This window comes from Apium graveolens, chromosome 3, assembly GCF_009905375.1.
Source record: "Apium graveolens cultivar Ventura chromosome 3, ASM990537v1, whole genome shotgun sequence".
NCBI classification, from domain to species: Eukaryota; Viridiplantae; Streptophyta; class Magnoliopsida; order Apiales; family Apiaceae; genus Apium; species Apium graveolens.
The window spans coordinates 11,807,239-11,879,327 of record NC_133649.1 but is presented as its reverse complement, the minus strand read 5'-3'; the positions used below and the strand labels follow the sequence as shown (position 1 = coordinate 11,879,327).

Sequence of the window (72,089 nt, the reverse complement as noted above, 5' to 3'; positions counted from 1 at the left end):
AGCTTTCTCTTGATCCAACCCAGGAGGATCATACTGTACCACTAACCATAAATCCTTAAGCGTTAATCAGAGCTTCATATTTTCTGCCAACGAGAAAAAGAAGCTCCACCACTGAATTTATTAGGCATACCCGATAAATCAATTGGATGGGGAAAACGATACGTGGTCCAGTCAATGGTAGTAGTACCACCAGAACCAAAACCAGTCTCAACAATTTTAGGAACATCAGCAGTTTCGTTAACCATCTTGCTAATTAATATATAACACAAATAATCTCTTCAAGATTGTTGGGTATAATTCTAACTACACAGCAACAATGGGCAGTTATATATATAATAACAAGAACATGGCAAATAACCAACTAACGAAATAAAACACGAAGGCAATAACAAACTATAAAGACTGTAATTGACAAAGAAAGTAAAGAAAATTGATCTCTTATCGCTTTCCAAATTCTGATAAGAAGAAGAGCACAACAGCTGAGTCGCCAAACCCTTCAAGAGGACTTGACTGTTCTTGAAGAGATTATTGCCCTCCACTTAAGCTGTGATGGAATGCAGGAATATCGCTTCCAGGATAAAACAACAACAGATCAATTTGGCCACAGAACCAACAATGATCAACGGCGACTCGCACCTCAGTTTGCCCAAAAAACCTATGCAACTCATATATGTTTGCGAGGTAGGTACCGCGACTTGTGTCATTTTTATCTCAAGTGTACCTCTCAATATATAGGCATCTCAAGTTACTCTTCTTCTATTTTACTCGATGTGGTACACCAAGTAACAAAACAGAAAAAGTAAACAAAATGGGTTTTTCTTATTATTTATATTATATCCTGATTAATTAATATTAATATTACAAAATATATTGAGAGTATGATTAAAATAATCCTTACTCAATATATTTTATATTAATAATTAAATAATCAATATAAATAATTAAACTTGTAATAGAAAAGAAAAATATAAGAGTTCTCACTAGCTCTAGGCCACACAAGCATTCCACTTATGCTAGTAGTTGTAAACAACACTAACACAAGATGCTATATAAACTCAATATCTTTTTTTTACAATACCAATGTGGGACAAAATCCCATAACCCATTACAAATAAGCAACTTTGTCTCAATATATTCATGCATTCCACTAAGAAAATATCTTAGATCCAAATACGAAAGTTTAAGTCCTCATGTTAAGGAACAACCTTCAAGTGTTAGTTTCCGGAAATCATATCAATAACATATATAAAATATGCCTCAAACTTTCCATTTTCTAACAGTAATTACACAACTTGATTAAAAATTTGTTAATTTTATTACTAAAATAGGTACGTACTCATATAAGTCCTTAAATAGAAATGATAATCTAGTTGTATATGCTCGATAAATTTGTTAATTTTTCTCTTATTAACATATGCTTCAGCGCTTAAAAATATTTTCTTTTGTTAAATAATTCTTTAAATAGAAATGATAATCTAGTTGTATATGCTCGATAAATTAATACTATTTTTTTCCCATCCTAAATGTAATAAATCCGATTTACCTTTTATCTCGAAAAATGAATAAAATTTCTGGCAGTTTAAATAACATACTCCCTCTGTCCCATTGAATTTTATAAATTATTTTTCGGCACGCTTTTCAATGCTTCTTTAAAATATAACTCCACAATATTTTTAATTTTTTTTTCTAATATTGAAAAAAAAAATTAAAAAAATATTATGAAGCTATACTTTGTAGCAATCTCGAAATACGTATAAATAGTAAATGTATAAAACCGAGCAGCACAGTAAGATTAGATCGTTTCCTGTCCGGTGAAGTGTGGGGAAACTGACTAGATAAACAAAATAGAACCGTTGTTTGTAGGAGCTTTACCTATATATAAGCTTACCTGTAGTGTACTTGATCCTTGTCACAAACAATATCTGGTAGTCAAGCTAGAGATATATGTAATATTCCTCTATGCACACCACCTGTTTGAATAATTTACTCACCTAAAGGTGTTGTAATTTTCTATATTTTGGATACATTTATCTTTAAATATCTATCTCTGCAATGTTTAGGAAACTTTTTTCTGGTCCTGCTAGGCGAACATATTTTTGTGCTTCGAGAAGTCCTGCATTTGGTTCATCGGAACCATCATCTCGATATTTTTGCACTAAACTCGGGCAAAAACATTTATATTGTCATTCTCATAACAATGTGGCTCTTTCTTCAATTAAGTTTAGCACCCATATGCAGCATTTTAGTTTTTCAGCTTCAAAGTTATCGTTGTTGGAGAGTTTGCAAATGGTTTTTTGCAGACGTTCTAATGGTGTTTGCAAATTGTTACTTCCGTCAGCTTTAGTTATGATGAAGTTTTATTGTTCTGATACTGCACAGGTGGACTCAATGGTGTATGATTGTACAAGTGATGCTGATAAGGTGTATACGACAATTGTTGATGGTTCTAGTGCAAATGTTGATTTGGAGAAAAATCTTGAACTACTTGGTGTAAATTTGACTACTCCATTAGTGATGATGGTGCTCCAAAGGCTTCATTATGAGGAGAAGTTGGCGTTTAGATTCTTTACGTGGGCAGGCCATCAGGATAATTATGCTCATGAGGCTAAGACTTATAATGAGATGATTGACATACTGTCTAGTACAAAGTACAAGGTTAAACAATTTCGGATTGTCTGTGACATGCTAGATTACATGAAGAGGAGCAACAAAACTTCAGTGCCGGTTGAGGTTTTGCTGAGGATTTTAAGACAGTACACTGAGAAGCATCTGACCCATCTTCAGAAATTTGCCAAGAAAAAGAAGATACGAGTGAAGACGCAACCAGAAATCAATGCTTTTAATTTGCTGTTGGATTCACTTTGCAAATGTAGTCTTGTTGAAGATGCAGAAGGCATGTTTAGGAGGATGCAAAGTAAGGTAAAACCCGATGCTAACACATACAACATTCTGTTCTTTGGGTGGTGTAGAGTTAGGAACCCTACTAGAGGTATGGACATACTTGATGTTATGATTAAAATGGGGTTTACACCTGAAAATTTTACGTACAATACTGCCATAGACACCTTCTGCAAGGCAGGAATGGTGACAGAAGCTGCTGCACTGTTGGAATTCATGAGAACAAGAGGCACAACCTTGTCTTCTCCTACTGCAAGAACATATGCAATTATGATTGTGGCATTTGTCCAGTGCAATAAAACGGATGAAGCTTTTAAACTTCTAGGTGATATGATAGGCAGTGGAACCCTCCCTGATGTATCAACGTACAAAGAACTAATTGAAGGCATGTGTTTAGCCGGAAAGATAGAAGCAGCTTATAAATTCCTGGATGAGATGGGAAACAAGGGTTATCCTCCTGATATAGTGACTTACAACTGTTTTCTCAAAGTTCTTTGTGACAGCAAAAACCGGGAAGAAGCACTCAGGTTGTACCAGAAAATGGATGAGGTGAGATGTGTGCCCAGTGTACAAACCTTTAACATGCTAATTACGATGTATTTTGAGATAGGTGATCCTGATGGAGCCTTTGAGTGTTGGCATGAAATGGAAAAGAAGGGCTATATAGCAGATACTGATTCTTATTGTGTGATGATTGAAGGCCTTTTTGGTTGTAATAACACAACTGATGCTTCTTTTCTCTTGGAAGAAGTCATTAACAGGGGATTGAAATTACCCTACAGAAAGTTTGATTCATTTTTGATGCAGCTTTCTTCTATTGGTGATTTACAGGCCATCCATAGATTATCAGATCATATGAGGAAATTTTACAACCCTGCGATGGCCAGGCGTTTCTCGTTAAATCAAAAGCGGAAGAGCATGAGCTTCAAAGGGAAATAAAGAGCATTCTTTGTTGTATCAAATAGGCGGCAGGGGATGAAGTTCAAATTTCAATTTATGTAAAAGGTCCCTGATAAACAACTTCTCGTTAATTTTTTATAGAAAACGTAGTAGTGTTATTCTCATCTATGTATATAATAGTTCCTACTGGCCCTTTTGAATAGTAACATTAACCCCATTTTAGCATTGTATCCATCAAATTGTAAAAAATTACCACATATGCCACCATGTTAGTGTTGGGTTTGAAAAACTCTTCTATTAAACACAAAAATAGAATTATATGTAGGAGGAATAACACACACTCACCTACAATACAAAAACAAACCCATTCTACTATATATTTTTCTATCCAGAGGAGACTCTCCTTCTGTTATATTTAAACTGAAATGAACTATGTTATTTATAGCCAATCTTCAGTCTTGTGTGTGTGTGAAAAAGGTGAGCAGCTTGTTGTGTGAAACGTTGAAGCCGTAATTGTTGAACAATGTAATATTAAATGTACTCAAGCTGTAATCTTCTTGAGGAACGGGAATGCAGCTGGACTCTACAATTCTCCCCCTCCAGCTGTATCTTGAACCATCGATCATCTATAATCCATGCCAATTATGTCTCGGCATAATCCTATCTTTTCCCGGGTAACCGCTTTAGTTAACATGTCTGCCGGATTATCTTTTGTGTGAATCTTGACTAGTCTCAACAATTGTTTATTCATCACCTCACGTATCCAGTGATAGCGAATATCAATATGTTTTGTCCGAGAATGGTACATTGAATTTTTGCTCAAGTCCAAGGCACTCTGACTGTCACAATATACCTTGTAATCATCTTGATTTATACCCAGCTCCTGGAGAAATCGCTTTAACCATAACATTTCTTTTCCAGCTTCAGCTGCTGCAATGTATTCTGCCTCTGTGGTGGATAGTGCGACACACTTCTGCAATCTTGATTGCCATGTCACAACCCCCCTGCAAAAGTGTAAAGAAAACCTGAAGTAGATTTTCTACTATCAATATCCCCGGCCATATCTGCATCTGTATATCCCTTCAGGACTGGATTAGCTCTCTCATAGCATAAACACATATTCGTTGTACCTTTAAGATACCTGAGAATCCACTTAACAGCCTCCCAGTGTTCCTTTCCAGGATTTGAAAGAAATCGACTAACCGTTCCAACTGCATGAGCAATATCCGGTCGCGTACAAACCATAGCATACATTAAGCTCCCTACTGCTGAAGAATAAGGTATTTTTGACATTTCCTCTATCTCTTTCTTAGATGTGGGGCAGGATTTCTTGCTCAGTTGGAACTGGTTTCCTAATGGAATGCTAACTGGTTTGGCTTTATCCATGTTAAATCTTTTAATCACTCGTTCAACATACTTCTCCTGAGATAGCCATAACCTTTGATTCTTCCTGTCTCGAACTATTTGCATTCCCAAGATCCGTTGAGCTGGTCTTAAATCTTTCATATCAAAGTAGTTGGAGAGCTCCTTCTTCAACTGGCTTATTTTTGTTGCATCTTTTCCTACGATCAACATGTCATCAACATATAATAAGAGTGCAACAAAATTGCCATCTGATAACCTTTGAAAATAAACACACTGATCTGCGTTAGTTCTTTTGTAACCTTGACTCCCCATAAATGTGTCAAACTTTTTATACCACTGTCTAGGCGCTTTATTGAGACCGTACAGACTTTTCTTCAACTTGCAGACAAGATTTTCCTTTCCTGAAACCTCAAAACCTTCTGGTTGCTCCATGTATATTTCTTCATCTAGATCACCATGAAGAAATGCTGTTCTCACATCCATCTGTTCAAGCTCAAGATTCAAACTAGCTGTTAATCCGCGAAAAACACGATTTGAAGTCATTTTCACAACCGATGAAAATATTTCACCAAAGTCAATTCCTTTCTTTTGAAGAAATCCTTTGACTACCATTCGGGCTTTATGTTTAATTACAGTTCCAGAGCCATCTTTCTTGATCTTGAAAACCCATTTATTTTTCAAGGCTTTCTTTCCTTTAGGAAGCTCCACTAGATCATATGTACGATTTTTCTGTAGAGATTCTATTTCCTCCCGCATTGCTTACATCCAAGCTTGCTTATTTTCAAGAGAAATTGCTTCTTGAAAAGTTTCTGGCTCCCCCTCTTCAGTAAGTAGGAGATATTCAGACTCTGGGTATTTTCTAGATGGAATTAATCCTCGTTCGGATCTTCGAACTTCTGGACTTTGATTTTCAGAAGATGAATCATTTTCTAATGCTTCTGATTGTTGGCTCTCCCCCAGATCAAAATCATCATCTTCTTCCTCGTGTTCAACTTCCGGGACTTCTTCAGGCACCTCATCATTTTCTTCTGGTGTTGAGATAATATCATCTGAACTTCTGGAATATTTGTCAGTAGTTGTTGCGGAACTAAAATCATAAAACTGATTCTCATAGAACACTACATCTCGGCTACGAATCACTTTCTTCATTTTTGGATCCCACAATCTATATCCAAACTGAGGATCTCCGTATCCAAGAAAGATACATGTATTTGCCTTGAAATCAAGCTTCTGCCTCAATTCCTTGGAAATGTGTACGAATGCTTTGCACCCAAATACTCTTAAGTGAGAATAATTGACGTCTTTCCCGGTCCATACCTTTTTTGGAATTTCAAAATCTAAAGGAACTGATGGTGACCTGTTGATTAGATAACAAGTTGTCAACACAGCTTCGGCCCAATATGGCTTTGGTAGTCCTGCCATACTAAGCATGCACCGGACTTTCTCAATAATGGTGCGATTCATTCTTTCAACTACGCCATTATGTTGTGGGGTTCTTGGCACAGTCTTTTCGTGTCTGATGCCATGTTCAGCACAATATGATGAGAACTCTCGAGAGCTATACTCACCTCCATTATCCGAGCGAAGACACTTCAACTAATTTCCTGTCTCTCTTTCAACCATTGCATGAAATATTTTGAAGTGATCGAACACTTGATCCTTCATTCTGAGACAGTAAACCCAAACCTTTCGTGAAGCATCATCAATGAATGTCACAAAATACCTGCTTCCGCCAAGTGATTCTTCTTCAATTGGTCCACATACATCAGAGTGAACCAAACTCAACAACTCTGATCTATGCTTTCTCGTGGAACTAAAAGAAACTCTATGTTGTTTTCCGAAAAGACAATGCTCATAGGAATCCAAGACCACACCTTTCGTAAAAGAGATAACATCTTTCTTGGCGAGAGTTGTTAGGCCTTTCTCACTCATGTGGCCTAACCTTTTATGCCACAAGTTCATTGATGTTGCTTCTTCAACAGTATTGAGACCTGGCTGATATATCTTCACATGAGTTTTATACAGAGTACCGCATATATGTCCTCTTGCAATAACCATAGCTCCTTTTAATAGTTTCTATGAGCCATTTTTGAATTGACTTTCATATCCATGACAATCAAGAGCAACTCCTGAGATAAGATTTAATCTCAGGTCAGGAACATGTCGGACATCCTTTAATATCAGTGTACAGCCAACGCTGGTTTTCACATGTATATCACCAATCCCAATTATATTTGAGAAACTGGTATTACCCATCTTGACATCACCGAAATTACCAGATTTATACGTGACGAATAAGTCACGGTTTGGAGTGGCGTGAAATGAAGCTGCCGTATCTATCACCCACTCAATGTCATGACTTCCTACATGGAGACAAGTCTCTTCTCCACAGAAGACAAGTGCAATCTCTGATGATACGGTGATCATGGTTTCACCAGCATCCTTGTTGGAGCCCTCACTGGTTTGCGACTCCTCCTTGAGCATCTTTCGACAATCTTTCTTCCTGTGCCCGTAAATACCGCAGTAGTTACAGTTTCCGTTGAACCGCTTTGAATAGTTAGCAGATTTGTTTCTTTCTTGGGACTTCCCTCATTCTACTAACATTCCTCTGCTTTGGCCTCTACCTCTGCTTCTGCCTCGGGCCCTTGTTCTACCTTCGTACCTGCCTCTATTTTCAGAAACAAGAGCGTAAGAGTGATCTATGCCAACTTCTTTCCTCCTGGCTTCTTCGTTTATTAGGGCGTCTGTGACCATCTCCATTGTCACTTTGCCACCGGGGGCTGAATTGCTAAGAGTTATTACAAGCGTCTCCCAGCTTTCAGGTAGAGAACTCAAGAGTAATATGGCTTGTTCCTCGTCTTTAAGACACCATTCTGCAGCACCGAGTTGGTTCACAAGATCCTGAAATTGACTCATGTGCTCGGTTATAGATGTTCCACTCCGTAACTTGTGGTTCACTAACCGTCTCATTAGTAAGTTTATTACGAGCCGTTTTTGCCTGATACATGCTCTCGAGCTTCTCCCAGAGCTTATAGGCGTTCGATTCTTGAGAAATATGATGAAAGACACTGTGGTCAATCCATTGTCGAATTTGCGCCACAGTCTTCTTATTCATTCTTATCCAAACATCGTCCGTCTTTGTAGTAGGTTTCACGCTTTTATTTTCCAATGGTTCTGCTAAATCTTTCAGATTCAGCAAATCTTTCAGATTCAGCAAATCTTCCATTCTTGGCTTCCACATATTATAATTTGTGGGCGTAAGTCGAATCATCGTCTCTGAACTTGAAGGCTCCATTGAAAATACACCTAATTTGCTTTAGACAGAATTTCTGAAGCAAAATTAGGCCAAAAGAAAAAAATAGAAAAACACAGTAGCTTGAATCTTCTTCAAAGCTCTGATACCACTTTGTGGGGTTTGAAAAACTCTTCTATTAAACACAAAAATAGAATTACATGTAGGAGGAATAACACACACTCACCTACAATACAAAAACAAACCCGTTCTACTATATGTTTTTCTATCCAGAGGAGACTCTCCTTCTGTTATATTTAAATTGAAATGAACTATGTTATTTATAGCAAACCTTCAGTCTTGTGTGTGTGAGAAAAAGGTGAGCAGCTTGTTGTGTGAAACGTTGAAGCCGTAATTGTTGAACCGTGTAATATTAAATGTACTCAAGCTGTAATCTTCTTTAGGAACGGGAATGCAGCTGGACTCTACAGTTAGCTAATAAAACACATTTTATACTTGAAACTTCCAAAAGAAGCTATGTTTTCAAATTTCAAATTTGGGAACATTCCCCCAAATAAATGTCTCAAACAAATTTCACTGATTCTGATTTATATGCTCTTCTTCTATCTATTCAAATTTCAAATCTTTTATTTATTTTATATACTACATACACTGCTTATGTATTTGTTGCAGGTTATTTATTGCTGAGAAAGTGTTCGATGATATGCCTGAAAGAAAAAGTTTTTACTTGATAGTTATATTTTTTTGGAGATGCAGCATATTGTATGGTCGCAGATGAATCAGCTGGTGGACAAGTTCCAATTGTATTTTTAGAGCGTGTGAAGGATGATTTTGTGTCTAAATATGGTAGTGGAAAAGGAGCTACAGCTCCTGCTAATAGCCTAACCAAGAAAAATGGGTATGTTGTCTGATAATAATCATGACTAAAGTGCACAGTTTATCTGGCACTAATACTGCATTTTTCAGATCAAAATGAAGGAGCATATGCAATACTGTGTTGACCATCCAGAGGAAATCAACAAATTGGCCAAGGTGAAGGCCCCTGTTTCAGAAGTCGAAGTTGTTATGATGGAGAACATAGAGAAGGTAAGTGGATTTGTGGTTTAGTACCATGCAACTTTGCCTACTGAATATTGAATGATAGTTTGAGCAGAAAAAAATTACTAATATTTGTGCCTCATCACATGAAATTATTGCTCCCTTTCTTCTGTACTTCACTTTTAAGTTTATATTACACCATTGCTGCCAGAAGCAAATTCCAGTGTGGGCTATGACTCTATTCATCTATAATACCTGACAATATTTATTTAGCAAATTTCAGAAGGCAATGTTTCTAATAAGTTTTAAATTTTTTTAATTTGTTTTGTAAATCTCATTTTACTTACCTTCACATGTTAAACTAAATAAAAAGGTTAACATGTTTTTTTGTGTTAATGCTATCTACATATTTTGTAGATTTAATTTGTATTAAATCTCTCTACATATTTTGTATCAATGTTATCAAGATAAACACAGACATTTTTGTTTAGCGGATTTTGCTTTCAGGCTGACTTGCATATGTAGAGAGAGTTTTACTCTACTTTCACAGGTATGCTTTTGATTCAATTAGTTTATAATTGTTTATTATATTCACTTTTAATTTTAATTTTTTTGATTGCTAGATTCAAATTGTTATTTGGATTTGGTTTTATGAATAATTTAGTGTTTGATACTATAATTGTTTGTGTGGTTAGCTACGAGATTTCGGAAATTACTTTTGTGTTGAATGTATATCGAAATCATTTCGATTTCTAGGTGATAGTGTGTATGAATAGCACTCTGACTAACTCATATTGGTACCTCAGCTGTGTTTTTGTATATGTAGGTGGTTGACTTTCTTTTTTATTCTTAGTCTAACACTTTTTTCTTCTTTTACAGATTTGGGTTGTAATTTTTAAATATATTTCGATATAAGAAGGTATATGATTTTTATATTCATATTTTTTAGATACTTTGTTCTTTAATCTGCCAAATCTTTCATCTATTTTTCTCTTAAAGGTGCAGATACGCGGGAATAGACTTATTTACCGAGACAAACCCAGGCTGAAAACAGCTCTAGAAATGCTCCGAACTAGCATAAATCTTGAGGATAGCTTAATCCAGGTTTATATTTTTGTGATCCTCTCTTAATGTAGTTCATAGTTATTTTAACAAGTTTATAAAAGTATTTGGGTGGATACACCATCATGTGCAAGTAAAATAAACATAGCAAAGTACTGAATGAGGTTAAAAATTGATCTGAATTCTGGATTCAAGAAAAGCAATCCATTGCTCCTTTCATGTTACCATTTCACTTCCAATCCATTGCTCAAGAAAAAAAGTGTCTTCATTTTCAACAGCTCACAGCTCACATCATGAATTTCATTTCACCCAAATAAAAGTTGTAGCCTGTAGTTATTTGTTGGCTAAGAATGTACTGTATAATTGTTTATTATATTCACTTTTAATTTTAATTTTGTTGATTGCTAGATTCAAATTGTTATTTGGATTTGGTTTTATGAATAATTTAGTGTTTGATACTATAATTTTTTGTGTGGTTAGCTACGAGATTTCGGAAATTTCTTTTGTGCTGAATGTATATCGAAATCATTTTGATTTCTAGGTGATAGTATGTATGAATAGCACTCTGACTGATTCATATTGGTACCTCAGCTGTGTTTTTGTATATGTAGGTGTTTGAATGGTGAATAAAGCTTAAATTTCCACTAACAATACTGAAGCTATTTGGGGTTCACCTCCCATCTCAGGTCAAGGAGGAGGAATGACTTATACTTTAAGCAGCGGAGGCAGTTTAAATTTTGATAGTGCTGACAACAGTCTTGACTTGGGTCAGATAGGTTTTGCCGGGAACACAAGCAGCAATATTGCTCCAACATCTTCTATGTATGCATCTTCAAAACTTGATGGTTTTGGCCTGTTTAATAACGAACTCAACAATGACGTATTCGATGTTACCCCTGGAGACGTTGTGCATTATGCTGAAGGATATAATGTTAATAATAAATCAACAAGAGGTATTTGCCTTTTCTTTCTTTCTTCATTCTTCTTTTCCATTCCCTTGCAATTTCAGAAATTTTAACGTACAAAGATCTAAATTTTAACGAAAATGATTTTGCGTTGTGTTTATTGTAATCAGAGTTTTTGTAGCTTTGGATGATTGTGGAAATATGAAATTTGATGAATGTAGTGTGTAGAAGGAAGATATTTAGCTTGCGGTAATTGTGATTGCAAAAAGATGGAGTTTGATGAGTGTAGCTATTTAGCCTGCGGTAATTGTGGCTGAGAAAGACGGAATTTGATGAATGTAGTATATAGTAGGAAGGTGTCTAGCTTGCGGTAATTGTGATGTTTATGTTAGTGGTTTGAATTTTATGGAATGATTTAGTGGAAGCATTTTACGTTTATTAGGAGTTAATGTGTAATGGAATTGAATTCAGTGTTGTTGTTATTGCATTATTAGTTTTTTTTTTAAAATCAATTTTGTTGCTGTGTTGTTAAGCACATGGCGGAGAATAGTTTCTGGCATATTATGTGGTAGGTGTTAATCAGTGCTATAGAATTATGTTGGATTTGTAAGAGTTGAATATTCAAGATTTATTTTCTCTTCTTTTGTTCTTTTATTTTCTTTATATACATTATACTGTGATTTATCTTTTGCTTTTTTAGTTTGTACATGAATTGTGACTCAAGTGTGTGTATGTTAGACAGTTGAGATTTGTGAGATTCTTGCGCTGTTTATGGAAATTCAGACCCTGGGTGATAGGAAGATGAGGATGATGATAGTGATGATTCAAGCAATGATCGACTGATCAAGTTATCCTCAGTAAAGAAGCTGTGTATAAGGTGACCTTTTAATCCTTCATAGTTAGATTCTTATGGCTTATACCCTAATGATTCCTTTAAATGGTTTATATCTGAATGATTCCTTTATTTACTAGGTTACAAATCCAATATTTTTTAAACCATAATGTATTTGATAAGTGGTGTTGGACATAACAAGTTTGCTTTCTTATATCAGTATTTTAAATAGTTTTCTGATTTTAAACTTGAAAACATTTAGGCAAATAACACGGGAACAACATCAAGCAAAAAGAAAATAAAAGCTAAATTGCAGCGTGTCAGTGGTAGCATGAAAAAGCAGCAACGCCAGTCTTCGGAAAAGACAACTACCTTGAGTTCATATTCACCTCTTAACCATTTAAATGATGCTCAGGTAAATAATATTAACCTGAGGCTTTGGAGATTACTGATGGTCAGGCTGTTTAGAAGAGTGATATAACTGTTCATACTTATATTTTCTCTACAGGGATATAAGAGTGATAATATTAACCATAATGTATTGTCATAGTAAGAACATTAGATAAAAGTCCGTTCAACATCAAACACCACTAAAACTTACAAAAAGTCCGGGAAGTATGAATAGAACATACAGTAGATACCTCATTCAAAATTATGCAGCTATTCTATAGCATTATTTCGTACTTAATTTTCTTGATCTTAAGTAAGCTCTATTAGTTAAAGTGAAAGCATTTCTCAGTATTAAATTTAGAAAATATGCCACTAAAGATTTAAATTGATCTTAATATTTCATAAGTTCTGGCTCACGTCACTATTTTCCAACTAGAGTTTCTTACCTCTTCTACTTAATATTTTCCTTGGTTTAAATTATAATTTAATTAACAAACAATGGGGTACATAATATTTGGGACTTTTGCAGTTGTCTAAAGCCTGGTCACATTAAACGGAGGTCCTGAACATTAGGACGGACGCTGAAGTAGGAGATTGAAGTGATGACCTTTTGCCCACTTTGTAGAGATATTTATTTACGAATCATCCATATCTATTGTTATATATGTCTAAAGTAAATCATCCATATCAAAGTTTTCTACTGTGTACTCTGTATTTGATCTCTTAGTTTCAGTTTTATCTCTTTGGGGTTTCAATAGCTGTGTGTGCTTTCCTTTTCTTCTGTATGTATTTGAATAATTGTAGCACTTAGATATCAAATTTTGGAGCTAGCCTTTCATACTCCTTACCTTTTTTTCGATGATGCAGAATCTGTATATTCCAAATATAAGGAAAGTGGTGGTCGCAGGACTACCTCTTATTGGATGTGCTCCTTACTAATTCTTCCAGTATCGTAGTACAACAAATACGCATTAGCCATTCGTTCCTTGCAATGTTACGAAAGAGTCAAATATATTTTGTTTATTGTATGTCGCAATTATGTAACTCCATCAATTTAACTCTTTTGCTTTTCTTTTGCGTCTTTTTAAAAACAAGAACAATACGCTTCCAAACTTCTGAATTTCGAGAACCGATTATATGTAATCAGTAGATTGTCCTCTTAATATATTAAAAAATGAACGACCCGCGAAGCGGGCATGCATGCTATATATATTAACATTCAATCGAAAAACCAATGAATATTAAATGTAACCATACAAATTGTTATGGCTGTAATATATTGTAATATATGGATTCATGTCTCTTCTTTCATAATGATGTCAAAATTTTGTCAGTTTTTAAATATAGTGTTATATAATATACATGTTCCTTCCTCCAATTTTGACATATTTTTTCTCTCAATAAATTGATTAACTTTACTCACTTTAATAACTTTGACTAAAATAAATAAATTTCAAATACAGTTATATTACATCCTACGTTTAAAGGTACATTCAAATTCGAACCAAATTTATAAAACTAAATTCCAAAATCGAAATATAAATTTTTTTTTTAAAAAGTAAAATTATGCCAAAAATTATATTCTTCTTACTAAAAATTACAATTTAATGTTACAAATTAACACGAGAAACAATATTGGCACAAACCCATATAGAAATGAAGAAGTAAGAGTACTCATTTCTTAGTTGTAATCAGACCTTACTATTTCATTTCAATCTCCCAAAATATTTAATTAACTAAATTATGTATAGAAGTACATGTAATAAAGAATATATATGTATACAGGAGCTTCAACTTTGTAGTGTAAGACAACAATTTTGACAGAAGTAGAAGGAAGCTGAAGTACAAGTTGCAGAAGAGGAGTTGTATCATCAACTGTATCTGCCAGGACATCAGCCATACTCCTTTTGAGTGGCTCGATACTGCACAATACTAATTGTCTACTGACATGATCTATATTTAGGAGTAGTATGTTTAAGTGAAGTAATAGTTCTGCCAGAGTACAAAACCTTGAGTATATTTACCTACCAACCAGCCTTACTAATTACGTCAGTCTGTTGGCCTTCCTCCTACTGATAGTTACTTACACATGCCTCTAAACACTATTTTGCCACATAGCCCTACTCTTAGTAATGTCTACTTTAAAGATAGGTAATGAAGCATTACCTTTTCATGATAATACACGATAGAATTAGTTTTGAAATAAAATTAAAATGAATGACAACATTCAGAAACAAACCACATTCATAAAACATTAGTGCAAACCAATAAATATGTTTACATCTCAATCCGATCATCAAAAATAAAACGGTATTGTTCATCAAAATATTAAAACTTAATTAAAACATAATTAAACAGAAACAAACATAAAACCATCCACAAGTTTACGTCTTCAGAACCACTCATTCATCTTTATGCGGATCTCACCATGCTCAATCCTCAGAAGCCTAATCTCCTCAAACAGAAGTTGCTGTTGCACCCTGAACCTATTGTTGAACTCTTCCTGCTGCATGGTCATGTGCCCAGTAAACTGCATGTGGCTCTCCCCCAGCTCCTCTACCATACTCGACACAGCTGCCAAGTTAACATTGAGATTAGTCATGCTTTTTTCCATATTTTTCGACCTGATGAATCTCCGGTTCTCATATCTGGCACTTTCGCACTCATCGAAACTACTACCACTGTTAGGAGACATTAAAAAAGGCCATATCATAGGAGTAAAATAAAAAAATTCAAATTTAAGTTCTCCAATAATGTAATAACATGAAATGAAACGATGAGAATGCCATAAGTCTGTTGAAATAACAGGGAAAGAAATCATATGACAAGTATGAGGAATGAACCCAACCCTGGAAAACTACAGACTTTTACCCCCGATTTAGCACTTACAACACATGAATCAAAAATTTAATAAGAGGCCTAAGTTAATCTATATTTGACATAAGGTATGAACCATTAATCTACAGAAGTTGAGGCATAAAGTGAGGACAACAAATATGGGTGTGGACATCCTATTATACAGCACATAAAAGTGAGAAGAGGACAAATGGTGTAGAAGACATGCAAGTGAGTAAGAAGAAGATATGCATAATATGAAATCATATAACAGTAAGCAAACGCAAAATAATCATATAAAAGGAGTACAATTTCAGAGTAAAGGGAGTATTTACATAAGTATCTACATGCATGAGTTAAGAGAATCACCTGTTCTTTGAAGCGAAGGCCATTGCTGTGATTGATCTGAAGTTGAATGAGGCGGAAGAGAAATAGGAATATGAGTGAGAGGAGATGATGAATGAACTATTTCTAATCAGATGCAGTCTGCTTTAATAGAGGTATTGGGGGAGATGAATAGTCCAGGAGTATCACATGCAATGGTCCGTCTGTTCGTTCACCAAAACACGGTATCTAACAGGTGTGTCTCTTCAACGAATGGTTAGTTAGCAGATGAAAACGTTTCAACCAATCAGTATTAATTATAATAAATAATTATATACATAATAATAACTTTAATTTAAATACATAATTGTGAGTTTAATTGAATAAAAAATAAAAATTTTGTTTTTACAAAAAACATAGATTACATTATTTTTAAATCATAAATGATGGCTCCAGTTATGTCAAAAAAATAGTATGTTAATCAATTGCATCTATCCAGAGATTAAAATGTGATTAAAATTCTATATAGATTTTTTAAAATGAAACATTAATTGTACTTCATTACGTAAATATTGGATACAGAAAAGGGAAATTATTTTGACACTGTAATCATGTAGTTTGGTTATTGTAACGTAAGTACATTATGTAAATTATAAAGACTTATTATAAAAGAATCACATAATTCCTATAACAATAAACAAAAGTGCTATTAAACAATTATCTTCAACTTAAAAATTTCAATTTCTTTCCAAACGAATATATTATTTAAGAACTACGTATAGTAATAAACAGTTATTATTTGCAGCTACGTTGTTCATTTTCTTTTAACATTGCTAAAGAGTAATGAAATCTGAATATTAAGATTGAAAATGTGTTCTTTAACAACCTATAGAAGTTAAAAATAGTTAATTTGCAAATAACCTAATAAAAATAATCAAGCAACATACATAGTTTTTAAATTACATTAATCATTGGTTTAAAATAAATGAACTTAAACTATACAACGAAAAAGAACTTACAAACGACCATTGTATTTAAAAATTAAGATATGTGTTTATTCACTTAAATGAAACAGATTAAAAATGCATTATTTACTCACATGTACATATTAACTCCTTACAAAAGGTTTTGCAAACTTTATTCTTCAAATTAACGCACTAACCAAAAAATGTTGTAACAACAAATGCTACAATCAGTAATGACATCTGAATATTAAGATTGGTATTTTGCTCTTAAGAAACTTAGGGAAGTTAAACGTAGTAAATTTTTAAATTATAATTTGCTTAACATGATGAGTACTGTTGTGAATATGTTGTGTACTTGATGATTACCTAAACAAAACATCTAAGTAGATTTTACTTAGTGAAATAATGTAGCACTCGACGAATAAGAATTATAGTCCCGACGGATAACTCATTATAGTCCCGACGGATGATTAACTTATTATCCATCGAGTGAGTAGCTTATGTAATAATAAGTTTGTAGCACAGTGTTGTATGCACCTTTGTATAGAATCTGAAGTAACATATAAGTCATGTTGACTTTAACTAGATATGCAGAATAGGTTGATTAATTGTACATAAGCAATATCTTGTAATTCTGTATAAGTAAAATGAAGTCAAGTGCCAAAATAGCTACCAATGGATGATTAACAAAGCTTCGACGGATGATCAAATGACTATCAACGGATGTTTAACATAGCAGTCGACGGATGATCAATCAAGTCATCGACGGATGATCTGAAAGTCGACGGATGATCATATCAAGAATTCAAACATCAGTTGAACAGTGAAAGCTGACACACAGCCGTTGAGTTGGATACAAACACACTGTGGAAGCCCATTAACTGGGTAATAGGGGACGAAAAGCAGCAAAGATCAAGACTGTTAGATTTTATATTTGTTCAGTCTTTTTGACTTTGTAATCTTGGTAATATATAAACCAAGAGAGTAGCAAATAGAAAATAACCAAGAGAGCTAAAAAACAATAACAGAGAAATCTTTGTAAGCACTATCTTTAGCATTTCCTGTGTTCTTAGCAGTTCTATTTTGTGTAAGCAGCTGTGAGTATTTCTGCACACAGAGTCCTCTCGATATATTAAATATATCTCTGGTGGAATTGTTTAAATCCACCAGAAAGTTTTTAAAGACTCTTATTTTTAATTACTTATGTTTTGATTCATTCAAGTTTACATTCCGCATTGTGCTAATCAAAACAAATGTATCCATAATCGAGTTGAACATTTTTATTTCAAGAAAAAGGTTCAAGAATTCCATTCAACCCCCCTTCTGTAATTCTTGCTATATTGTTAAGGGACTAACAATTGGTATCAGAGCAAGCTCTTAATCTACAAAGAGTTTAAAGATCAAAACAATTCAGCAAGATGAACAAGAAAGATGTTGGAGTCAAAATTCCTTTTCTTGATAAAGATAATTACCATCATTGGAAGGTAAAGATGCATCTTCATATGCTTTCTCAAGATGAGGCCTATGTGGACTGCATAGAAAGAGGCCCTCATGTTCCAATGAGAGCTGCAACAGGAAATGAACCATCTGTTCCAAAGCCAAGGCATGAATGGTCTGAACCTGATATGGAACAAGTCAGGAAAGATAAAAAGGCCATGAATATTATGTTCAATGGTGTTGATGCAGACATGTTTGATAACATCATCAACTGCAAGACTGCCAAGGAAGTTTGGGACACAATACAGATAATATGTGATGGTACTGAGCAAGTAAGAGAAAATAAAATGCAGCTCCTGATTCAGCAATATGAGCATTTTCACAATAAAGAAAGTGAGTCACTCACTGACATTTTTAGTAGATTCCAAAAGCTACTAAATGCTCTTAAATTGCATGGAAGAGTCTATCAGACTAAAGACTCCAATCTGAAATTTCTCAGATCTCTTCCAAAGGAATGGAAACCAATGACAGTCTCATTGAGAAACTCACAAGATTATAAGGAGTTTACTTTGGAGAGACTGTATGGCATTCTGAAGACCTATGAGCTTGAGATATAGCAGGATGAAAGAATGGAGAGAGGAAAGAAGAAAGGAGGATCCATTGCACTAGTGGTTGAACTGGAAAAGGAGAAGGAAGTGAAGATGGAAGCTGTGAAATCAACTTCAAAGGCCTGTGAAAGCAAGGGTAAAGGGCTAGCTGCAGAAAGTGAAGATTCATTGAGTCAAGATGACATGGAGGACATTGATGAGCACCTAGCATTCCTTTCAAGAAGATTTGCCAAGCTCAAGTTCAAGAAGAACTTTGGAGCTGCCAAGCCAAATAGAAACATAGTGGATACATCAAAATTCAAGTGTTTCAAATGTGGCTTGGCAGGGCATTTTGCAAATGAGTGTAGAAAGTCAGATTCCAGTAAGAAAAGAATTGAGTCTGTGGATTATAAGCAAAAATACTTTGATCTACTCAAACAGAAGGAAAGGGCTTTTATTACACAAGAGAATGACTGGGCAGCTGATGGTTTGGATGAAGATGAGGATGTCAGCTATGTCAATCTAGCCCTTATGGCCAAGTCTGATGAAACAGAGACAAGTTCCTCAAGCAATCAGGTAATCACTACAAACCTTGCACATTTATCTAAAGCTGAGTGTAATGATGCAATAAATGACATGTCTACAGAATTGTATTATTTGCGTGTTACACTTAAGTCCCTCACTAAAGAAAATGCTTAAATCAAAGAAAATAACTTGTTTTTGAGTGAGAGGAATAATGTGCTTGAGTCTCAGTTTGTTGAGTTTGAGAAACTAAAAATTGGGTGTAGAATTGCCAAGGAGGAATTAACTGAGTCCTTGAAAAAGGAAGAAATTTTAAAGAAGCAGCTCGATCGTGAACAGGAGGTGATTAAAGCATGGAAAACATCCAGAGATGTTCATTCTCAAATCACCAAGGTTCAAGGAATTGAGTCCTTTTATGATGAAGCCTGGAAAAAGAATAAGGAGAAACTAGAACCTATTTTGATAGATGGATTGCTGACAGATGTAGACTCGACGGATGATGAGGACTATCCGTCGGATAATAAAAAGTGTTATTCGTCGAATGATAAAAATTCTCATCCGTCGGCTGTGAGCAAACCCATTAGCAAAGCCAAATTAACCAAGCTAAATGAAAAGTATGGGTCTGTTTCCAAGAACTTTGTTTCAGGAGAGTCAAGTCAAGCCAAGAAAGGGAAGAAGGCTAATGTTGGTCACATGAATGTCAAACAGTTAAGTGACAGACTTGAAAAGACAGAGGTAAAAATAGAGACTAAAAGGAAAAATAATAGGAATGGTAAAGTAGGGCTTAACAAACATAATAACTACACACCTGACAAATATGCTCCTAGAAAAATCTGTGTCAAGTGTGGTAGTGTAAATCATTTGTCTGTTAATTGCAAATCTGCCATGCCTACTCCCATGTCTGTTCAGCCTCAATTCTCTAACATGAATGCCATGCCTCCCATGCCTGTAAATGCTATGCATATACAGAACATGAATGCACAGTTTGCTAATATGCCATTTGCACCTAATCCATATTATGCTGCATACAATATGCCTCAAATGCCATTTAGCATGCCTTACTGGAATAACATGTTTGCACCAAGCATGCCATTTCCTGTTAGCCATAACATGCATAATAATTATGTTGCATCTAGTGGTTTCAAAGGCCCAACCCAAATGACTAAGGAAGAATCTGAAATTCCTAAGTCAAATGAGTTGAGACCTAAGAAACAGAAGAAGAAAGCTAACAAGGCAGGACCCAAGGAAACTTGGGTACCAAAATCAACTTGATTTGATTTTGATGTGTGCAGGGAAACAGAAGGAATCTTTGGTACTTGGATAGTGGTTGTTCAAGACACATGACTGGTGATTCTACCCTGCTCACAGAGTTTGAAGAGAGAGCTGGCCCAAGTATCACTTTTGGAGATGACATCAAAGGTTATACAGTGGGATATGGCTTAATTTCAAAGGATAATGTCATCATTGAAGAAGTTGCCTTAGTGGATGGTCTCAAACATAATCTGTTGAGTATCAGCCAGCTTTGTGATAAAGGCAACTCAGTAACCTTCAACAAAGAAACCTGTGTTGTGATTAATAATCAAAACAACAAAGTGGTTCTCACTGGTGTGAGAAGAGGAAATGTGTATCTAGCTGACTTCAACTCAACTAAAGCAGAATATGTAACTTGTCTTCTCAGTAAAGCAAGTCAAGATGAAAGTTGGCTATGGCACAAGAAGCTATCCCATTTGAACTTCAAGACCATGAATGAGCTGGTAAAGAAAAAGCTAGTTAGAGGCATTCCTATGGTAGAGTTTACAAAGGATGGACTGTGTGATGCTTGCCAAAAAGGGAAGCAGATTAAAGCATCATTCAGGAAGAAACTTGATTCAGCAATTGAAGAGCCTCTACAACTGCTTCACATGGATTTGTTTGGACCAGTCAATATATTGTCAATCTCAAAGAAAAGATTTTGCCTAGTAATTGTAGATGATTTCTCAAAGTTCTCTTGGACCTATTTCCTAAAGTCCAAGGATGAAGCTAGTGAAATCATCATCAATCACATAAGGCAAGTTAACAATCATCCTGATTTCAAAGTTAGAAGAATCACGAGTGATAATGGAACTGATTTCAAGAACTATGTCATGAGAGCATTTTATGAGGAAAATGGAATCTTGTATGAGTTCTCAGCAGCAAGGACTCCACAACAGAATGGAGTAGTAGAAAGAAAGAATAGATCTCTTATTGAAGCTGCAAGGACAATGCTTGAAGAATCAAAACTACCAACATACTTCTGGGCTGAAGCTGTAAACACTGCATGCTACACTCAGAACATCTCTCTGATTAATCAAGCAAGATGCATGACACCTTATCAATTGTTCAAGAACAAGAAGCCAACTCTGAACTTTCTTCATGTCTTTGGCTGTAAATGCTATATTCTGAGAAATCAAACTGATCAAAATGGGAAGTTTGATGCTAAAGCAGATGGAGGAATTTTTGTTGGATATGCTGTTGGTAAAGCATACAGAGTCTACAATCTAAGAACCAACATTGTTGTTGAATCTATACATGTTGTGTTTGATGATAAAAAGATTGAAGGACTAAAAGATGGAGATTACCATGAGAGCCTCAAATTCGACAATATTGAGATGGTCAGTGATGAAAGTGATGATGAGAGTGATCAAGAAACAGTGTCTAAGGATAATGCAGACAAATCTACTACAAATGAAGCACAAAACTCAACATCCGTCGAGTTACATAATGCTTCATCCGTCGGAAGGCAATCTGTATTATCCGTCGGAAGACAACCTGCCTCATTCGTCGGTACTCAAAATTCACCATCTGTCGGGTTATCAAAAGGAGCAGGAAGTCAAGGCAGATCACCCATAGATAGCACCCCAATCTCAAATCAAAGATCCACAAACTCAGGGGGAGTTTCCAGCAATCAAAACTCAATCACACATCAAGACAACATTGAGGTCTCTTCATCTAGGGCTAATCTACCTCAACCAAGAAAATGGAAAAAAGATCACCCCTTTGAACTGATCATTGGTGATGTTTCTTCCAGAGTTCAAACCAGGAGAGCAACTCAAGAAGAATGTCTATACAGCAGCTTCCTGTCTAAGGAAGAACCAAAGAAGGTAGAAGAAGCCTTATTAGATCCTGATTGGATTTTAGCTATGCAGGAGGAGCTAAACCAATTTGAAAGGAATAAAGTATGGAAGCTGGTACCCAAGCCTACAGGAAAGAATCCAATAGACACCAAATGGGTATTCAGAAACAAGATGGATGAAAATGGCATAGTAGTAAGGAACAAAGTAAGATTGGTTGCTAAAGGCTATTGTCAGCAAGAAGGAATAGATTTTGATGAAACATTTGCTCCTGTTGCAAGACTTGAAGCCATCAGAATCTTCTTAGCCTATGCAGCCCATGCCAATTTCAAGGTCTATCAAATGGATGTCAAAAGTGCCTTTCTGAATGGAGATTTGGAGGAAGAAGTGTATGTAAGTCAACCTCCTGGCTTTGAAGATCCAAATTTCCCAGAGTATGTCTATTATCTACTGAAAGCACTTTATGGACTGAAGCAAACACCTAGAGCCTGGTATGACACTTTATCAAAGTTTCTTTTAGAAAATCACTTCACAAGAGGTACTGTAGATAAAACTTTATTTTTCAGAAATATGAATGGCTCTAGCATACTTGTTCAAATTTATGTAGATGATATTATTTTTGGCTCTACAGATGAGAAACTTTGTAAAAAGTTTGCCAAACTGATGCAAAGCAAGTATGAAATGAGTATGATGGGAGAACTAACTTACTTTCTTGGTTTACAAGTTAAGCAAGTTAGTGATGGAATATTCATTAGTCAAACTAAATATATTTTTGATCTTTTAAAGAAGTTTGATCTAATGGATTGCACATCTGCAAAAACTCCCATGGCCACTGCAACTAAGCTTGAACTAAATACTACTGAAAAGTCTGTGGATATTTCAAGTTATAGAGGCATGGTTGGCTCACTTCTGTACTTAACAGCTAGTAGGCCAGATATAATATTTGCTACATGTTTGTGTGCTAGATTTCAGGCTGATCCTAGAGAGTCTCATTTAATAGCTATTAAGAGAATCTTCAGATATCTCAAAGGAACACCAAACCTTGGCATTTGGTATCCTAGAGATTCTGACTTTGATCTAACTGGTTATTCAGATACAGATTATGCAGGTTGCAGAATTGATAGAAAAAGCACAACAGGAACCTGTCAATTTTTAGGAGACAAGCTTGTGTCCTGGTTCAGTAAAAAGCAAAATTCAGTTTCTACTTCTACAGCTGAAGCTGAATATATTGCTGCTGGCAGTTGCTGTGCATAGATTTTATGGATGAAAAATCAATTGTTAGACTATGGTTTGCAAGTTGAAAGGATTCCTATTTTCTGTGACAACACAAGTGCAATTGCCATCACTGAAAATCCAGTGCAACATTCAAGGACAAAGCATATAGACATCAAGTACCATTTCATAAGGGAACATGTAATGAATGGTACTGTAGAGTTACATTTTGTTCCAAGTGAGAAGCAACTTGCAGATATTTTTACCAAGCCACGGGATGAATCCACATTTTCTAGGTTGGTAAGTGAGTTAGGTATGCTTAATTACTCTTGAATTTATCTAAACTATTTTGCAAGTTGAAAAGTAGCCAGAAATTTAACTGATTTTTAGTCTTGGATGAAAATTTTGGCTAAGTCGAAATTTGCATCTCGACGGATGACCGTTATCCATCGAGTTGAGTCATCCGTCGATATACAAATTGTAAATAAAAATCAACTACTTTTCTGGAGTATTTTAAAGCTCGATGGATATCAACTTATCCTCATCCGTCGAAGTGTCTAAATCTTAACCGTTAATTCCCTGAACATTATCCATCGAGTATACTTACAGTTTGTAAGCATTACACGACGGATAATGGGTGGAATTTTTACAGTTTATTTTAAAACGGCTATTTTGGACAATTTCTATTGGGTAATTTACTTCTCTTCATTATTTTTATCAGTTGATTTTGAGTAAAGTATAAAAGCTTATTTCATTCTAATCATTTTCTTTTATCATTCTCAAATTCAACTGTGATATTTCATTCTCTCTCAAGCAAAAATCCTCTTTCTCTTCAAGCTTTTCTTCTCTAACAATGGCACCCGTAGTTAAGATCATGTCACAGACTGGGTTCATCTATGAGAAGAACAACTTCACGGCCTTGGTCAATAAGGGGATTCAGCAATCTGAAGACTATCATAAGATGATGGACTTCGTGAACAACTACAAGTTAAGTTTTGCCATGCTGGAATCACCCACAATTTATTGTGAAGTTGTTGAGGAGATGTGGACAACATCAATCTACAACTCTACTGACAAAACCATCACTCTAACCATCAAAGGTAATGATTTCTGTATCAATAGTGATGTCATAAAAGCATGTTTCAAGATTCCTGATGATAATGTAACTGCACCACACACTGACACTGATATTGTCAACATGCTCAATTCCATTCATTATGCACTTCCTACTGCAAAATTAAGTGAAATTAGAAGACTAGGTCTTAGGAAGGAATGGAGTTACTTGTGTGATGTAGTAACTAAAGTCTTTTCTGGAAAAATCAGTAATTTTGATTCTGTGAACATTTCCATGCTTAACATGCTATACATGCTAGTTACAGACAAATATTACAATTTCAGTGATCTTGTTGTGTATGAGTTAGTTTTAAATTAGGTGACTTAGCCAAAAGAGGAAAGAATATTTACTATGCTAGATTTTTTATGCTTTTGGCTAACCATCTTTGTCAAGAGATTGAACTTGAGAACCCAAACAACAAATTAGCTTGTTGGGTACAAGAGAGAAGAATCATTGCAGACTTGAACAGAGCCAACCATCACAAGGATGTGCCAATGTTCTATTTTCCTGCAATGCTTACACCTCAGGTAAGTGAGGTAAGCTCATCCAGACCCTCAACTATTCCAATCTCTTCTATTTCTTTGACTTCAGGCATAGCTATGGCAACTGTGACAATGACCAAACAGTTGCCTACCAAAGCTGCCAAAACAACTGCAATTTCTAAATCCAAATCAAAAAAAACCCCCTCTGGTATCTCTCAAAAGGTACCAGTTGAAAAATCTACTAAAGCCAAAGAGGGGAGTGTGAAAGAGGGTAAGATAGGTGAGGGAAGGGGTGAACATCAAAGAAACCCCAAGGATAAGGTTGGAGAGTTGAGTGAATCCCAGCCTAGCCACACTGCAGTTTCCCAACAAACTGTAGTGCTTAAAAAGGACAAAAGCTCACTTCTAGCTGCATCATCCCAAAAGGATGTGGCTATTGAACAAAGCTCACATCCAAGAGCACAGGCCAAGAGGGTTAGGGACACAAGCTCACACCAAACTTACACTAGAAAGAAGAAATCCAAAACAACTGGGGATGCACAGGGCACACACTTAGTGCAAACTGGTGCTAAAGACACAGTCCCTGCACCTTCTCAAATTCAGATTGATGTGGCTCCAACAAATGTGGAGTCACAGCCAAAATCTCTCATTATAGAAGCCACAGAAACACAATACTCACCAACTAACTCACTGGAAGTGGACATGATAAACACTTCAATTCCTGATTCCCCTTTTTTAAATCTGTTGGGGAAGCCAAAATCCAGTGCAAGTGAGCATCATCTTTTAGATGATTTGTTGGCTCACTTGCCAATTCTTTCTGATTCTATTGTGACATTTGTGCCTCAAATAACTTCAATCAACACAGAGTCAACAATAGTTTCTCTTCCCACCTCATTCATTTCTACTCTCTCGATGGATATTGCTCATCCGTCGAGTAGTGATTGTATCCCGACGGATAAGCTTAACAGCAGTTATCCGTCGGATAGCTTTACCACTCACCCGACGGATATCACTTATCCGTCGAGTGTCTCTGCACAACTTCAAACTTCAATAATTTCAAGTGCAGAAGATTTTGTGGTAATACAATCACTCTTAGGACTGAGAAAGGAGAGTGCATTGAGTGAGAGGCTGGGTTGCTCCCAGGCAAAAGGAGAGGAAAAGAGTGAATCTCAGCAATCCATTCATTCAGGATTGGCAAAAGTGAGTGAGAGGAGTCCCACCTTAGTAGGTGAAGGTGAGGGTGTGAGGGTGGGGAGCCAGGGTGAGACCCTGATGCAACAAAAGAGAGAACATGAGAGAAAGGCAGGTACTGGAGAAATAAGGATGGAACCAGCCATTGTTAGTGAGTCAATGATTGTGGATGATGCTGAAAAGGAAAGACAATTTCAGCAACACTACAAAGCTGTAATTGATAACATTTCCTTGGATGCTGACACTTTTACTCACCCTGTTTCAGCCTATCAACTGTTGGCTGCTCAGGGCAATGTGGAGGCATAGCAGACTTTGAATTTAGTGCACACCACAGAATCTCTTCAAAGAGATAAAGCTGCTGTGAACAGACTGCCTTCTCAAGATGGAGAGCCATCTGAAGAATTTGGAGTAAATTTTGATGATTATGACTCTGGTTCTTTGGATGGAAGCATGAACATAGGGGGAGCTGAAGACCCAATTTCTGCTTTCAGTTTACCTAAATGGGCATGAGCAAAGGAATTTTCACCAGGGCAATTTGAGGTGTCTTTGGTAAAACAAGTCATAGCTATTCAGCAGGCCCTTCAGGAAGCTTCAGATGCTGGTACCAAGGCTGTTCTTCAAGCTCACCTAGACTCCTTACAGTTAATGAAGATCCAACACTCAAGACAGAATCTCAGTGTGGATGAATTGAAAAAGGAGATAGCTGACTTAAAGACATATAACTCTGAGAAGCTGGATTCAATAATGCCATATGATACCATGCATGATCTACTACTAAGGTTGAGGAGAGAATCAGATTCTGACAAGAAGTTAGCCAAGCTGGAAAACAGAGTTCAGGTTATTGAGAATTCAGTGGCTCTACTTCTTCAAAATCAACAGACTCAGACAAATCTTCTCATGCAACTGGCTAAAGCACAAGGCCTAACTCCTCCACTTGATGATAACAAAAAGGGGGAGAGAGAATCAAGTAAGGGGGAGAAAGGACCAACTGAGGGGGAGAAACTTCAAGTTCAAATCAGCAAAGTAATTGTACCTTCAATTACTATCTCCAAGCCACCAGTTGCAGATGGTATAGATCTTATAAATGCAGCAGCAGCAAATTTGAAAGATGCTGATAAAGAAGAGTTGACTCTAATCAACTGGAAAAAGATTGATGAGGAAATACAGAAAAAGTTTCAATTAGTCAAGGAACCAGATCAGTCAGCCATTCATCACTCTCATGTCAAGCCAATCAATGTGAATGAGATGAGCATGAACTATCTGAAGAAAGGACAATCTTCCTGCATCAAGACTACAAAGGCTGAGATAATTCTTAAACCAAGGGCAAACTATCCAAAGTCATCTTTGAAGAACCCTATGGATTCTGTGTATGAGACACCCAAGCCTGATGAAAAGAAGCTTCTGTCAAGATCTATTCTCCTCTATAAAGATCCAGCTGATTCAACCTCAAGAAAAAGAATTGCAAAGATATTCAGAAATGGGAAGGAAATTTGTGTGGTAGCTGGACATCCACAATTTGCTCATGCAAAGGAAGAAGAAAAAGTCAGATTGAAGCAGGAAAAGAGGCAAGCTGCTCTAGATGCAAAGAAGTCTAAACAAAAGAAAGAATAGCTTGCTATCTTGGCCAAGCTACAGGCTGTGAATTCTTCTCAACAAATTCCCTTTCAACCATCTCAAACTGCTGAATCAGAGAAGAAGATTGAAAAACAGAAGAAATCCCCAAGAAAGAAAGAACTGGCTAAAAGAACAAAAAGAAAGTTGGATGTTGTTGACAAGGAATTGGAAGATCAATTTCCAAAGGAATCCACTCAAGCTGAAACTCAAGCATCAAATCCCTCTGTGGTGTTTGAAGACATAAGGGTGGTGGACCCCTACAGGAACATACATGGAGAGCCTATTGTGCCAAAGGATGAGCCAATATAGTGGGATAAATTACCAATTCCTGACTTCAACTTGCCAATTCTTACTAAGCCAAGAAGGACAAAATCAAGGGCAGTCAAGAAAGTGAAGCTGTCACCTCTCAAATCCAAGTCAATAGTCAAAGCTCAACCCAAGGTCAACAGGGGAGACTACTTGTACTTGTGTGACATCAAAGAATTCTCATATCTAAACCTCTATCTGGAGGAGCTGGATGAGGCAAGGGCAATTGATGCATACAGAAACCTACCTGAAAGGTTGGTGTTCAAGTACAAAGGGGGAGGGAGATTCAGTGGCCTCTTCATAGGATACTTCAAGAAAGCCAAGCTGTGTTGATCAAAGTCTATTCATCCTTCAAGAAAAACTTTGGGTTCAATGTAACTGCAAGAAGATTAGTATTGAAGAAGATTGAAGAGCTAAGGAGTGTTAGAGCCAAAGATGCATTACCCAAAACTCTTATAATCCCATACATAGGGAGAAGAGTGCATCTAAGGCCCTACTGGCTGATGGAATTCATGGATGACAAGGGTGTGAGAAGATTCTTCAGATTAGAAGACCAATTGAGTATCTCTGGCAATGAGACTCTCTTGGAAATGCAAGAAATGTTAGATCTCTCAGAATCTGATGAATTAGAATTCCACAGACAGCTCCAGAATCAAATTGAAGAAAACAACAGAAAGCTTGGAAGAAGATCCAGACCTTCAAGAAACTAGAAAAATATGCTCAGACTAGAGGAGCATCTTGAACTGACTGTGAGCCAAACCTTGTACATTTTTGTTTAAATTGAAGCACTTTCAGTTTTATCTACTTATCTTTAAAGGTATATGTTTAGGATGTTTTGTTATCATCAAGTATCTCTTAATTTATGGCTACAATTCCAGTAGACATAAATTGGGGGAGATTGTTGTGAATATGTTGTGTACTTGATGATTACCTAAACAAAACATCTAAGTAGATTTTACTTAGTAAAATAATGTAGCACTCGACGGATAAAAATTATAGTCCCGACGGATAACTCATTATAGTCCCGACGGATGATTAACTTATTATCCATCGAGTGAGTAGCTTATGTAATAATAAGTTTGTAGCACAGTGTTGTATGCACCTTTGTATAGAATCTGAAGTAGCATATAAGTCATGTTGACTTTAACTAGATATGCAGAATAGGTTGATTAATTGTACATAAGCAATGTCTTGTAATTCTGTATAAGTGAAATGAAGTCAAGTGCCAAAATAGCTACCAACGGATGATTAACAAAGTTTCGACGGATGATCAAATGACTATCAACGGATGTTTAACATAGCAGTCGACGGATGATCAATCAAGTCATCGACGGATGATCTGAAAGTCGACGGATGATCATATCAAGAATTCAAACATCAGTTGAACAGTGAAAGCTGACACACAGCCGTTGAGTTGGATACAAACACACTGTGGAAGCCCATTAACTGGGTAATAGAGGACGAAAAGCAGCAAAGATCAAGACTGTTAGATTTTATATTTGTTCAGTCTTTTTGACTTTGTAATCTTGATAATATATAAACCAAGAGAGTAGCAAATAGAAAATAACCAAGAGAGCTAAAAAACAACAACAGAGAAATCTTTGTAAGCACTATCTTTAGCATTTCCTGTGTTCTTAGCAGTTCTATTTTGTGTAAGCAGCTGTGAGCATTTCTGCACACAGAGTCCTCTCGATATATTAAATATATCTCTGGTGGAATTGTTTAAATCCACCAGAAAGTTTTTAAAGACTCTTATTTTTAATTACTTATGTTTTGATTCATTCAAGTTTACATTCCGCATTGTGCTAATCAAAACAAATATATCCATAATCGAGTTGAACATTTTTATTTCAAGAAAAAGGTTCAAGAATTCCATTCAACCCCCCTTCTGTAATTCTTGCTATATTGTTAAGGGACTAACAAGTACACGATATTGTTATGTAATTTTAGGAAATTGGAGGTGAAAAACGTATCGATCACCTAATAAATTTTATCAAGCTACATACATAGTTTATCATTTACCTGAATAATTGGTTTTGAATAAATAAACTTAAACTATACAACGTAAATTAAATTTGAACTATATCTTATTTAAAAAAAAGTTAATTATAGAATATATCTCCTGCAAATGATATCTCCAATATTATTAAAGCAAAAGTTGAAGATATGGAACAATTCAGTTTACGTATGACTAAAATTGAAATAAAATAATTAAACACTTTCAATATGTAGACTTATATTAAATTTAGTTGAATTTGAAAATGTATTTAGTATTTGCAGAAGTTAGATGTGTTGTACTAGAATGAGTTGATAACATAATCTTCAATCTAACTGAGTACCTGTAACAGTATTACTGAAGTGCAAGTTGGAGAGATTAGAAATGATTCTACTTCCAAATCTTTAACCACTGAACAACCAGATTACAATTTTGTTTCGTGTACAAAGTTAGCCATTAACGTCAGCCACATCATACCAATGACTTACACACATGTTTGCTTACCATTAAGAATGTAGAATTATTCATAACATAAAGAAGGTAGGCGAGGTCTTACTGAAGTTCCGAGTAGAGAATACCCTCTCAGGAATGGATCTTTCAGTCTTAAATTACATTCTGCATTCATATACCACGGACCACATTATGACATTACCACATTATGTTTACCACTACTACTTTATAACTCTTAAACGTACAGTTTCTATAGCTGAGTAATCGTCAACGTTATGTTAAAATCTTCAACTGATTTCGATATCAGGTTCCACTACGGACCGAAAATAATAAATAAGATGAGTAATCCGGCAAAAAAAAAAGAAATACAAAATCGTCGCACTCAATCCTTTCTGAACGATTTTCACAAATATGTAATCTCATTCATTTAACCTTCTTCCGTTTCCTTGGCACCCTCATAAAAAAAATAACAATACGTATCTAAACTCCTAATTTTAAAAAAGTAGTTCCGTATAATCACTTGATTGTCCTCTTAACTTATTAAAATCCATGCTAGTTTTCATATAAAGACGCGAGTCGAACCGCTAACTAAACTAATTTTCTTTAAAGTATGCTGATATAAATTTTACTCTTACTGCCTGCAAATGTTTCACTTCGGAGTTTAGAGTGGACTTCTCGAAGATTCCCTCTAGGGCTTTCTGACCTTGCATGTAATTTTTTAATCTAAAGATGATCCATCCATTTATCCCGGAATTTATAAATACAATTTCTTGCCAATGTTTTTCCATGGTAACCAGTGAAGTGAACAAAGATAGAAAACCAACAATGTTGTGTCAATGAGCTTGGAATGCGAAAGTTCCCCATCATATCATAGCATGTAAAAAATGTGTCTTTAAAACAAATCACTATAACTATACAAGAAAAAAAGAAAAACAATAACTAACCAATCCAACTCATTTTGAATGTGAGAGGAGGTTTAGCCTGATCTAGTAATTTCTTTGGTAATATGATCTTGTATAACGCCTCAATAAGAGTTTCAGTTTTTCTTGCTGAAACAGAAGAGTGGAAGATATTACATCAATCTTCTAGTTTACAATTCCTACTCTGCATCTTATGTCCTTGTTCATCAAGGTCTGTCCTGTTATTCTCATCCCAATTTGAATTGTATAATCACTTGGGAGATCCAAGACATGATGCAGTGAAAAACATAGATTCACCATAAAAGAGTCTCCATAAATATATATGGCAATGCTTGCTAGGTCTGTCATCAAGGGTAACATTACTAACGTAACTGCCAGCAGTCCCTCATTCGATTATTGTGTTAATCAGCTTCAGGGCACCCCCCCCCCCCCTCTTTGGGAATTAAAAACTCATTGTCATTGAAAATAATATGATTCACTCTGCTCTATACTTTTGAGGGGTGACTTGCCAACCAACCCGACATTTGTCGTCAACCTCACTGAGGCCAGTATCTCGTCTATTTAATAGGATGACGATAGCTCTCGCCTACAAGATTTTTTACTATACATCATACTCCGCTATGAATTCTTAAAAATTTCAAGCTGGAAATGTAAGGTTATCCCAAGAACTTGGACTTTATGTACATCAATAAAATGACATATGCATTTTACGCTCCATATATAAGTGTCGCTCAGCTGGTCTTTGTTCATACTCCTTTGGCTTCTTTAAACAAACCAAGCATTGGGCGAATAGCCTTAATATCAAAATTTTATGAATCGTTTGACTAAAAGCTAAAGTTATTGTATGCGAGTGTAACCTGGCACCTTCCTCAATCCTCTTTCACGCATTTTATTTCTGATAAGAGAAACATCCGGCCATCTATTTTCCTCAGCGTATATATTAGACAACAACACATAATTACCCGCATTAAGGGGTTCAAGCTCAAATAACCGATTTGCTATCTCTTTTCCTAGCTCAATATCAGAATGTAGCTTACAAGCCCCAAGCAGTGCACCCCAAGCACCAGCATAAGGCTCAATAGGCATTGTTTTTAATAGATCATAAGCTGTTTTCAGCTTTCCTGCTCGGCCAAGAAGATCAACAATACATGCATAATGGTCAGGAGAAGGAACAATAGAATATTTATCAACCATGGTATCAAAGAATTGGCAACCTTCTTCAACAAGCCCGGCATGACTACAAGCTGATAGGATGACAGTGAAGGCAACACTATCAGGAATAATCCCTTCACTTAGCATCCTAGAAAAGAGAGCAACAGACTGAGGTCCGCATCCATGGATGGATAGCCCTTGTATCATTGAACAATAGGAAATCAAGTCCCGCTTTGGCATTTTCTTAAACAACATTGTCGCTTTCTCCATATTCCCACACTTTGCATGCATATCTACTAGAGCTGCAACAACATGAGGTCTACGTAGATCAAGCGAACTCTGGCTAACATATGAATCGACCCATTTAGCCAATTCTAAGCTACCAACCTGCGAACAGGCAGACATCAAACTAACTATTACATACTCATCAGGCTTAACATTTTGCGCACGCAAGTCCGTGAACAATTGCACAGCTTCATTAGGCTGCCCATTCTGAGTATACCCTGATATCAACGCAGACCACAAAACAACATCCTTACTCTCCGATTGATCAAACAAAAACCTCGCGGACGCCATATCACCAGACTTGGCATACGCATCAATCAAAGTAGTAAACGAAACCACATTCCTCTCAGGCATCAAATCAAACAACTTCCTAGCACTCCCCAAATCCCCTAACTTGACAAACACATTAATCATCGCATTCCACGACCCCACATTCCTCGACGGCATTTCCTCAAACAACCCAACCGCTTTCTCAAAATCACCCACATTCGCATACCCAACAATCATAGCCGTATACGACACCTCATTTCTCACAGACATTTCGTCAAACACCTTCCGTGCACACTCAATCTCTCTACACTTGCCATAAAAATCAACCAAACTCGACCCAACAAACACATCCTCCCCCACCCCACATCTCACAATCAACCCATGAACAACCCCACCTTCCCTAAACCTCAATTCACGACCACAAACCTTAACCAAACACGGAAAAGTATACTTATCAGCACAAACACTCTCACACCTAATCATTCTTCGAAACAACACAAAAGACTCGTCAAATGTACACTTCTCCGAACTCACTTTAATCAGAGTGTTCCACAGATATATATTAGGCTGGTGCACACGATCAAAAACAGATGAGATATAAGTAATATTGGAAGAGAGAGAATTGTAGAGAGAGATGAACTGGGTAATAATAAAATGGTCTTGTTCGAAGCCTTGGTGGATGATTTGAGTGTGGATTTGATGGAGAGTTGAGAGGGTTTTGCAAGATTTAATAAGGTTTAAGATTGAGTGAGAAAGAGGGGAAGATAATGAATGTGATGATGATGACTCGTAGAAGCTTATACATCGACTGATCAAAGTCATGTAGAGCAAAACAAAATGAGCACACGTTTGTTAACCCCGAGAGGGTTTTAAGTTCTTAAAGGGTAAAGGGTTTATTCATTTATATATTATTAACTTATTTTTTTAGAATTTTTTTCAAAATATGATTTTTATTTTTTCTTTTGCAATTAAATGAATTTCAAAAGAAGTTATTTGTAAAGAATCGTGTTTTTAATTTTAAAAAAAAATACGATTTCGTAATAAAATGCAACCTCAAATGTAATAAAAATTAACTTCAATTATCTTTCAAAAAAATATATGATAAATAGAACTAGTTGTTTTTGGTTGAAAATCGTGTCTTTGCAAAAAAATTTAGAATATAATATAATTTAAAAAATATATAAATTAAGTATTTTTTTTTTAAATTTTCATATTTTTTTTCATATTTATGTGTAAATTAAAACTGTTGTATAAGTCGGATTAACATAAATTTGTAAAAGTTATCTTTTTAAAAGAAGTCATTTCAACGAGAACCATTCTTCAAAAACCCTATTTAATATTTTAATTAAATTTACTTATTTTATTACAAAAGTAAAAATATATCTATGATCAATATCACCTCACTCTTTTTTATTTGTCCATTCTAATCTTTACTATCTCACTGTCATGCCATCATCACCATCGTTATCACCATAATCACCAAAATTAAAATTAAAATCGCCAAATTAAAATCAGAATCACTAAAAAAAATCATATCACCATAACAACTGTTATAAAAATCATCAAATTTAACATAATTTACTCAAATTCAAATCATAATTTATACTAGTACCACTCTTTATAGATTCAATAAATTTAAAGGTAAATAATTGAATATTTAAATGTAACTTACCAAATATTATATGCAAATCACCAAAAAATTTGAAAAAAAAAAATTAATTAAAAATATTCATATATGTTCACTTCTTTTTTTACGTAAATTACAATATACATAAATATCAAATACATCATTATCGCTTCTTTACTCTACAAATTTGCATCAATTTCAATAATCGAGTATAATTGACAGACATTAGAACTGAAATAAAAAATTTAGATTAAAAATGGAGGCGACTTCTAGTTGCGGCGGGAAAGGAGGATACGCACGACGGAGGAAAATGAGATGTGGGCGGAAAAAGTGAAGATATATGTGAGAATTTCATATCTGAGAAGAAGAGCAGGGGAAATATTGTTTGGCCCGGACTGGAGATGGAAAATAAAAGTGAGAAGAGAGGTGAGAAGTTTAGATCCGAAAAAAGAAGTAGAAAATATAAATGATCGGAGGTTTTTGTGGCTGGAAGATGCGAAATTGATGGATTAATATGCGATAGTGGTTGTAAAATCCGCAATTTTAATTTTTATTTATTTATTAGAAATTAGATATTATTTTATTTAGATAAATATATTAATTTAGAATATTTTGAAAATTTTATGTGCAAATTATTTGAGTTAGGAAAAAATTTGTTATTTGTGAAGAGAAGTGTAATAATATATTAGAAAATCAATATCTTTTTAGTTTAAGTAATTGTGTGTGACAAATATTTTATTTTTGGAATTTACTTGGAGACGTCCTAAATTATTAGGAGAAAATTTATTATTTCCTAGTTGAAATTAGGTCTTGTTTTCCTATATAAGACCCCTTTTAGACAATAGAAAAAGTCGTACAGTCTCACCAATTCCCAACGAGGTACTTCAGTTTTCCGTTTAAATTTATTTTATTGTTTTTAAATCTGTGTTTTTCCATGCTACATAGTGTGTATATCATGCAATAAGTATAGCCAATTTAATATGAGAGTACTCTTTTGATTATCGGGGATAAAGCATGTTTTGATTGTATGTGCCTTGATATTTGTGTATAATGTTCAAAATGTGGCATATTTAGATTAAAAGACCTGCAAATTCTTGTCTTTTACTTGTAAATTATTTGGTTCAAATTGTTTGCCATCCTTGTTTGTCTAGAGTAATCTTATTAATTAGATAATTTTTACTATATTTATATAATTTTGTTCTGTTTTTTTTTACTTTTGATAAAATAATATTTAGATTGGTATTCATATTTTTAGATATTTATAAATTTTGCTATTTCAGTGTCTCTGTGATTAAGTGCATATGTTTATATTTATTTATGTGTTCCATGTAATATGATTTACTTTTTAAAAGTATATTGTTTTAATATTATAATTTTTTAATAATTTTTAGTCGATCTATATTTATATAATATAGGTATATAGTTAACATCGTTATTTTTACTAATATTTAATTGAACATGAATTTGATGTCCATTTTTGGTACTGAGTTGGTGTTATGTACATTCAAATGATTTTAATGTTAATATATATGTGTTAGTGGGCTTTAAGGCCCAAATTACTCTCCTTTTTATTTATAATTCTTGGTCCGATTATAGTTTATAGCTTATTTGGTTTAGTTAGATAAAATCAACATGGTTTAAGTTTTTAAGTATCCTGCGACCTGATTATGAATGTTGAAGTTGGTCTCTCTTTAATTGAAACATGTGGTCTGTTTGTAGTTTCAGAATTATATTTTGTAAATAGATTAAAAATAGTTAATTATGATCTACTTATTAAATTCTAGGAGTTGTTCGTGCAATTAATTTCGGATTTCAAGTGTCGCTTCTGAGGTAAGTACTTTTTGGCTTACTTTTATTTTCGGAAGAGTTTTGATACTCTGGTTTTCGAATTTCATATAAGATATAAGAATTCTGTTTCGAACTGTATAAGAAATAAAATATGGGAATCTTTTGAAACCCAGTCTCTACGTTTTCGAACCGTTCGTAATTTACGTTATAGTTCTAGAACTAGGCTTAGATATCCTTAGTAGGCGAACAAGCGTGCAACTTTAGATACCTATTAAGGGCGCGTGATTATTGAACTTTAGATGCGGACCACTGGAAAAGTGTGGTAAATAAGAATAAGAATTAGATGTTGGCTACCGGCAAAGTGTGGCCGTAGATCAAGACTGTGGTATTTATAAGAATTATCGTTTCGTTCTGTTTTATTCTGTCATGATCTGTTATAAAATATGTTTTTCTATTTTAAATTATGAATTTTAAAATATAAAACTTTGGGTTGGATCTATTTTTAGAAAAAAATTTACAAAATTATTATTATTTTGAGAAAAATCGTTTTATTAAAACACCCATTGTTTTTCTGTTTAAGAGTTAGTCAATTTGTACTTGCTGAGGTTTTTTGCTCAATCCTTTGAATATTTCAGGTTTGGAATTTGGAGTATGTTAAGAATAAGGAATGAGAATTATGTGGGGATCTCTGTTGCTTCGTTCCGTGCTATTTGAATCAGAATAAAGACTTTGTTTTTAGAGAATGAATTTGCTTATCTGTTAGATAATTAATATCGGATTTGTGGAGTTGCGTCTCTATTGTTATGGTTTTGATTTAATAAGTTTGAGCGCTGCTTTGACCTTCGTTATATATATTGAATTATCGAATAAGAATCTATTTTATTTAAGTTGTGTATTTAAAATTAATAGTCCAAAAGTGCGGGCCCTTACAGTTGGTATTAAAGCAGGCTGTCTTTCAGAGTGTATTAGGTAAGGGACTAGTACATTCCCTAAGATGCGGTCCTATAGACTATCGTATAGATCTTAGGAAATTATTTTGGATTTACGGCATTTGTTTGTGTGATTATTTGATATGCTTGACTTTGTGTTTTTTGATTATTGACTATAAGTTTAGAAATTATTTTGTGTGTTTTAGAAAAGATGGACGGGGAGAACGGTAACAACCAGAACAATAACGAAAATCAGAACAACAACGAGAATCAGAACAACAATGGAAACAGGGAAACAATGGTGAAGAAGGAAACGTCTTTGACTAGCTGGCTGAAACTCTAGTCGTGCTTGTGAATCAGCAACCAAAGCCAAACATTGTCTCTAAATTCAAGCGTTTGAACCCACCAACTTTTGATGGAGCTACAAACCCAGCTATCGTCGAGATGTGGATACAAGAGATGAAAAAAGCTTTTGGACTTCTAGGGAGCAATGAGAAGCAGAAGGCGACCTTAGCTTTGTACCAATTTCAAGGAAGCGCTTATGACTGGTGGTTCATGGAAAAGAGGAAGAACGAAACATCAACGAATCTTGAAGAAAATCCTGAACCGTACACTTGGGAAAAGTTCAAGAAGGCTTTGGAGGACAAGTACTTTACAAGAATAGTTCGTCTGCAAAAAGAGAGGGACTTCATTGGGTTTCAACAAGGTGAAAGAACCATCATTGAATACGAAGCAGAATTTGCAAAGCTTGCGAAGTACGCGTCGACTTAGTGGCAGATGAGAGCAGTCGGGCACGAAGATTGGAAGAGGGACTTCGAAGCGACATCAGGAACTCTGTGGCGTCTTTTGAACTTCAGACATACGAAGGTGTGCTCAACAAGGCTTTAGTTGTCGAGAGAGGCTTGGCAGAATCTTAAAAGGCGTCTGGAAGCTGGAATAAGAGGCGGTTCACTCAAACTGATGGGAATCTTTTCGAGGGGGGCCACTCAAGAAGCCACACATGTACGATAACATTGGAGGTCAAGGTGATCGCGAGAGGTGTACGAGGTGTGACAAGAATCATCCGGACAAAGTCTGTCGTTGGAATACAGATGCTTGTTTTCACTGCGGAGAAGTAGGACACAAAATTTCGAATTGCCCGCACAACTAGCCACCGCCACCAAGGAAGGAAGTAGATAACAAGATGGAAAAAGGACGCGTGTTTCAGCTCACAGGAAATGACAATTATCGCAAATAAGGTATGATTTATTTTCTTTTGGTGACTTATTTAATTTATTATAATTTTTGTGAATTTGGGGACCAAATTCTTTTAAGGAGGGAAGAATGTAAAATCCGTAATTTTAATTTTCATTTATTTATTAGATATTAGATATTATTTCGTTTAGATAAATATATTAATTTAGAATATTTTGAAAACTTTATGTGCAAGTTTTTTAGTTAGGAAAAGATTTGTTATTTATGAAAAGAAGTGTGATAATATATTAGAAAATCAATATCTTTTTAGTTTAGGTAATTGTGTGTGGCAAATATCTTATTTTTGGAATTTAATTGGAGATGTTGTAAATTATTAGGAGAAAATTTATTATTTCCTAGTTGGAATTATGTTTTGTTTTCCTATATAAGACCCCTTTTAGACAATAGAAAAAGTCGTACAGTCTCACCAATTCCCCAACGAGGTACTTCAGTTTTCCGTTTAAATTTCTTTTATTGTTTTTAAATCTGTACTTTTCCATGCTACCTGCTTATGCGTGTGTATCATGCAATAAGTATAGCCAATTTAATATGAGAGTACTCTTTTGATTACCGGGGGATAAAGCATGTTTTGATTGTATGTGCCTTGATATTTGTGTATAATGTTCAAACTGTGGCATATTTAGATTAAAAGACCTACAAATTCTTGTCTTGTACTTGTAAATTGTTTGGTTCAAATTGTTTGTCATCTTTGTCTGTCTGGAGTAATCTTATTAATTAGATAATTTTCACTATATTTATATATTTTTGTTCTTTTTTTTACGTTTGATAAAAAAATATTTAGATTGGTATTCATATTTTTAGATATTTATTAACTTTGCTATTTCAGTGTCTCCGTGATTAAGTGCATATGTGTATATTTATTTATGTGTTCCATATAATATGATTTACATTTCAAAAGTATATTATTTTAATATTATAATTTTTTTAATAATTTTTAGTCGATCTATATTTATATAATATAGGTATATACACTAGTACAGTCTGGACTTTTAGCGTCGGTCAAAACATCACTAAGGCGTCGGTCAAGTGGCGAAGTAAGTGTGGGAGACACTATAGGTATGGACCTACAGCGTCGGTTAAATGAGCGACACAGAAAGAATTAATTGCGTCGGTTCAACGACACACGTTATAGGTTAATCAACTGACGCTGTAGGTTGACTTATAGTGTCGGTGTTATAGATATAACCGACGCTATTTGTCGCCTTGTAATGCGTCGGTTGGACAAAATGCCGACGCTTTTGGTTTGATTAATTGCGTCGGTTATATCCAATGCCAACGCTATTGGTTCTCACCTGTTGCGTCGGTTCACTAAAATGTCGATGTACTTGCCTGTCACCTGTTGCGCTGGTTCACCTGTTTGTTAACCGACGCTATTGCTTCTCACCAAATGCATCAGTTAGCAGAAATGCCGACACACTTGCTTCTCATCAATAGCGTCGGTTAGCTAGAATGCTGATGCTTTTTGTCACTGAAAAATTAATTTTTTCGTATTTTTCATTGATATTTTATATATTTTCTATTAACCCGTTTCATTATACAATTAATACTAAAATCCCAAAAATACAGTACAACAAAAAATTAAATTGTACAGCTTAAAAATTATATATTACAATAAATTTAGAAAATTTAAATATACTAATCTTGAAAGAAAAGTATATATTGAATTATAAATACCATCCAACTCTTTCTATTATGGTTCCTTTACAGATAAAATAACACATAATGTGTCTCCCCTAACAAGTACTTCAAAATCTTCAAGTCCCCCTTCATAAATGCTTGACCATCCGTTCTCATTTTTCTCTGAAATATTCAATAAAAAATAAATTCACAATCATGCAAATTATAACCAACAAGAAGATTCTATATTTCAGTTAAATGTTTGAAATATCAAGGTAGGAAATGCTTTTATGCTTCTCCATACATATTGTGAACAAATAAAATCAACCAACACATCCAATTATAAAATGGTTATATGCTTCTATCAAGTACTTATAGCATAAATGGAGAATCTAAAAATTTAAAAGAATTACCTTGTTAGAAACATTCTAAAGTAAAAAATTGTGCCCAAAGCTCTCGTATCTCTTTAATTTCCTTTTTGGTATAGTTTCTTGAACCAAGACCCTTCAAAATATGAAAGACAAAGTATTAGAAAAATCTCTATTTGATCAATATTTGTAAAACAATGTGGACATTATTTTTCTTACCACTTTCCAATTTATGGTGGATTTTTTTTGAGAAAGCATGATTATGTCGTGCATGTACCTCATAACGAAAAAACCACACTAAGTGCCTCCTTCTTGTTGAGGATACTACGCATAAAGCAACATCATTTTTCAAGTTATGTATAAAAAAAGATCAAACATATAAATAAGTAATACCTGAACCTCAGAATGATGCCAGCGAAATTCTTTTCTATTATTCATTAATCTACCTTCTCGTAGGTATAATTTATATGACATGTGAATTAAGCATACATCATTATTCACATTTATTATGAAATTAGAACAATACATTATGCAAAACTAAAATTCATATTTAACTTACGTTAGGGCAGGTGTTGCCAAACGTATTTTTCGTTCTTGTTTCAATGGATCAAACACATATATAGTACTTTTCTTGAGACAAAACAGGAGCAACATCCAATGGTTGCTGCAATGATACAAAAATATGTAATAAATATTTTGGATGACCTTTTCCTCTTACGATAAGGGTGAGCAAGGGGAAGAAATGTACGATGACCCATGTATACATTTTTTTTGCAATATTTTAGACGAATGTCAATCATAGCATCTTCACAAATCGGACATGCATTAGCTCCTTTAATACTGTACCCTGAAAGGTTTTCATAGCCAGGAAAATCACTTATGGTGCAAAAAATCATGGCACGCATGGTAAAATCTGCTTGGTTGTATGCATCATACACCCTCTCGCCTTGATCCCACAATAACTTTAGATATTTAATAAGTGGCTGCAGATATAAATCTATGTTATTTCCGGCTTCTTTAGGACCGGGGATTAGCAATGTCAACATGATATACTTGCGTTTCATGCATAACCAAGGAGGCAAGTTATAAATCGTTAGAAGAACTGTCCAAGTGCTATATTGAGAGCTTAGAGTGAGATATGGGTTCATGCCATCTACACAAAGTCCAGGTCGAAGATTTCTAGCTTCTTGACCAAATTCCGGGAACTTTCCATCAATGGTTCTCCACTGTGGAGAGTCAGCAGGGTGTCGGAGCATCCCATCCGACTTTCTTCCTTCCATGTGCCACCTCATAAGCTTTGCATCGTTCACATTTACAAACATGCGTTTAAATCGTTCCACAATGGGAAAATACCGTAAAACCTTCATAGGAGGCCTCTTATTGTGACTAGTAAAAGAATTACTTGCCTCCCGCTTGTACCTAGAGGCTCCGCATTTTGGACATATGTGCAGATGTTCATGCTCATTTCGAAACAGCACACAATCATTAGGACATGTATGTATCTTTTTTACATTCATACCCATCGGACACAGTATCTTCTTTGCCTCATAGGTGGAAGTGGGAAGCTCATTATTTGGAGGACGCATTTCTGATAGAAGTTTTAGCATTTCTGTGAAACTCTTATCACTCCACCCGTTCTTTACTTTGAGCTTACACAACTTCAAGGTTGTTGATAACCTGGTAAACCGATCAGTGCACCCTGGATAGAGAAGTTTTTCAGAATCATCAACCAAGTTCTCAAGAACTTTCGGTTGGTGCATTAAAAGATCTTCAACATCGTGGATCATCTCATCAACCATATCATTTTCCTCATCATCTTCTTTATTGATAGGAGTACTATCTCTATTACTTCCATAATCATCATCAGGTTTATTTTTATTTTCAGAATGTATTCCTTCCCCATGCCAAATCCACTTAGTATAATCATTCCTGAAACCACGACGAAATAGATGATCACGCACTGTCATAGCATTATGATACTTTTTTAAATTAAAACAATCACGACATGGACAAGTGATCATGTCTTCTTTTCCTAATTCCATTTTCTTTTTCTCTACATTTAGCTCCGCACATTCAATGAACTTGTCAACTCCATCAACATACTCTTGGTATATACGTGGTATTTTGTACATCCATGTATGCCGATCCATTTTAGATTTCTAAAATATATACAAAAGACAAGGCAATATTTATTAATATATCATTTTTGTTAGACTAACACTAGTACAAAACTGAACTCTTACGTCGTCTATTTTACTTCGCATATAAAAAAAACCGACGTATATATCTCTTTATACGTCAGATTCTTAACAAGGCTACGTATATAAAGCTTTTGAAATTAAATTTTACGTCAGTTCACAAAATAACCGACGTATATGATTGTCATATACATCGGTTCAAATTTAGCCGACGCATAAAAATTAAATTTACGTCGGTTTTATTTCCCTCCCTCCTTCCCCCCCTTCTCCCTCTCTCTACCTTTCTCTATCTCTCTCTCTCTAATTTCCTTAATTAAATTATGTTTGAAATAATAGAAATTTGGAATTTGTTATAAGTTGGGTACTGGTTATTTTCTTTAATTTTTTACCTTTGGCGTGACATAGTCTGATTAGATTTACATTGGTTGCTAATCGTTATTCATAAGGGTGTATTAAATTAATGGGTGTATTAAATTAATATATAAATTTGTTGATTTATTAAATTTAATGTGGATGTTAAAATATAAAATTTTCTTGTTGTTAAGCATGACAGCCTACAACAACGAGTACATGATAACTACCCTGTGTCTTGACTCTTCACCTGTTAAAGTTAAAATATTTCCTTCACTGTGAAATATAAAGTTGATTTTCAGGTTAAGGATTGATTAAGTGGAAACATATTTAATTACAAATATTATAAGTTGTGGTACTGATTACTATGTTGGTAATATTATTATTGCATTTGTTGCTGAATAATCAAAATTTTACACCCTTCTTATCTTTACCTATTTCTGACATTGGTGCTTCATATTACCCTGATCAATGTAGTAAATATCAACTTATCCTAACTTATTCTACATTATAGACAGGGAGAGTTTTAATTGTTCACATTATAAATATACAACGTTCACCAAATAATACATAGAAGCATAGTAGAAGACATATTTCCCACCAGATGCCTAATATTTGCAATGGGTAATAAGGTATAAAATCATACTTCTAATGTACTCAGTGACTCGTAGTCTCTATGAACTCAACATATACTTTAGCAAAAAAAAACTCAGCATATTCACCACTTACAATTAAAGAATACATTTCGTTCAACAAGTTTAACAATAATAAACCCTATAATGCCCTGTTTAATTTGCCAATTAATTCATCATTTGCCAATTACTTATAGTAATCACCGATTTTATTATTCTAGCAAACTGAACTCAGTAAGTTTGAATAAATAAATTTATATGAACTATTATAAAGGTCAAGAACAGAATCTCATATAACTAAGTTTGCTTATCCACTGAACTTAATTTGTTTTCTTCTTGTTGCTAATAAAGTTCTATTATATATTGATAATTTCAGTTATAAGTTTATCTGAACTCAACAAACTGATTTTTTTATTATTAGAAGCAATTGGTAGTCTAGTATGGAGTTTCTCTCTTTAAACTTTATTTTCGATGACTACATGTGGAGCAAGAATATTCACTAAACTATTTCACCTGGTTTTTAGATTACTGATGCGGATATTCCTAAGGAAGCATTAGTTTGCTTTCCTGACTCTATATACCAGCGACAAGAAGAAAACTAAGTTTGATACAATAGAACCTCAACAAACTTATAACTTAAAGTTACAATAAAATTGACACTTCTGGTGCCAATTGGGCTAGGTAGTAGCTTTTTCAGATCGGGGAAAAATGTATCAAGTTAAACTCTACTGTTATTAATTGTATGAATATTACAAATTACTGGAAAATATCAACAAATACTTACAAATCGTAAATTAAGATAAACCCAATTTAGTACCCAAAAGATAAACCCAATTTAGTACCAACAAATTAAGAACCCTAAACTAAATACCCAAATTTAGTAATTCACAAACCCTAAAATTAAGAACCCTAAAATACTTATAAATCGTAAATTGGATACTTACAAATCGTGATACGACCGGAGATGTTGCAAGTTGTTGATGAAATTTCAAGACCCAAAGATAATCGACCTGGAGCTTTACAAGAAGACCTAATTGAGCTCCCAGAGATATTTTACTCAGAGAGAAAAGGCACATCCAAAGCTTAATTAGCAGAGACTCGTCCAAAGTCGAAGATTTAAGTCACTTCCGGAGTTAAGTAGAAACAAACTAAATTACAGGTGCACGATCACCAGACCACGTTGGAATATTGCAAATCTGATATGTCTAAATACATATTTAGCTGAATCAACGCGCATAACATTATTATTCACGAGTTTTTGTAGTTCTCTAAGAAACTCAACAAAGTCATATATTACTTTCATATGATCTCATGTTATTACATTTAACTATATATTATTACTTTTTTCATTATAATATATAATATAATTGTACATATCTATTCTCAACACAATTATATGATTAATTCTCATTATAATATATAATATAATTAATGTAGGTAAAGATGAAAATTATGATTTATGTTTAAAAAAATTATTCAGAAAGATTTTTTCAAAAAATACATGTATTATGGACCCGGCTGGGGGAGTATTTGTATTAGTGCATTATCCACTGATTGTTAACACCTGTGTGTTTATTTATATAAAAATAAAATTTCAATTAATTTTCAAAAATTGAAAAAGAACAATTCAAATCTACTAATTATTAAAATTTAAATTAATTAGTTAATTTATTGTTAGATTTTTGGTGAAATATTAATTCTTTTGTAATTATAAAATTATTTTATTTAATTTCTTTTATATTTTAAAAGAATTTAAATTTTAGTATATCATAGATATTTAATTTTTTACTATTTTTAATTGATTTTAATAATTTCTCATCCATAATTTATTAATTTTATTTCATATTTTATAGCTATACTAAAAAATTTTATTATAGCGTCGGCATTTAGAAGATGACGCTTTAAACCCAATCTACAGCATCGGCAATTAAATGTCAACGCTTCAAACCAAATTTGTAGCGTCGGCATTTACAAGCCGACGCTTTAGACCAAACCTACAGTGTCGATATTTTTAATGCCGATGTTGTACGTAGAAGCTACAACATTGGCATTATAAAGACCGACGCTATATGTGATTTTAGGCGTCGGCGTTGGAAAGCCCGACACTACAGACTGTCAAAAACGTCGGCTGTATCAAAGACCGACGCAACATATCATGGACAAATGCCTTAAGGCGTCGGTTAAAGTTGCAATCGATGCTTGAAGTGTGTTTAAGTGTCGGTTCTATATTCAACCGACGCAAAAAGTGCGACGCAGAAGGATCTTTCTATACTAGTGATAGTTAACATCGTTACTTTTACTAATATTTAATTGGACATGAATTGGGTGTCCATTTTTGCGGCTGAGTTGGTATTCTGTACATTCAAATGATTTTAATGTTAATATATACATTATCAAGTTTATACTGGGTTTAAAGTTAACAAAATTAGGTTATGTGTTAGTGGGCTTTAAGGCCCAAATTACTCTCCTTTTTATTTATAATTCTTGGTCCGATTATAGTTTATAGCTTATTTGGTTTAGTTAGATAAAATTAACATGGTTTAAGTTTTTAAGTCTCTTGCGACCTGATTATGAATGTTGAAGTTGGTCTTTCTTTAATTGAAACATGTGGTATGTTTGTAGTGTCAGAATTATATTTTATTTATAGATTAAAAATAATTAATTATGATCTACTTATTAAATTCTAGGAGTTGTCCGTGCAATTAATTTCGGATTTCAAGTGTCGCTTCTGAGGTAAGTACTTTTCGACTTACTTTTATTTTCCGAAGAGTTTTGATACTCTGATTTTCGAATTTCATATAAGATATAAGAATTCTATTTTGAACTGTATAAGAAATAAGATACGAGAATCTTTTGAAACTTATTTTTCTACATTTTTGAACCGTTTATAATTTACGCAATAGTTCCGTAATTTACGCAATAGTTCCGGAACTAGCCTTAGATACCCTTAGTACGCGCACAAGTGTGCTACTTAAGATACCTATTAAGGACGCGTGATTATTGAACTTTAGATGTCGATCACTGGAAAAGTGTGGTAAATAAGAATAAGAATTAGATGCCGGCTACTGGAAAAGTGTGGCCATAGATCAAGACTGTGGTATTTATAATAATTATCATTTCGTTCTGTTTTATTCTGTCATGATCTGTTATAAAATATGTTTGTTCTATTTTAAATTATGAATTTTAAAATATAAAACTTTGGGTTGGATCTATTTTTAGAAAATATTTTACAAAATTATTATTGTTTTGAGAAAAATTATTTTATTAAAACACCCATTATTTTTCTGTTTAAGAGTTAGTCAATTTGTACTTGCTGAGGTTTGTAGCTCACCCCTTTTAATATTTCAGGTTTGGAATTTGGAGCATGATAAGAATAATGAATGAAATTTATGTGGAGATCTCTGTTGCTTCGTTCCGTGCTATTTGAATTAGAATAAAGACTTTGTTTTTAGAGAATGAATTTGCTTATATGTAATTGTTAGGAATATATGTGCATTAGTTTGATGATATGTTTAACAAAACACTTACCATCTCTGGTGGAACAACAAATCCACCAGAAAAGTTTTTAAAGGTTTATTGTGTTCTTTACATTTGTGTTTGAATATATATCTGTCTGTATCAGCTTAAAGCAATTCACACACTTGTTCATCTTGAACACACAGTCTTTATAAACTGCTCAAAACTTGAAAAAGTTTTGAGATTTACATTCAACCCCCCTTCTGTAAATCTCATTGTTAGTTCTCTAGAAATAACAATTGGTATCAGAGCAGACTCTTGACAAACAAAGAGTTTAAAGATCTTGGAATCTAACAAAGATGAGTAAGAAGGATATTGGAGTAAAAATCCCAGTTCTTGACAGAGACAGTTATCACCACTGGAAGGTGAAAATGCACCTTCATCTACTCTCCCAAGATGAAGGTTATGTAAACTGTATTGAGAATGGTCCTCACATTCCCCACAAAGTAGCCACAGTTGCTACGGCCACAATTGCTGTTGGTCAATCCATTCCAAAACCTAGAGCAGAATGGACAATGGAAGACACAGAAGAAGTCCACAAGGATAAGAAGGCTATGAACATTTTGTTTAATGGTCTTGACAAGGATATGTTTGATAATGTGATAAATTGCTCAACTGCCAAAGAGGTTTGGGACACAGTTCAGCTGCTGTGTGAAGGTACAGAACAAGTAAAAGAGAACAAGATGCAGCTTCTCATTCAACAGTATGAGTATTTTCATTTTGAAGAAAATGAATCTTTAAATGACACATTTAACAAATTCCAAAAGCTGTTGAATGGATTGAAGCTGTATGGTAGAGTGTACCAGGTGAAGGATTCAAATCTTAAATTCTTAAGATCCTTGCCAAAGGAATGGAAACCCATGACTGTCTCCTTAAGAAACTCTCAGGATTATAAGGACTTCACTCTTGAAAGATTATATGGAATCTTGAAGACTTATGAACTAGAGTTGGAACGGGATGAGGTATTGGAGAAGGGGAGAAAGAAAGGAAGTTCAGTTGCATTGGTAGCTGAAAATGAGAGGGAATGCAGACAAGAAACTGTGAGATCTACATCAAACTCCAAAGATGGTACAAGATATCTGGAATCAAGCAAAGGAAAAGAGCAAGTTGCTGAGAATGAAGACAACTCCAGTCAAGATGACTCTGATAGTGTTGATGAGCATCTTGCAGATGGAGAGGAATAGAATGAAGATGTGGAGTATGTCAACTTAGCTCTCATGGCTGATTCTGAGGAAAATGAAGTTAGTTCATCAAGCAATCAGGTAACAACTCAGGTAATCACTACTGATGTAACACAACTTACTAAAGAAGAGTGCAATGATGCTTTTAATGACATGTCTACTGAATTGTATCATTTGCGTGTGTCTCTTAAATCTCTTGCTAAAGAAAATAGTAGGATTAAAGAGAACAATCTGTTTTTAAGTAATAGAAATGCTATGTTAGAAGATAAGTTGATTGACCTAGAGAAAACCAAGCTGCATTGTATATCTGTTGAGAATGAACTAGCTGAATCTATTAAGAAAGTAGAAATACTTTCTAATCAATTAAAGAGAGAGCAAGAGGTGATTAAAGCCTGGAAAACATATAGGGATGTTAGTGCTCAAATTGCCAAGGTCCAAGGAATTGAATCATTCTGTGAAACTGCCTGGGATAAAAACAAAAAGAAACTGGAATTAATTGATGGGCTGTCAACGGATGTGGAATCAACGGATGATGAAGGTTATCCGTTGAAGGAAGAAAATGAGCATCCGTTGAAGGTTCTTCAATTAAAACAGGCAGATGTTTCTATTAGTGAAAATCTAAAGAAACTCAACAAAAAGTTTGGTTCAACTTCCAAGAACTTTGTTAAAGAAGAAGCAAGCACATCCAAAGATGTCAGTAAGGTGAATATAGGGCACATGACCTTAGAACAGTTAAATAATAGGCTCAAGATGGTTGAGGATAAAAAGGAAACTAAAAGAAAATCTAACAGAAATGGGAAGGTAGGTGTTAACAAACATAACAATTACACACCTGATAGGTATGCTCCTAGAAAAAGCTGTGTGCATTGTAGTAGTGTTAATCATCTATCTGCTAATTGCAAATCTATTAAGAAAACCCCCATAACTGTACCCTCTTCCATGCCTAACATGTCTGCATCATCTCTACATGTTATGCCTACTATGTCTCAACAGAATCCTTATGCACATTTTGCAAACATGCCATATTTTAACAATCCTTATCTTGCTGCATTTAGTATGCCTCAAATGCCATACAATATGCCTATGTGGAATAACATGTATGCACAATCCATGCCTTATCATATTCCAAATGTGCTAAATAATTCTGTGACTAACCCTACACCTCAACCAACTACATCCAAGACCAAGGTTGACTCAAAGTTACCTAAGTCTAGAGATGCAGGAGGAATGAAGTCTAGGAGAAAGGCTAACAAGAATGGACCCAAGGAAACTTGGGTACCAAAATCAAATTGATTGATTTTATGGTGTGCAGGGAAATAGAAGAAATCTATGGTACTTGGACAGTGGCTGTTCAAGACACATGACAGGAGATTTCTCCCTGCTCACAGAGTTTAAGGAAAGAGCTGGCCCTAGCATAACCTTTGGAGATGACAGAAAAGGGTTTACTATGGGATATGGCTTGATTTCAACAAGGAATGTCATCATTGATGAAGTTGCATTAGTTGATGGTCTCAAACATAACTTACTGAGCATCAGTCAACTATGTGATAAAGGGAATACAGTTTCCTTCAATTCTGAAGCCTGTGTTGTCACTAGTAAGAAAGACAACAAAGTGGTTCTAACTGGAGTTAGAAAAAGAAATGTGTACTTAGCTGACTTCAACTCTGCAAATGCAGAATCTATTACTTGTCTCTTCAGCAAAGCAAGTTCAGTTGAGAGTTGGCTATGGCACAAGAAGCTATCCCATTTGAATTTCAAGACAATGAATGATCTAGTCAAAAAGGACCTAGTAAGAGGAATTCCTCTTGTTGAATTCTCAAGGGATGGTTTGTGTGATGCTTGTCAGAAAGGCAAACAAAGGAAAGCATCATTCAAAAAGAAGCTTGAAACAACAATTGATGAACCATTACAGCTGCTACATATGGATTTGTTTGGACCAGTCAATGTATTGTCAATTGCAAGAAAAAGATATTGCTTAGTAATTGTAGATGATTTCTCAAAGTTTTCATGGGTCTATTTTCTTGGATCAAAGAATGAAGCAAGTGAAATCATTATCAATCACATCAGGCAAGTCAATAATCATCCTGACCTGAAGGTTAGGAATATCAGGAGTGACAATGGAACTGAGTTCAAGAATTTATCAATGAGGGTGTTCTGTGAAGAAAATGGAATCATGCATGAGTTCTCAGCTCCAAGAACACCTCAGCAAAATGGGGTAGTTGAAAGAAAGAACAGATCTTTAATTGAGGCTGCCAGAACAATGCTTGAAGAATCAAAGTTGCCAACATATTTCTGGGCTGAAGCTGTTAATTGTGCCTGTTTCACTCAAAATATCTCTTTGATCAATCAAGCTAAAGGCATGACTCCTTATCAGTTATTCAAGAGAAGAAAACCAACTCTAAACTTTCTTCATGTCTTTGGATGTAAATGCTTTATACTAAGGAATCAATCTGACCATAAAGGGAAGTTTGATGCAAAGGCTGATGAAGGGATATTTGTTGGTTATTCAGCTGGAAAATCTTATAGGGTCTACAATCTAAGAACCAACATTGTTATGGAATCTGTGCATGTTGTGTTTGATGATAAAAAGATTGATGGACTAACAGATGAGGGACAATATGAGAGACTCAAATTTGACAACATTGAGATATATTGTGATGATAGTGAAGAGGAGACTGATGGAGATAACACTTCAAAAGGGATTCAAAACATGCCCTTGGATAATGCACAAAATACTGCATCCGTTGAAAGTCAGAATTCTGCATCCGTTGATAGAGGCAATGTAGTATCCGTTGAAAGACATGGTGTATCATCCGTTGAAGTACTAAATGAAGCATCCGTTGATCATAGTTTATCAACGGATAATCGATTTACATCATCAGTTGATAGAACTCCAAGTTCCCTGCAAAGGACCAACAACTCAGGGGGAGTTTCAACTAGTCAACACTCTGTCTCACATCATGACAATACTGAGGCCACCTCATCTAGAGCACATCTTCCACTTCAAAGGAAATGGACCAAGAATCATCCCTTTGAACTGATCATTGGTGATGCATCATCTAAAGTGCAAACAAGAAGAGCTACTCAAGATGAATGTCTGTATAGTAGTTTTCTATCTCAGGAGGAACCTAAGAAAGTGGACGAAGCCTTATTGGATCCAGATTGGATATTAGCTATGCAGGAAGAGCTAAACCAATTTGAGAGAAACCAAGTTTGGAAGCTGGTACCCAAACCAAAGAACAAGAGTCCTATTGACACAAAATGGGTATTCAGAAACAAGATGGATGAAAATGGCATTATCATAAGGAATAAAGCCAGATTGGTTGCTAAAGGCTATTCTCAGCAAGAGGGAATAGATTTTGATGAGACATATGCTCCTGTTGCAAGACTTGAAGCCATCAGAATTTTTCTAGCCTATGCAGCTCATGCCAATTTCAAAGTCTATCAAATGGATGTCAAGAGTGCATTTCTAAATGGGAAATTAGAGGAAGAAGTCTATGTAAGTCAACCTCCGGGATTTGAAGATCCAAATTTTCCAGACTATGTATATTATCTGTTGAAAGCACTCTATGGACTGAAGCAAGCACCTAGAGCCTGGTATGAAACCTTATCAAAATTTCTTTTGGAGAATCACTTCACTAGAGGTACTGTTGATAAAACTCTCTTCTTTAGGAATGTTAATGGCTCTAGTATACTTGTTCAAATTTATGTAGACGACATAATATTTGGTTCTAAAGATGATAAACTTTGTAAAAAGTTTGCTAAGCTAATGCAAAGTAATTATGAAATGAGCCTTATGGGAGAACTAACCTATTTTCTTGGTTTACAAATTAAACAAGTTAGTAATGGAATTTTCATTAGTCAAACTAAATATATTCATGATCTTTTAAAGAAGTTTGACTTAATGGAATGTTCATCTGCAAAAACTCCCATGGCCACTGCCACCAAACTTGAATTAAATAAGACTGAAAGGTCTGTGGACATTACAAGTTATAGAGGCATGGTTGGTTCACTTTTATATTTAACTGCTAGCAGACCAGATATAATGTTTGCTACATGTCTGTGTGCTAGATTTCAAGCTGATCCTAGGGAGTCTCACTTAATAGCTATCAAAAGGATTTTCAGATATCTCAAGGGTACACCAAATTTAGGTATTTGGTATCCTAGAGAATCTGGCTTTGATCTAATTGGTTATTCAGATGCAGACTATGCAGGTTGCAAAATAGACAGGAAAAGTACAACAGGCTCCTGCCAATTCCTGGGAAACAAGCTTGTATCATGGTTTAGCAAAAAGCAAAATTCAGTCTCTACTTCTACAGCTGAGGCTGAATACATTGCTGCTGGAAGTTGCTGCTCTCAAGTGTTATGGATGAGAAATCAACTCCTTGACTATGGACTTCATGTTGATAGAATTCCTATCTTTTGTGACAACACAAGTGCCATAGCCATAACAGAGAATCCTGTACAGCACTCAAGAACCAAGCACATTGATATAAAGTACCACTTCATTAGGGAGCATGTCATGAATGGTACAGTGGAACTACATTTTGTTCCAAGTGAACAACAAATTGCAGACATATTTACCAAGCCACTTGATGAATCAACATTCACAAGATTAGTAAGTGAGCTAGGTATGCTTAATTACTCTTAAAATTCATGTCCTTATTGCAATTTGAATTGAAGCCTGAAATATTTTAGTTGCTAGAACAAATTTGACTTTTAACAAAGTTTATACCATCAACGGATGTTTCCTATCCGTTGAAAGTCAAAATTGCTCTATCAACGGATATTCATTATCCGTTGAAAGACAAATACATTTCTGGAATTTTTATCCGTCAACGGATAAAACTGAAGTACATTTCAACGGATGACAATTTGCCTTATCCGTTGAAATGTCACATCAGTCGATTCAGGTGTTTCACAGCCGTTGATTCTATTTTCTTAACCGTTGATACTCATACATACATCTGTATGTATTGGTTTTAAAGGTAGTTGTTAGAATACTTACAGTTTATTCTTAAACGGCTGAAATTCACTAACATATACTTATTGATTAATCTTTTACTAATTTTTTTTTTGAAAGCATATAAGCCCTTCTGATTTTTCATTTTTACTTTACGCTTTCTTAAAATTTCAAGCATTTACCATTTTCTCTCTGCAAAACCTTCAAGTTATTCTCTGCAATTTCTACTCACAACAATGGCACCAGTCGTGAAAATTATGTCTCAATCTGGGTTCATCTATGAGAAGAACAATTTCATAGCTTTGGTAGAAAAGAATGAAGCCCATTCAGACTATCACAAAATGATGGACTTCATCAAAAACTGTAAACTTAGCTATGCAATGCTGGAAGCCCCAACGATTTACTGTGAAGTAGTTGAGGAGATTTGGACAACTGCTGAGTTCAACTCCAAAGATATGACTATCTCCTTCACTCTCAAAGGTAAAAATTACTGTATTAACTGTGATGATTTACAAGCATGTTTTAAATTACCTGAGAACAATGCCATGACACCACACACTGATAATGATGTATCCAGCATGTTAGATTCCATAGGTTATTCTCTTAACTCTGCTAGTTTAGGGAGTATTAGAAGAAAAGGCCTTAGGAAAGAATGGAGTTTTCTTGGGGATGCCTTTATAAAGGTTTTCTCTGGGAAAATTAGTAATTTTGATGCCATAACTTCATCTCTTGTTAATATGCTCTATATGCTTGTTTCTGATAGGTATTTTAACCTTAGCAACTATGTGATGCTAGAATTGGGTACTAGATTAGGTAACAAAGCTAATAGACCTAATAACATCTATTATGCTAGATTCTTTATGTTATTGGCTAACCATGTTGCTGAAGGTTTGGTCATAATCAATGAGAATAATAAACTCAAGTGCTGGGCACAAGAGAAAAGAGTTCTTGCAGATTTATTGAGAATGGATCTCAACAGCAGTGTGCCATTGGTATATTTACCAATCATGAATGCACCTCAGGTAGGTGAGGTAATTGCTTCTACAACTCCTACTTCTTCCAACCCCTCTATTTCTTTATCTTCTAGTGTGGCCATGAAATCTGTGACAATGCCCCAACAGATTTCTACCAAGGTCACCAAAACTAAACTTTCAAAATCAAAGACAAAGAAAACCACCTCTGTTGTTTCTCAAAAGACAACAGTTGTAACACCAACCATTAACCCTGAGGGGAGTGAACAGGGTGTGAGTGGTGAGGGGAGGGGTGAACATCAAAGAAACCCCCAGGATAAGGAAGGAGAGTTAAGTGCTTCCCAAGCTAGCCAAGCCACAGTTTCTCAAAAAGCTGTGGTGGTTGAAAAGGTATCTAGCACATCCCTAGTTGCATCCTCCCAAAAGGATGTTACTATTGAAAATAGTTCCCAACCAGGAACACAGAACAAACGAGGGAGGGACACTGAAGCCAAACACTCACCAACAAAAGCTTTTATTAGAAGAAAGAAGGCTAGAACCCAATCTTCTACACAGGGTGCACACACTGCACAGATACATCCATCTGTATCTATGCCTTCTCAAACTCAGTTTGATGTGGCTCCAATAAATATGGAGTCACAGCCCCATTCTCTCACAATAATCACACATCAATCACCAAACACTTCATCACCATCTCTGGATGTGGATATGTTATTCCCATCAATTCCTGATTCTCCCTCTTTACAACTCAGGGAGGAGCCCCACTCAAATACAGGTGATCATCATCTCTTAGATGATTTGTTGGATCACCCGCAAATTCTTTCAGATATAATTGAAGGATCTGTGTCACCACATCTCAAATCAATCTACACAGATTCAACAGTTATATCACTTTCAATTTCAACTTCTTTTCCTTCTTCAACGGATATCACTCATCCGTTGACAAGTGGTTGCTCTTCAACGGATAAGCTTAACAGCAGTTATCCGTTGATAACATCAGTTTCACCTTCAACGGATATTCCACATCCATTGATAGTCTCTCCACACATAACTGAATCAATTCCAAGTGTAGAAGACATGAATATTGTGCAATCACTCTTAGGATTGAGGGAAGGGAGTGAAAATTTGAGTGAGAGGCTGGGTTGCTCCCAGGCAAAAGGAGAGATTGAGAGCTCGAAAATGCATGCTATTTCTTCCAGCATGGTAAAAGTAAGTGAGAGGAGTACCACCTTAGTAGGTGAAGGTGAGGGAGTGAGTTGTGTGAGCCAGGGGGAGCCCCTGATGCAAGAAAATAGAGAAAAAGAGAGAAAGGCAGGTACAGTAGATATAAGGGTGGAACCAGCCATTGCTAGTGAGTCAATGATTGTGGATGATGCTGAAAAGGAAAGACAATTTCAGCAACATTACAAAGCTGTAATTGATAACATTTCCTTGGATGCTGACACTTTTACTCATCCTGTGTCAGCCTATCAAATGTTGGCTGCTCAGGGCAATGAGGAGGCAGAAAAGACACTACATCTAGTACACACAACAGAATCTCTTCAAAGGGATAAAGCTGCTATTAACAAGATGCCTTCTACAGCTGGTGAGCCATCTGAGGAATTTGGAGTAAATTCTGATGATGATGACTCTGTTTCTTTTGATGGAAGCATGAACTTAGGGGGAGATGAAGGCCCTAGTTCAATTCCAAATCTACCTGAATGGGCTTTGACAAAGGAGTATAGATCAGGGGAATTCAATGTCTCCTTAGTCAAACAAATCAACACTATTCAACAGGCCATTCAGAACACTTCACATGCAAGTATCAAGGCTATCCTTCAAGCTCACCTGGACTCACTGCATCTCATGAAGTTGCAGCAAGTAAAGCAGAATCTGAGTATGGATGATCTCAGGAAGGATATTGCTGACTTGAAATCCTACAGTTCTGAAAAATTGGATTCAGTCATGCCCTATGGTACATTGCAGGACTTGGTTTTGAGATTGAAAAAGGAATCAGTTACTGAGAAAAGGCTGGCCAAGTTGGAAGACAGAGTTCAAGTTATTGAAGATTCTGTGGCCACCATTCTTCACAACCAACAATCTCAAACCAGTCTCCTAATACAGCTGGCAAAAGCACAAGGCTTGACCCCTCTCCTTGATGATAACAAAAAGGGGGAGAGTAAAAGGGAAGGGGAAGGAGAGCCATCTACAAAAATCAAAATATCTAAAGTGCTAGTTCCTGCCATCACTACTTCTCCAATCATTCAAATCAAAGGAAAGCCTGATGGAATTGATTTGATTCAGCTAGCAGCAGCTGAAATTCAAGTGAAAGAGCAAAGGAGGAGAATTGATGAAAGGTTGCAACTGTTGTTTGGCTCTACACAAGATAAATCAACATCTGTGAAATATAGCACAAAGATTGAACCAATCAACATGGAGCTCAAGCCAGTAGGGAGACATAAGGATGGAGAAGCTTCTTCCAAAGAACTACAAGCTATAATTCTCAAGCCCAATAAAAGATCCAATAAGGACTCTACAAAGAATCCTTTAAAAGAAGTGGACTTTCCTCCTCCAAAAGCTGATGAGAACAAGCTTTTAGGTAGGAGTATTGCTTATCTCAAAGAGACCATGGATGAGGCTGTAAGGAGAAATAGGGCTATTATCTCTAGAGAGGGAAAGAGCATATGTGTGATGCAAGGACATCCCAAATTCTCAATAGCCAAGAAGGAAGAAGTCAAGCAACTAAAGGCTGACAAAAGAGCACAAGCAAAGCTTGAACAACAGCTAAAGTCAAGTCAAGTTGAAGAAGAGAAAGGAATTGAAGTCAGGGGTGAAGACAAGATTGCAAACCTAGATGAGGTTTTTGGGAGTATATTTGGTGAGAGTATGGAAGAAATAGAGGTATGGCAGAAGGGAAACAGAAGAAAGGCCAAGGCACATAGAAGGAGTGAAGATAATACTGAAGTAACCAAATCTATATCTAAACCACTACCTTCCATACCTGAACCTCTTGTTGCTAATCCCACTATAAACATCCATGGTGAACCAATCATTCCAAAAGAGGAACCTATTGATTGGGACACCATCAAATTGCCTACCTTTCTAACCACTCTTCCACTACCAAAGAAACAGAAAAGAAAACCCAAATCTACACCTCCCATAACCTCTAAGAAATTCACTCAAAAACAAAAGCCTAAGCCTAAGCCATCCATTTCTAAAGATGATTATGTTCACATCTGTGACATAAAAGAAATTTCAGACATTGAACTCTATCTGGATGAGCTGGAGGATGTAAGAGGAATAGCTGCTTACAGACAGCTACCAGAGAGATTAGTGTTCAGATACAAAGGAGCTGGGGAAAGAACATGGCCTCTCCACAGGATTCTGAATGAAGGCTACTCTACCTTGATTAGAGTCTTTTCAGCTATACAAAAGGATTATGGCTTTACCAGAACTGCCAAGACTGAAATTCTCAACAAGATTGCCAATATAAGGAAAACTTGGAGGGAGCCCAATGCTTTACCCAGGACTTTACTCATTCAAGAAAGGGGAATTACAATTCACAAATCACCTCATTGGTTGATGAAATTTAGAGATGATAAAGGAGTCAGAAGATTTTTCAGACTTGAAGACCAACTCAAGATTGCCAGCAATGAAACTCTCAAGGAAATGCAATCTAAGTTGGATATCAGTGTTGAAGATGAAGCTGAATTCTTCAGACAACTCCAACTCCAAATTGAGGAAAATGACAAAGGGCTAGGAAAGAAAACCAGGGAACAAAGAAGAAAAAGATGATTTGCTCAGGCTAAAGGAGTATCCTTGGAAATACTGTAAATCTTCAATTTCCTCCTAGTACATACATTTTTGCAGCATTTTCAAATTTCTACTTAGTTTCAATTCATATATCTGTTAAGTGTTTTGTTATCATCAAGTTAACCCTGAATTTATGCCTACAATTCTTATAGACATAAATAGGGGGAGATTGTTAGGAATATATGTGCATTAGTTTGATGATATGTTTAACAAAACACTTAAGTAGAAATTCAGTGTCTGTAGCCTCAACGGATAAGACCACTTTGGCTATCCGTTGATGGTGTAGCTTTACTTAGAAATAAGTCTAGTGTTGTAGCATATTTCAGTCTCTGTATTTAAGATGTAATTCTTAGAAGTTGAAAGAAACTATTAGTCATGTTGACTACTAGAAGATATGCAGATAGGAAGGCCAATTGTAAATATTTCATGCCTTGTAATTTTGTATAAATGAAGTGGTATCAACGGATGACTTAAAGACCTTCAACGGATGAGAAGCTAAGCTTCAACGGATGTCTCTAAAGCTTCAACGGATAACATCCTTCAACGGATGAGTGCATCAACGGATGAAAGCTTCAACGGATGTTCTGTTGATTAACCGTTGATAAGTGGTAGTTGTACCTACAAACAGAGGCACGTGGGTGAACAGAGATAACTGAAATGTGGCAGCCTAATTTCAGGAACATCAGAAAAAGCAGCCGTTCTACTCTAGTATAAAGAGACATTAAGTCAACAAAGTACTGGAGTGAACTGGAGAAGAAACAAGTGGAGATCTTACTTTATTATTTTATTATATCCTTGTCTTCACTTGTAAACTTGGTAATACATAAACCAAGTAGTAGCTAGTAATTAGATAAGAATTTTTCCAGAGCTGTTTAGAAAAATCTTGAGAGAAAAATTATCTAGTTTGTACTAGGATGCAGCTGTGATCAAATTCTTAGATCACAGAATTTCTGAAATACCATCTCTGGTGGAACAACAAATCCACCAGAAAAGTTTTTAAAGGTTTATTGTGTTCTTTACATTTGTGTTTGAATATATATCTGTCTGTATCAGCTTAAAGCAATTCACACACTTGTTCATCTTGAACACACAGTCTTTATAAACTGCTCAAAACTTGAAAAAGTTTTGAGATTTACATTCAACCCCCCTTCTGTAAATCTCATTGTTAGTTCTCTAGAAATAACAGTAATAATAAGTCTTGTAGCACATTTCTGCAAACAACAATATATTAGTAGATGCTGTAGGATTCTTTAAGTCATGTTGACTACTAGATTGATATGTAGAATAGGTTGGATAATTGTAAATATAAGATGTCTTGTAATTCTGTATAAGTGAAATAGAGTCAAGTGACAGAAAGGCTCTCGACGGATGATCTACAAAGGCTCCCGACAGATAATCTACAAGGCTCCCGACAAATGACCAACATAGTCCCGACGAATGATCATAATTCAAAAGAGCAGTTGACAGTGAAAACACAATCACATGTGTCGGGTATTTGCAAATGGAATGTGGCAGCCTAATTGCAGGATTTAGAGAACAAAATAGCATTACCATTCCCATATAATTATGAAGATATTCAAATATGTTGAATAGTGTAATGAAGTAGCATGGAACTAGACTAGAAATAAATTTGGTTTTACTTGTTTGTCTTTTTATCATGTAACTTGGTAGTATATAAACCAAGTGTAACAAGTAGAATTAAGAAAGCAAGCATTATTTTCAGAGAGACAGAAAAAGCTGTATCTGTTAAGCATCTCTTTGTAATTCTGCAAGTTCACTTGTAAGCAGTTGTGTGCTATTCAAGTATCACAGAGTTCTCATCTTAATATATATATATATATGGTGGATAAGTTCAAATCCACCGGAAAGTTTTAAAGCCTTGTGTTTTATTGCTTTGTGTTTTGATTTCCACTTTACTTTCATTCCGCACTACTTGCAAAATCAAACATTTTTATATATCAAGTAAGAACATTCTTAAAATTAAAAAAAGAAGCCAGAATTACATTCATCCCCCCCCTTCTGTAATTCTTGTTGCATTGTTTGGGAATAACAGGGTTTAGGGCACCAATTTCTTCCTCCTCTAGCTCTAAAACCTCAACCTCTTCGGGCTCAGCAATAACAGGAGCAACCCTCTCCGGGACACTCTGCCTTACACTGTTTTCAGACGAACTCGTGTCCCGGATCTGCGAGCCGCTGCCTCCACCACCAACTTTCTTCTTGCCTGAATCAAGCTGCACAACATCACCAATCTTCTTAAACCTACCAGCCAAGTCCTGAAATTGCTTCGACATTACGTGGTGAAAGAGATTGAGCAACAGAAGACCTGCACAGTGGAACAACAGTCCAGGGAACAAAAACTGAAGAAGCACAAGTACGTATTAGGAAAAGGCAGAACGGAAGGCTACATATAATAAAAGCACTTACATCCAACATTAAACAATGTTTGATTATCTAAAAAAGTGTCTCGAGTCTACTGAGCCCCTAGAACCATGATAAAGTCGTACATCTTCGCCAAGACAGCTCCCCCGAGCTGCTCAGTTAGGTACCTGCTATTTTTAAGAATATTTTTGTACACGGGCATAAACTCCAGGTCCCCAACCCGGACGAAGATGAACTCCTGATGCCAACCCTGGAGCGAATTCAACATAAAAACAGGCGAATTCCTGGCATCAGCAGGGAACCCACAACAATCTATGTTATAGGTAAACTCATACAAGGGAGGAAGGGTGGACTTCTTAATTTTGAAGAGATAGTGGAAAAGTTTGAAGGTTGGCAAGTAACCCTTCACATGGCAACATGCAAGAAACCAGGATATCCACTTAACCGAGTTCGGGGCCAGTTGGGTAAAGGGAATCCCGTAGACATCACGACAAAGGGATTTGGTGAACCGATGAAGGTTAGACCTCATACTACGCAGATGCTTTAGGGAAATAGCTACCCAACCTGTAATATCCCATATTTTCAAATATTATTATTATAATTATTTGGAATTATTTATGTGATTTTATGTGAATTTTGGTGAATTATCTGATAATTGGAATTGATGTTTGGGTGTTTATGCGTGATATTATTTGAGTATTTGAATTTTTATATGTCTGGAATAAAATATAGATAATTGTGATATTTTTCTGGTAATTTTGGAGTGTTATATGATTTTATAATGATTTATGTATTTATTAATTATTTTCTGAATAATTACAAAACTATTTTATAAAGCCTGGAATCGTCAAACTTCAACCGTTTTTACGTTTTTATAACCCAAAACTCTTCCGAAAACTCTTTCCTAACCTAATCTGGTAATTTCGGACATTTTCCGTGTTTTGACTTTTTCGATCCGGATTACGGTTTGACCCGTGTGCGGCCCGGCGTAATATTTTCGATACGACAATCATTTCGGTAACAATAAAACACGTATTTAAAAGTGTGTCTTGCCATGAGTTAGCATGCGATATAGTTGTGTGTGGTTCCGTAAGGACCAGAGTATTTTTTCTGATACTTGTTACTTGTTTAAAATGCATTTAAATGAATCGATCCGTGTGTGCATTTGACTGCATTTTATGTGTTTTCAGGATTTTCTGTTAATTTAGGAATCATTTCTGCTTTTCAAAAATCAACGTACCGGGACCTCACCGGGACGTCAAAACCCGCAAATTTCGTACTTTTATTTTTATCAAATTTAAGATCATTAGAATGTTCCGCGTTTTCGTATTTTTGGAATATTCATAATTTTCGGGGAATTTTAACATAAATATTGCATTAATCTATAAAATATATTTTTACAGCTTTTCCCGTAACTTATTATTTTTGGGCTTGTAATTTCAAATTAGACGAACAGAAGGTACTGGGTTGTGATTTATCGGGAATATTATTACGAGTATAAATAACCTACATGTTTATCAGTTCATTTTTTTAATTAAAAAAATCAAAATTGAACTCATAAAACTGATCAGTTTTCTTCTTATCCAGTAAAATTTCGAAGCTATGTTTCAAAGAATCAATCCAAGCAGACAAACTAGCCACCTATTTTTACTGATTTTGATCTCAATATTTCACTCGCAATTCCGCGATCATTTTGGTACCAAGATTACGAACTAAGGTTCGCTATTTCGTTTAAACCCCGTTCGTTGGAACCGACAAAATCGGGGCTCTTTTAATACAGTGATTATCGAATGATTTTGATGGTTGTATATGATTGTATGAATCATAAGCATCATTTTGGTATATGATTTGCATATATTTGATTCTGTTTTAGTTAAAATCGATTTGCCCTGATTTTTGTAACTTTAATTTCGATCTTGTTCTTGGATATTTAATTAGGTGATTGTGGCCAACAGATTCTAGTTGTTATAAGCTTTGTTTTCATATACGTTTTGTTGATGTTAGTTAAGAACTGGTAATAATCGAAGTTGGCCGGAATTAATGGCGAACATCGCCGGAGAAGACGAACTGCGGTTCGTTTAATGCTAAGGTTGATTGATTTGTGTTCCTGGAAGTGCATAGGATGATTTTGGTGCAGGAATCTATTGGAACAATCCTGTTTTTGCCCCGATCGAAACTAGCCGGAGTGGTGGTGGCCGGACGGAATCTGGGCAGAACTCCGACGAGTTCTTGCCTGTTCTTGGCCGACCCGCTTCCCGACCCGATTTCATTTTAAAACCCGACCCGGTTTTGATTGTTCAAAACCCTAACCCCCATTCCCAATTCCGTTTCTGCCCTTTTCTGATTTAAAATTATTTCAAAATTCATTATTTTAATTTTAAAAATTGTTGTTAATTATTTTTAATTTCCAAAATTTATTCTTTAATTATTCTGAAAATTTATTTTAATTCAAAAATAAATCCAAATTATTTAGTTAATTAATTTTAGTTAATAATTAATTATTTAATTCGTCAATTAATTTAAATATTAATTGATTAATTAATTTAATTAGTTATTAATTAATTTTAATTAATTATTTAATTAGATTTAATTATTTATTTTGATTTAAAAATTTCTGAAAAATAGTTTCGAGTTTTAAATATTATTTTAAATTATTTTCCAAGCTCGATAATTCTTATAAAATTATTTTCGGGTGTTTGAGCCCTATTATTTAATTATTAAATGATTCGGAGACCGTTTTAATTCCGAAAAATGTTCAGAAATTCATATTAAATCAACCGTTCGTCCGTTTAATACGAAACAAACGCGTACAGACTCAGAAAAATATTCTGCTTTCAATAAAAATACTTTCGAGACCCAAATCCTTTTGTTTCGAAAGGTCGCTTGTTTTACGAATGATTCTGAGTCGATTATTGATTAAAAAATCATATTTTGACCTGATTTCAGTTTTAAACGTATCGAGTCGAACCTTTTGATGAACAGAATCATATGTGATATGAATTATGTGATATGTGGGTTATGTGTTTATGTGCTATGTGAATTATGTGTGTATGTGGATCAAGGGTCCTGTGTTTGTCCGTTATATTTATGTGCGGGCTATCGTATGGGTAGACGATAGGGTTTTGACGCGTAATTCGTCGAGTAATTATCGATCAGATGATTAAAGTTTTATATTATAATTATAGATGCGGATCTCTCGAGTTGATCGGGACAAGTCGTTGGAAAAAGAGTAAGACGGAATGACATTGGATATCTGGCTTCTAGCAATCGTAGGAGCAGTATATCGGTGAAGTGTTGAAAGGAAGGACGGTGATATTTTGAGATGGAATGTCAGAATAGATGCGTCTTTGCGAGTGTGACTAACTGCTAAATTCCAAAGGCAAGTATCCCTATCATCACTTATTGTTCAAGTGATATTTACTTTAAATCTTATCATGCAAGTATTGCTTTTCCTATTCTCAGTTCAGAATAGATAAATATTTTATATATCGCTGAATTAAATAATGCTGTTTATGCAAGTACCCTCTACTATTCTATGTTCAGAATAGTCAAATGTTTTACTTATCAAATTACTGAATTTATAAATATTTTGAATTTTGAGAAAGATGATTTTGTTGCGAGAATTCCTGCCCAAGTGATTGGGGGAATAAAAATTATTTAGGATGTCGAAGGATTCGGCTCCTTTTTCAATAAAAAGGTTTTTAAGATTGAAATGGTTACTGGTTACTGGTTTTTGGTTATAGCATAGGTGATCGAGATATCGGTCCAGCTGTAATATCTTTCAAGGCTAGTTATGCCTTTTCTGGTGCCCTATAGGTACCGTATGTCTTCGGGATACGGGTAGTACCTATATTTATGGTATGGCTGCGGGATACCGGTGTTGTTTCGCTACTGATCATCGGGAACATCATGAAATGTTATTGGTTCCAATCTAAATTGATATTTAAATTTCTTTATTGTTTTGATAATCATAGAATAAATGATTTATCAACTATTTCTGTTTTGGAATAATGGTAAAATGCAGTTTTGATTTAGATTCTGATTTATGCTGATACTTACGTTGTTGTTAAATATCAAATGTGGTATTAGTATAGATGATTGATGTTGACTTCAGTATGGGTGTTTTGAGCATCAAAGTTCGTATTGATATCTAATTTGATATGACAGCAAAATAAGTATTGATTTCAAGAGTTCGGTTTGAGTAAAGTTTATGATTCATTCCATGATCATTGTTTCATGTTATTGTGGTTTACGATATTTCTGTAAACACTGTTTTACGAGTTTTATTCTCGTCAAGATTCAAAGTATTGCTGAAGCATTTCGCTCAAAAATATCAAATGGTTTGGAATATAATTAAGGAATCAATTCTGGGATTCCTCAACAAAAGTTTTATGAATCAGCAATTATGATTTTAAATGTTCTGCTCTAATGCAGATGTCGGTTTTATATCAAAACGACCCTATATATATATGTCATAATGATCTTGCTGAGCACTTCTTTCGCTCATACTTGCCTATTTTTAAATTTAACCTCCAGTGAGGATTAGCTTGCGCTGTTTAGCTGCGTAATTCAAGGAAGCAAAGAAGAAGCTCTTGGAAGGTGGTTGGTCCAGGGTTTGCGGGCTAGTGTAAGTTTTATTGTATAAAGTTGTTTATATTATATTATATTATATTATATTATATTATATTATAGTTGTATATTTTATTTGGGCCTAGTATACTTCATTTCGAAGTTATACCAGTGGGTTTAGTTTTGAGATTGAGATTTATTGAAAAGATTGTTAAAATAAAGGGGAAAATTTATTTGTGGAATTTGGATATCTTGTTTCTAGAACTGTAACCTTAAAAGATCTTGGATTAGTTGGGGTCATTTATGCTAAATATCTTCCGCCGGCATTTGTTTATTGATTAAACAGGTTAATTTGGATTGAGTTTTTATAGTGACGACCAAATCCCCTGACCCCGGATTTGGGGGCGTTACAGGTTGGTATCAGAGCTGAGGTTATAGTAAACTAGAAACGAGAGTGTGTATAGCTATGTGAGGACGCTTGAGCTCATATCGAGTTCCTGTTGGACTATTGGATATAGTACCAATGAGTAAGCTAAGATAGGCGCATTCATTCGAGATGGTTGTGTTGAGCTGGATGGAACTCCGGGAAACTGCAAACTTCTATGGTGGAATCTTCCGAGGCTACTACAATTCGACGACGATGGAGATTATCGATATCCTTGAAACATGAAAAAAATGTCTAGAATCACCTGGCAAGACAACTGAAGAGTTCAAATTGAAGATAAATATTAAGACCTTGGCAATACCTTCTCTTTTTATAATTTCATTTGACATCTCTCAAAAAGAAGTATCTGTTAGGAGATACATTCCCTAACACCCGTTTATTCATTTTGTGCCAGAATTTTATTCTCTAGATTGCATTTCCTTCAGAAATATCATCTTTGAAATCTTATCAGTTCTATTCATTTGATTTTGAATTCATTTTATATTCTTTTATTCCGACTGAGATGAACAACCCTAACTGTAGGGGACACAAGGTATACCTGTCTGTGTGATAGGAGTTGGATGGGACGCCATCACTTGTGTGTGTTGTGAATACATGAAGGTTAACAACCTTTAGTAGTGTCCTAGTTGGGCACGCAATACCAAGTTCGTTTGATCATATTGATCTCTCAGTTATTGTTTTATTTCAATAATACTTTTTCTCAAATTCAGATTTTGGTCTCGTTATGGTATCAAATTCTTTTCTTTTTGAAATTTCATGATTGTATCATTCCAAATATTCGAAGGTATGTCAATCAAGTTAAACTAAGGTATCCTGGTCAAGTCAAAGTAAGGCGATGTGATGGAATTACAAAGAACAACAGTGGAGTGTAATGCGATTAAACTATCAATGGCGTACAACGAAGTCAATCTGTTTCTTTATTTCTCTCTTTATCTCTCTTTCTTTTCTTCTCTCTATCTTTCTCTCTATTCTTCTTTCTCGTGATTAGTAAAAAGTGATTCTATTGATGAATTGGTCAAAGGATGTAGATGGAACAGTGGTACACAGTGAAATTCCTGTAAAAGTTTTATTATACAAGGAATATAAGATTTGTTTGAGATTATGGAAAATAAGGTTATTTGAAAACGGAAAGTTGGTTAGAAAACCCTTAGTGCTTTCTTCTGCTGATTCCGAGGACAGAATCCTTATAAGGGGGGTAGATTGTAATATCCCATATTTTTAAATATTATTATTATTATTATTTGGAATTATTTATGTGATTTTATGTGAATTTTGGTGAATTATCTGATAATTAGAATTGATGTTTGGGTGTTTATGCGTGATATTATTTGAGTATTTGAATTTTTATATGTCCGGAATAAAATATAGATAATTGTGGTATTTTTATGGTAATTTTGGAGTGTTATATGATTTTATAATGATTTATGTATTTATTAATTATTTTCTGAATAATTACAAAACTATTTTATAAAGCCGGGAATCGTCAAACTTCAACCATTTTTGCATTTTTATAACCCGAAACTCTTCCGAAAACTCTTTCTTAACCTAATCTGGTAATTTCGGACAATTTCCGTGTTTTGACTTTTTCGATCCGGATTACGGTTTGACCCGTGCGCGACCCGACGCAATATTTTCGATACGACAATCATTTCGGTAACAATAAAACCCGTATTCTCGAGAGACGGGATATTTTTACATTATTTTCGTATATGGTGTTTTATAAGAAGCCCAGTTTTGATGATTATCCAAATCTGATATTAAATTGTATCGTTTTTTAGTTACTTAGTGGCTAAGTAACCTATTTTTGGATCCGATATGATCTAATAGGATACTCGTTACGTGTTAAATGAAATATTATGTGTTTAATATTATTTAAAAGTGTGTCTTGCCATGAGTTAGCATGCGATAGAGTTGTGTGTGATTCCGTAAGGACCAGAGTATTTTTTCGGATACTTGTTACTTGTTTAAAATGCATTTAAATGAATCGTTCCGTGTGTGCATTTGACTGCATTTTATGTGTTTTCAGGATTTTCTGTTAATTTAGGAATCATTTCTGCTTTTCAAAAATCAACGTACCGGGACCTCACCGGGACGTCAAAACCCGCAAATTTCGTACTTTTATTTTTATCAAATTTAAGATCATTAGAATGTTCCGCGTTTTCGTATTTTTGGAATATTCATAATTTTCGGGGAATTTTAACATAAATATTGCATTTATCTATAAAATATATTTTTACAGCTTTTCCCGTAACTTATTATTTTTGGGCTTGTAATTTCAAATTAGACGAACAGAAGGTACTGAGTTGTGATTTATCGGGAATATTATTACGAGTATAAATAACCTACATGTTTATCTGTTCATTTTTTAATTAAAAAAATCAAAATTGAACTCATAAAACTGATCAGTTTTCTTCTTATCCTGTAAAATTTCGAAGCTATGTTTCAAAGAATCAATCCAAGCAGACAAACTAGCCACCTATTTTTACTGATTTTGATCTCAATATTTCACTCGCAATTCCCTGATCATTTTGGTACCAAGATTACGAACTAAGGTTCGCTATTTCGTTTAAACCCCGTTCGTCGGAACCGACAAAATCGGGGCTCTTTTAATACAGTGATTATCGAATGATTTTGATGGTTGTATATGATTGTATGAATCATAAGCATCATTTTGGTATATGATTTGCATATATTTGATTCTCTTTTAGTTAAAATCGATTTGCCCTGATTTTTGTAACTTTAATTTCGATCATGTTCCTAGATATTTGATTAGGTGATTGTGGCCAACAGATTGTAGTTGTTATAAGCTTCGTTTTCATATACGTTTTGTTGATGTTAGTTAAGAATTGGTAATAATCGAAGTTGGCCGGAATTATTGACGAACATCGCCGGAGAAGACGAACTGTGGTTCGTTTAATGCTAAGGTTGATTGATTTGTGTTCCTGGAAGTGCATAGGATGATTTTGGTGCAGGAATCGATTGGAACGATCCTGTTTTCGCCCCGATCGGAACTAGCCGGAGTGGTGGTGGTCGGCCGAAATTTGGGCAGAACTCCGACGAGTTCTTGCCTGTTCTTGGCCGACCCGCTTCCCGACCCGATTTCATTTTAAAACCCGACCCGATTTTGATTGTTCAAAACCCTAACCCCCATTCCCAATTCCGTTTCTGCCCTTTTATGATTTAAAATTATTTCAAAATTCATTATTTTAATTTTAAAAAATGTTGTTAATTATTTTTAATTTCCAAAATTTATTCTTTAATTATTCTGAAAATTTATTTTAATTCATAAATAAATCCAAATTATTTAGTTAATTAATTTTAGTTGATAATTAATTATTTAATTCATCAATTAATTTAAATATTAATTGATTAGTTAATTTAATTAGTTATTAATTAATTTTAATTGATTATTTAATTAGATTTAATTATTTATTTTGATTTAAAGATTTCTGAAAAATAGTTTCGAGCTTTAAAATATTATTTTAAATTATTTTCCAAGCTCGATAATTCTTATAAAATTATTTTCGGGTGTTTGAGCCCTATTATTTAATTATTAAATGATTCGGAGACCGTTTTAATTCCGAAAAATGTTCAGAAATTCATATTAAATCAACCGTTCGTCCGTTTAATACGAAACGAACGCGTACAGACTCAGAAAAATATTCTTCTTTTAATAAAAATACTTCCGAGACCCAAATCCTTTTGTTTCGAAAGGTCGCTTGTTTTACGAATGATTCTGAGTCGATTATTGATCGAAAAATCATATTTTGACCTGATTTCAGTTTTAAACGTATCGAGTCGAACCTTTTGACGAACTGAGTCATATGTGATATGAATTATGTGATACGTGGGTTATGTGCTTATGTGCTATGTGAATTATGTGTGTATGTGGATCAAGGGTCCTGTGTTTGTCTGTTATATTTATGTGCGCGCTATTGTATGGGTAGTCGATAGGATTTTGACGCGTAATTCGTCGAGTAATTATCGATTAGACGATTAAAGTTTTATATTTTAATTATAGATGCGGATCTCTCGAGTTGATCGGGACAAGTCGTTGGATAAAGAGTAAGACGGAATGACATTGGATATCTGGCTTCTAGCAATCGTAGGAGCAGTATATCGGTGAAGTGTTGAAAGGAAGGACGGTGATATTTTGAGACGGAATTTCAGAATAGATGCGTCTTTGCGAGTGTGACTAACTGCTAAATTTCAAAGGCAAGTATCCCTATCATCACTTATTGTTCAAGTGATATTTACTTTAAATCTTATCATGCAAGTATTGCTTTTCCTATTCTCAGTTCAGAATAGATAAATGTTTTATATATCGCTGAATTAAATAATGCTGTTTATGCAAGTACCTTCTGCTATTCTATGTTCAGAATAGTTAAATATTTTACTTATCAAATTACTGGATTTATAAATATTTTGGATTTTGAGAAAGATGATTTTGTTGCGAGAATTCCTGCCCAAGTGATTGGGGGAATAAAAATTATTTAGGATGTCGAAGGATTCGGCTCCTTTTTCAATAAAAAGGTTTTTAAGATTGGAATGGTTACTGGTTACTGGTTATTGGTTACAGCGTAGGTGATCGAGATATCGGTCCAGCTGTAATATCTTTCAAGGCTAGTTATACCTTTTTTGGCGCCCTATAGGTACCGTATGTCTTCGGGATACGGGTAGTACCTATATTTACGGTATGGCTGCGGGATATCGGTGTTGTTTCGTGACTGATCATCGTGAACAACATGAAATGTTATTGGTTCCAATCTAAATTGATATTTAAATTTCTTTATTATTTTGATAATCATAGAATAAATGATTTATCAACTATTTCTGTTTTGGAATAATGGTAAAATGCAGCTTTGATTTAGATTCTGATTTATGCTGATACTTTCGTTGTTGTTAAATATCAAAGGTGGTATTAGTATAGATGATTGATGTTGACTTCAGTATGGGTGTTGTGAGCATCAAAGTTCGTATTGATATCTAATTTGATATGACAGCAAAATAAGTATTGATTTCAAGAGTTCGGTTTGAGTAAAGTTTATGATTCATTCCATGATCATTGTTTCATGTTATTGTGGTTTACGATATTTCTGTAAACACTGTTTTACGAGTTTTATTCTCGTCAAGATTCAAAGTATTGCTGAAGCATTTCGCTCAAAAATTTCAAATGGTTTGGAATATAATTAAGGAATCAATTCTGGGATTCCTCAACTAAAGTTTTATGAACCAGCAATTATGATTTTAAATGTTCTGCTCTAATGCAGATGTCGGTTTTATATCAAAACGACCCTATATATATGTCATAATGATCTTGCTGAGCACTTCTTTCGCTCATACTTGCCTGTTTTTAAATTTAACCTCCAGTGAGGATTAGCTTACGCTGTTTAGCTGCGTAATTCAAGGAAGCAAAGAAGAAGCTCTTGGAAGGTGGTTGGTCCAGGGTTTGCGGGCTAGTGTAAGTTTTATTGTATAAAGTTGTTTATATTATATTATATTATATTATAGTTGTATATTTTATTTGGGCCTAGTATACTTCATTTCGAAGTTATACTAGTGGGTTTAGTTTTGAGATTGAGATTTATTGAAAAGATTGTTAAAAGAAAGGGGAAAATTTATTTGTGGAATTTGGATATCTTGTTTCTAGAACTGTCACCTTAAAAGATCTTGGATTAGTTGGGGTCATTTATGCTAAATATCTTCTGCTGGCATTTGTTTATTGATTAAACAGGTTAATTTGGATCGAGTTTTTATAGTGACGACCAAATCCCCTGACCCCAGATTTGGGGGCGTTACACAACCCCCCATGGGACGATGATAAACCCTCTCATGGGGCTCAGGCCACCTCCACTCCATCCCTTCCCCGAAGTGGAATACATCAATCTGGTCGTTGGTATATATGCCAAGGTCAGGGTGACGGGGAGCAAGAACATAGCCTGTCCCCGGAGCGTTATAGAAAAGCTCGTCTATTCAGGTCCGGTCATAAGTTTCCTTACCTACGGGCCTGTAAGCATCAGAGAGGTCCCTAAAGTAGTAATCATGGGGGGGCCTGTTCTCCCAGGTCTACACTAAATAATGATCTATATCTACCCAAGACCCGTCCCTTCTGCCC

At 34.9% G+C, this 72,089-nt stretch overlaps 3 protein-coding genes across 3 annotated transcripts; 1 reads left to right on the top strand and 2 right to left on the bottom strand.

Annotated features, from left to right (window-relative positions):
• Positions 1-1,818: 1,818 nt before the first annotated feature.
• Positions 1,819-4,045, top strand: LOC141710595 (pentatricopeptide repeat-containing protein At1g73400, mitochondrial). The gene has a single exon (XM_074513166.1). The coding sequence runs from the start codon at positions 2,053-2,055 to the stop codon at positions 3,835-3,837; it is 1,785 nt and encodes a 594-aa protein (XP_074369267.1). The 5' UTR covers positions 1,819-2,052; the 3' UTR covers positions 3,838-4,045.
• Positions 4,046-31,617: 27,572 nt separating this feature from the next.
• Positions 31,618-34,281, bottom strand: LOC141711681 (putative pentatricopeptide repeat-containing protein At5g37570). Its single transcript, XM_074514292.1, has one exon. It carries the CDS (start codon positions 34,214-34,216, stop codon positions 32,525-32,527), a length of 1,692 nt encoding a protein of 563 aa, XP_074370393.1. The 5' UTR covers positions 34,217-34,281; the 3' UTR covers positions 31,618-32,524.
• A 7,303-nt stretch (positions 34,282-41,584) lies between these two features.
• On the bottom strand, positions 41,585-60,872 carry LOC141713881 (uncharacterized). The gene is made up of 3 exons (XM_074517446.1): positions 60,633-60,872; positions 41,742-43,136; positions 41,585-41,641 (listed from the first exon to the last, which is right to left on the bottom strand). The coding sequence occupies exons 1-3, from the start codon at positions 60,870-60,872 to the stop codon at positions 41,585-41,587; spliced, it is 1,692 nt and encodes a 563-aa protein (XP_074373547.1).
• Between the last annotated feature and the right edge of the window lie 11,217 nt (positions 60,873-72,089).

What these genes read in the sequence shown, in the direction of transcription:
- LOC141710595 (XM_074513166.1), top strand. Translation starts at nt 2,053, where the DNA reads ATGTTTAGGAAACTTTTTTCTGGTCCTGCTAGGCGAACATATTTTTGT.
- LOC141711681 (XM_074514292.1), bottom strand. Translation starts at nt 34,216, where the DNA reads ATGACTTTGATCAGTCGATGTATAAGCTTCTACGAGTCATCATCATCA.
- LOC141713881 (XM_074517446.1), bottom strand. Translation starts at nt 60,872, where the DNA reads ATGTCGAAGCAATTTCAGGACTTGGCTGGTAGGTTTAAGAAGATTGGT. An exon ending in AAATTGGTGCCCTAAACCCT is followed by an intron (nt 43,137 to 60,632) that starts GTTATTCCCAAA and finishes TATATATTTTAG; the next exon opens with AAATCTAAAATGGATCGGCA. An exon ending in TAAAATATTGCAAAAAAAAT is followed by an intron (nt 41,642 to 41,741) that starts GTATACATGGGT and finishes GTATCATTGCAG; the next exon opens with CAACCATTGGATGTTGCTCC.